Source organism: Danio rerio, chromosome 17, assembly GCF_052040795.2.
Source record: "Danio rerio strain M-AB ecotype USA chromosome 17, GRCz13ab, whole genome shotgun sequence".
Classification (NCBI taxonomy): Eukaryota; Metazoa; Chordata; class Actinopteri; order Cypriniformes; family Danionidae; genus Danio; species Danio rerio.
This window is the reverse complement of record NC_141037.1, coordinates 35,023,055-35,095,143: the sequence shown is the minus strand read 5'-3', so window position 1 is coordinate 35,095,143 and position 72,089 is coordinate 35,023,055. Positions and strand designations below refer to the sequence as shown.

The 72,089-nt window shown below is 34.6% G+C and overlaps 4 protein-coding genes and 2 long non-coding RNA genes across 17 annotated transcripts in view; 3 read left to right on the top strand and 3 right to left on the bottom strand.

Annotated features, from left to right (window-relative positions):
* Positions 1-24,405, bottom strand: part of rin3 (Ras and Rab interactor 3) — a 31,037-nt gene extending 6,632 nt beyond the window's left edge. The window contains exons 1-7 of the mRNA XM_087290752.1: positions 23,909-24,405; positions 21,815-22,416; positions 17,290-17,404; positions 16,533-16,605; positions 16,345-16,436; positions 11,517-12,911; positions 10,227-10,535 (exon numbers count right to left, since the gene is read on the bottom strand). Coding sequence (XP_087146878.1) covers positions 10,227-10,535; positions 11,517-12,911; positions 16,345-16,436; positions 16,533-16,605; positions 17,290-17,404; positions 21,815-22,354 — 2,524 coding nt within the window. The 5' untranslated portion in view covers positions 22,355-22,416; positions 23,909-24,405. The remainder of the gene's footprint in view (positions 1-10,226; positions 10,536-11,516; positions 12,912-16,344; positions 16,437-16,532; positions 16,606-17,289; positions 17,405-21,814; positions 22,417-23,908) is intronic.
* Positions 1,745-21,930, top strand: LOC147840005 (uncharacterized). Its single transcript, XR_015513586.1, has 3 exons — positions 1,745-1,834; positions 17,311-17,469; positions 21,820-21,930. It is a non-coding gene; the product is annotated as an uncharacterized LOC147840005 (long non-coding RNA).
* An 8,709-nt stretch (positions 24,406-33,114) lies between the features above and the next one.
* Positions 33,115-44,560, bottom strand: snap23.2 (synaptosome associated protein 23.2). Of its 2 annotated transcripts, XR_015512719.1 has the most exons (9): positions 44,423-44,550; positions 39,709-39,795; positions 39,402-39,443; positions 39,233-39,281; positions 37,549-37,648; positions 36,943-37,104; positions 36,680-36,824; positions 34,179-34,500; positions 33,115-34,011 (listed from the first exon to the last, which is right to left on the bottom strand). XR_015512719.1 is itself a non-coding variant. In NM_001037117.2 (8 exon segments), coding segments are annotated over 7 exon segments (603 nt in total). In that variant the 5' UTR covers positions 39,757-39,795; positions 44,423-44,560; the 3' UTR covers positions 34,368-34,443.
* Positions 44,561-49,409: 4,849 nt separating this feature from the next.
* On the bottom strand, positions 49,410-64,995 carry snap23.1 (synaptosome associated protein 23.1). Of its 8 annotated transcripts, none has more exons than XM_087288713.1 (9): positions 64,863-64,989; positions 64,670-64,776; positions 61,794-61,908; positions 59,841-59,882; positions 59,700-59,748; positions 57,854-57,971; positions 57,577-57,750; positions 54,099-54,243; positions 49,410-50,300 (listed from the first exon to the last, which is right to left on the bottom strand). In XM_087288713.1, exons 2-9 carry the CDS (start codon positions 64,678-64,680, stop codon positions 50,241-50,243), a joined length of 714 nt encoding a protein of 237 aa, XP_087144839.1. In that variant the 5' UTR covers positions 64,681-64,776; positions 64,863-64,989; the 3' UTR covers positions 49,410-50,240.
* Positions 60,140-62,077, top strand: LOC147840004 (uncharacterized). The gene is made up of 2 exons (XR_015513595.1): positions 60,140-61,291; positions 61,336-62,077. It is a non-coding gene; the product is annotated as an uncharacterized LOC147840004 (long non-coding RNA).
* Positions 64,316-71,695, top strand: ccdc28a (coiled-coil domain containing 28A). 4 transcript variants are annotated; one of them, XM_087288633.1, is made up of 6 exons: positions 64,316-64,560; positions 67,880-68,042; positions 68,129-68,292; positions 68,374-68,528; positions 68,628-68,650; positions 71,060-71,695. In XM_087288633.1, exons 1-6 carry the CDS (start codon positions 64,491-64,493, stop codon positions 71,112-71,114), a joined length of 630 nt encoding a protein of 209 aa, XP_087144759.1. In that variant the 5' UTR covers positions 64,316-64,490; the 3' UTR covers positions 71,115-71,695.
* The last annotated feature ends 394 nt before the right edge of the window (positions 71,696-72,089 follow it).

Here is a 72,089-nt window from a genome sequence, read left to right as displayed (position 1 = left end):
CAACCGTCAAGTAGAGAGGCTTTGGTAAAGATGTTTGTATGAATGTTAATTAATATCTAGCCTACTGGAAATTATTTTAAGTGTGTTTTCCGTGTTATATTTTATCTGCAACAACAATACTGAACTAATATAAAGACAAGCTTGGACATTCATTCATTCATTTTCTTGTCAGCTTAATCCCTTTATTAATCCGGGGTCACCACAGCGAAATGAACCGCCAACTTATCCAGCAAGTTTTTACGGAGCGGATGCCCTTCCAGCCGCAACCCATCTCTGGAAAACTTCCACACACGCTACGGACAATTTAGCCTACCCAATTCACCTGTACCGCATGTCTTTGGACTGTGGGGGAAACAGGAGCACCCAGAGGAAACCCACGCGAATGCAGGGAGAACATGCAAACTCCACACAGAAACGCCAACTGAGCCGAGGCTCGAACCAGCGACCCAGCAACCTTCTTGCTGTGAGGCGACAGCACCACCTACTGCGCCACTGCTTCACCCCAAGCTTGGACATTAACTTGATATAATTAATAATATAATTTTCATGATTTTAAGTAAAATTTGACTTTTTTTGATGATTAAAAAGATTTTAAAACATTAATATAGATAGATGGATAGATACATATTTCTACATAGCTTTCTCTGTCTGTCTATCTATCTATCTATCTATCTATCTATCTATCTATCTATCTTAATGAATGGCTGATGTCAAAAATATACTACTATAGGTTATATTTTAAAATTAAACCTGCACTGTGAAAAACGCTGCCACAATATTTGGAGGTAGAGATTGATGCTATCTGCTAGTAACACATTGAATGCATTCACTGCAACAGTGCACAGATTCCTGTTCAGTCATTTGTGCTCTCTCTGTGTGTGTGTGTGTGTGTGTGTTTTTTTTTTTTTTTTGGATGTATGTAAAACAAGAAATATGTGCCAGACAGAAATGCACTCGGGACTGCTTCTGGAGTCCGGCCAATATAATATGATTCAGAAAATGCTGAGAAAGCAAAGCAAGCGTCACAAGACTGACATTATGCAGTATTGCCAAATCGTTTTAAGACTTGAGGCTTTTAAGGCTTAAATTTGAGCATTCTGTAGTGTGCAAAACACTAAATACATATGTGGTCAAACTGATTTGTTTCTGTTTACCCATGAGTAGACGATGATATGCCCAATTTATTAAATATAATCAACAATAAACTAACATCTGGCTCATTTAAATAGTGAAACACGCGGCTAGCAGCTGTGTAAATGAAAGATGAAGTCTATTACATTATTTAAGTTCCTATATTCTGTACCTGTCACTGTGTGTCTGGGTTTTTGCACCAGCTTTATCACTGGTGCATTTGAAGTAGACAGTAAATAAAAGACCAGTCAACTTACTGACCAAACTTGAAGGCTAATTCACACAATTTATTTATTTATTTATTTTATTATTATTATTATTATTATTATTTTGTTGTTGAAGACTGAACAAAATAAGGTTTGTGGTTCACGTTAGCTGAAGAGAGTGTCTTTTTTAAAGTGTGCTTTTAAAAGATGTTCCTAACAAGCTCACAAATTTACATCCGCATAGTAGTTCTTGTCCACATTTAGCAACTTGTTGTTTTTAAACCCCACAGCTGTTTCAAAATGCACACTGAGCTTCCTGCAATTGATGTTGTAAAACAAAACAGGAAAGTCGGCCTTAACAATAAAGCAACACAATGTGGGTTTTTCTTGCGGCTCCCCCTTGTGGTTGATAAGCGCAATTGCCTGTTTCCAGTATGGTAAAAGTGTTTGTTGCCTTTGTTGACTTTAACCTGGCGGAAACCGTGTCTACATATCAGGTAAAATAGCTCTGTTAGCCTACGCTACCATGTTTAACAAATATCATCACAAGGCAAGGCAGCCGTGTTGTGTTGGTTCTGTAGGCAAGGCTATTAGATAATTTCGTCCCATGTTGTTTGTAACTCCGCACCTACGCTTAAAAATGTGACGTGATTTAGTTAAAATAGTTAAAAGTGATTTATTTTTCAGACATAGTGCTGCTTTAACCACAGGCCTTTATGGCCCCATGATTTCTACAATGTAGTAAACGTGGATGCAAGAAATTCAGTAAAATAATAATAATAATAATAGTAATAATAATAATAATAATAATAATAATAAAACGTAAATAATCGTATAATAAGGAAGGTCATGGAATTTAGATAAATAAATCAAAGGGATGTGTTTAATCATATTGTGAAATTTACTAGTGTGTAGTTTAGACATGGGATTAAGATTCTGAATATAAGATTCTGGCGGTATGATAGCCTAACCTCGGATAAAAACATCACGGTTTCACATGTGATTACTGTTGTAAAATATATTCTTTTTAAATGTCTGGGTGAAAAACAAAAACTTTTTTTCCTTTGAACTCAATATATTTTATTTTCAGAAACATTTAAAGTATTTTGGAGCAGTAAACAAGTCAGGCTAAATAATTCAAATGAATCATTGACTTCTGCTGTCTTCATTAGCTTCAAAAACACTGATTTCTTTACAATTTTTTTGCTGTTGTCCTAAAAAAAATGTAAAAAAAAAAATAATCGTACATATACTGGCGGTTTTAAAACCTTGACCTTTACAAACCATGATATACCTTCAAAACTGTTATTGTCCCATGCCTAGTATAGTTTTCATGATTTCAGGTAAAATTGGATGTTTTTTTGATGATTATTGTAGAGGGATAAATAGATATTCCTATATAACTAAATACCTTTATCTATCTGTCTGTCTGTCTGTCTGTCTGTCTGTCTATAGCACAAAGAAAAATAAATGAAAGTGTAATGTGGAACAAAATATAAACTAGAATTGGAGACAAAAATGATACTTTCATGCTCAGAAATTAAAACCATTTTTCAAACAACCTCATAAATTCCCATGGGATGGCTCATCTCCTTTACTTCATTATCTGTTCATTTTGAAATCATTAAATGAGATATTACAGAGATAATACAAAGGCGCCACAGACTGAATCTTTCAAAGACTGATTCACTGGGAGATCATCTGTTCTCATCTTCATTTCAAGACGCTATGCACCCAAATGAGGCAGCAATGCAATTGAAAAACAAAATTGCATCGCAGTACGTTGCAATTTTAATCCAAGTAATTTAGAGTTGAGGTAGTGTTCTCCGTGCAAGCAAATTGCCCCATTAGATGTACATTTCATTACTTCAGTATTACATTCCCTCTGGAAAGCTCCTTTATTGTTGATCTAAAAATAGCACCTGCAGTCTGATACAGTAAGGTTAATTTAAGATAACAAATCCAACACGTAAGAGAGACTAATTAAAACCATAGAACCAGATTTTATATAGTACTATTATAGGGACACTGCTAAATCATTGAATATAAGTTTAACTATAGCAGTTAACATTTAATCAATTAATGAAACAACACAAAATGCCATTGGTAATCACATTGATAATCTGTCTAGGAAAATAGATGTATTTATTTAGGGAGTTTGTGAAACCCAGGTTTGTTAAATAAAGCTTGCCATGAGCAAAAGAGATCGTTTTAAACCTTTGAAAACGTTTCGTCGAGGCTTGTGAGGCTTGAAAGTGTTGCAAAGCATTGCTTAAGATTGTGGTTTGGAAGTTGTAACAGAGGAAATGGATCTCATCTGTGACTGTTCTTTGGAGTGGATAATTCTTTGAGTTGCACTTGAATAATAGCTCAGGATCTGCATCGCTCACCTGGGCTAATCTCAGTGCTCATGAATACCTGTTAAAAAAAAGCCCCGAAACAAGAACAGTGTGCATCTAAGGATGAAAGGAAATATAGTAGATCAGTGTTGCAACACAAAGATGAGCCGTGACTATCTGTTCTGAAAGAAAACCCTGCTAAATGCTGCTGCGTGCCAATATTACAGTAGGAGACTATATGTTTGTTCATTTGTAAAAATGAAAACTCTATATATTTAAGACAGACACACAAAGGAATCAGGTTATTTATAGAAGGAGCCAGTTTGAAAAGATGGAAATATAATGCAGATAGTTGAGTAACATGCTCTCATTTTAGATACCCATAAACCAATATAACGTGAATCCCCACCAATATCCACTGAAATGTTCCTACCAATAATTCAATCAACTTCAAAGTAAAATAATGCTCCGTCAACCCTTAGTAACCTACATGTGCACAAAGTCAAGTTCGCTATGAGTTTACCGAAATACTATTAACCAAAGCAATGCAATTAATCAAAATTCAGCTTTGATTTTGCCTTCCATGACTAAGAGAAGTAATAACCCCGATAAAACAGTTAAATTGTGTCACACACTTCTCTAAATTTCTCTGCATTTATATCTCCTCAAAGCCCCACTGCAGAAAAAAATCATGTAATTGTTGTCTTTTGCAGCATGGCACGTGATTGTTATTTGTATTATTCTGTGTTTATTTAATATTATTAAGTACTTTATTCATGTTTTTAAAGGCGCGAAACAGAATTTTTGCTGTTCAATACAGATCTAGGGATGTACTGTATATCCCATGTATCAAGAGCAAATCTACGCCCATGGCCTGATACATATACAATATGAAGTGGGTGTCAGAACAGACAAGAAGCACTGCAATAAATTCCATATGAGTTTATTTTACTCCAGTATTTTCAATGAAGTTTTTGCGCTCGCCTGCTGATCCTGACTCCACTAGCAGTTACATCAGTCTTTCATCTTGTTTTACGCTTGAACAACTAAATGAATGTTTAAGTCTATTTAACTGAATGTATTGCAATCACATTACAACATCGATGCTGTAAAAACAACCTTGTGAAATTAAAAATACTCGCATTAGACTTTCACTGGAAGTTTATCATTGCCTTTAAAACTCTAGCTGTGTATAGAGCCCATTATTGATTCATTAGTTTGCACTGACTAAATATTCTTTTGATTGGTTAATTACTGTCCATTGAGAACCATTCATTCATTTTCTTGTCGGCTTAGTCCCTTTATTAATTCGGGGTCGCCACAGCGGAATGAACCGCCAACTTATCCAGCAAGTTTTTACACAGTGGATGCCCTTCCAGCCGCAACCCCTCTCTGGGAAACATCCACATCCACACATTAACACACATACTCATAAACTACGGACAATTTAGCCTGTACCTGTACCGCTTGTCTTTGGACTGTGGGGGAAACCGGAGCACCCAGAGGAAACTCACGTGAAGGCAGGGAAAACATGCAAACTCCACACAGAAACGCCAACTGAGGCGAGGTTCGAACCAGCGACCCAGCGACCTTCTTGCTGTGAGGCGACAGCACTACCTACTGCGCCATTGCCTCACCCCTATTGAGAACCATTAAAATAATATTTTTCTTCAAATTATGAGGAGGGGGGGTCGTCATTAATGTATTTACAACATTTTAACATGTAATTTTACAAGTTTATGATGCTACTAATACATTTAAACTGCCAAAGAAAGAGAACAAGATTATTTTGCTTTCCCCACTGGCAGAGTGTTTTGCTTGTTTTAAAGAAAAACTTTTGACATCTTATTTCTAAAAACCAGACAATAAATTTTGCTTGTGTAGAAAATGCTTCTTGATTTTAAGAATTTTGAGATATTTGGACTAGAAACAAGACTCTTGAAACAAGACAAAAACAATATAAGAAATGTATTTTTTTGCAGTGTACTTACTTCTACTTACTAACTTATAGTTTTATTAGGCCATGGCACTTGATATATGCTGTAGTATGTACTGGACAGCATGTACAAAATCTACCAGCCCAGAAATATCATTCTAAGTTTTGGGTGCACTTTATTTTACAGTATGTGGACTTTATACACACTTTATATACACGATATATCCATAATAGAGCCAATATGGTTTCATTGAAAGTGATTAGCTTATTAGCAATAATTTAAAAAAGGCTGATATAATGATCACATGGAGGCAATAAGTTTCACATATTTTGAATAATTCAATGTTTTTATCAGCACAAAATCATTAAATACAAAAAATAATAATAATCTTGTGTGTGTAAAATAAATATTAATGTTAAAAGAAATTTTAAACAGCAAAAATCACCTTTGAAAATTGTCATACTATGTTTCTTTAACTTTTTCTTTATTTTTTATTTTAACTCTTAATATGTTGGAGAGCTAAATGTTAAATGGATTCAATCCATATTTAGTAAAATCTGGACAGAGAGAAAAAGGCTAGCTAAAAAACAACATTTGGAGATCTGTTCAATGAACCCATTAATTACATTTGTTCTATATAGAATATAATATTTATATTTATACTACAGTTGAGGGGGACATTAAACAACTTTTCTCAAGAGCAGTTTTTGAAGGGGATTCAAATAATAAAGCTAAAATTCAAGCTGTTGAGGTCACGTTGGAAAAGAGAAAAGCTGGCTTTTGGACCATTGCACATTTTTGCCTCATTTGCATTTAATGTTATTTAGTTACACAGTTATTTATAGTATAAAGCATTGTTATTTAGAGTACACTGCAGGGTTTCAGAACATATTTATTGTGTGTAGATTTATGTTCATTCAATTTTGATTAAAAATCTTACACGGTATATAAATAATTATATATTTGAATTAATACTATTAATTAACAAATATTATCTTAATTTAAAAGTAAGATAAGGGATTCGTGTCAGCATTTCATATGCAGTAGCAAAGATACTTATAGCAAAGTCTTCATATTTACAAATAAGGAAGTCATTTTAACCAAATGTGATTGTGCAATAAATGTCACTTATGACTGTAGATTTTAATTATATAAATATGGATTAGTATTTACTTTGATGCTTGTTACTAAGTAGTGTTTTATACAATGCAGCTTTTGTCATATACATTATGGTAAGCTTTGGTGTGACATGAATTTCGCTTTGGGATTAATGAAGTCTAACTAAAAATCAAACAAACAATGCAGCACACTCATACTGAATATGAAGGGAAGTAAATGCTGCACGCAACACTAGTGCATCACGCCATCTAAACCAAAAGAAGAAAAAAAAACTTTCACCAGCTAGTGAAGTCAATGCAAGTCAGAAGCTTTGGTTGCTACAGAAACAAAATCCTGAGGTCAAGACAGAATAAATGCTTGGTTACTCTTTTTGAGAATTAAAACATTTATGAGAGTTATTTTCAGATTTGATTGGTCGTTTTGAGATATGATATTTAAATGTAAGCCTGTTGAACTGCTTTAGAGAATTTACTTCCCCATTTAATGAGATGAATGTGCATGACTGAAATAATTGCTCGAGATGTGTTTAAATAAAGAGTTAGCAAGTGTCTGGCTAACTGTTGCAGATTTGTACCAAGTAGTTACGAAAAGAACAGATATCTGAATATAATATGACTCATGTAAAAATATAACGTAACCCTTATACAAAAATGTCCATGATAGGAAATATATACAAAAATATTTATTATTATCATTTATTTATTTATTTATTATTTTTATTATTTTTTATAGGGCGGTATGGTGGCTCAGTGGTTAGCACTGGCACCTCACAGCAAGAAGGATGCTGGTTCAAGTCCTGGCTGGGCCAGTTGGCATTTCTGTGCAGAGCTTGCATGTTGTCACCGTGTTAGAGTGGGTTTCCCCCACAGTCAAAAGACATGCTCTATAAGTGAATTAAATAAACTAAATTGGCTGTAATGTATGAGTGTGTGGGTGTTTCCTAGTACTGGGTTGCAGCTGAAAATGCATCAACTGTGTAAAATATGCTGGAATATTTGGCAGTTTATTCCACTGTGGCTACCCCTGATGAATAAAGGGACTAAGCCAAAGGGAAATGAATAAATAATAATAATAATTATTACTACTACTACTATATACTATTTTTTTTTAAATTATTATTATTATTATTATTATTATTATTATTATTATTGTGATAAGTCCTCCTTTTTAACTTTATTTGTGTCAAAGTATAATATATTTATTGTTCTTCTGCACCAAAAGTAAAATAAACTTAGTTATGTCTGCTGTCTATCTAATTACTTTCATTAGCAGATTTGGTAACTACTGATAACTGGTAGCACTGATAACTACATTAATGATAAACTCTGATAACTGAATAATGATAAAATGTGTTTTCTTTTTGTTATTTTTTTTGTAAGGTGTAGGTAGTTTTATTGTGGGTGTTTAGGTGAAGTGTACTTTGTTTATTTTTAATTTTTTCTGTGGGTCCTCTGAGATGTATAGGCTTCACGGTTTGGGCGTTTAAAAAAAAGAGAGAGAGAGAAAAAAATAAATAAAAGACAAATAAACACCCCAATTCAAAGTTGTTTTATTTGTCGAGTGTTTTATTTATGTTACGTCTTTGACCCTAGGTTGTAACAAAGTCAATAAAGAATTTAATTCTGCATTAGTAACCATCGGCAACAAGCACTTAACCTGAGAGGATCTCCTGATTTTGAAGCAGTTTGTTAATTGAGTCAATAATTGAGTCAGTTGTGATTTGACAACAGTTTCAATCAAATCTGTTCATTTAACAAATTAACGTCACACTGTGCACTGTAAAAAAAATCCTGCTGTATAGTTTTTAGCTGAATCGCAGTGAATAAAAATTAAATAAAAATATCAGGTTAAACTTTGTGTAACTTATTTTAATGTTAAGTTTTCAACTAATTATTTTTAGAGTAACATTTACTGACATGACTTTTTGTCTCGTCATTTTTTTCACATTGTGAGTTGTAAACTGATTTAACAGAAAAATCAGCAAATCAGATTTCTGAGAGTTTCAGCAAATTGTGCACTTCAAAATATCTTTACAGCATTTACAAAAATGAATTTACATGAAATCTTATTAATTAAAATATAAGATTAATAAAAGACTGATACAGCGCAGATACTTGAAGGGTCATTTAACTGAAAAAATAAAAATCTATCATCATTTATTCACCCTTTACTTATTTCAAACCTTTAAGTTTTGTTTCATTTCTAAAAATGTTGGAAACCTGTCACCATTGACTTCCATATTATTTGTTATTCCCACAAGGGAAGTCAGTGGTTAGGGTTTTCAGCTTTCTTCAAAATATCTTCTTTTGTGTTCAACAGAAGAAAGAACCTCATAAAATCACATCAGGTTGAGTAAATAGTGAGTATATTTTATTTTGGGTGAACTAACCCTTTAAAAAGGCCCATAAACACAATACTGGAGTGATACATTAACACTATTCTTTACTGACCTAAAAAAGAGAGCGGTTTTATGTCTGTGCATAATTTTATGCCTACAAAGTACAATGGCATTGAGAGATGATATTATAATAAACACAGCACAATGCATGTCCTGTCCTTTAAACAGTCATTTGCACAAACACTTTTGCAGTGGTAGAACTTCCTTATTTGCAAACACCCATGATGACAGCTGTGATGTAATCGGCCCTAATTTTGGGGTGCGGAGGAAAAGGTGAAGTCGAAGCTGTTTAAAGAATCATTGCTTATACACTTTCTGTTCCTTTCTCTTTCGAGGTTGTGCTCTCTCCTCCATATTTTCTAAAACTGATGAGTAATGACCTGGGCTGCATTTCCCAAAAGTGTTGCAAGTCCAAATACATCATAGAAATCACTGGCACCAAGGGTCTCCAAGATCTGCTTAGACTAACAGAGCTTTCCGGGAAATGCAGTCCAGGCTGGGGACATTAGTCTAGCTTTAAAATATATCCAGGTATATAACTTTCCAAAAGTTACTAAACAGTTTGGATTTTGTTTTTAAGGATTTGATTTGTCATGGTCATACCATCAAGTTACATCTTCCTACATAATATAATATAACATAATATAATATAATATAATAGAATAGAATAGAATAGAGTAATAATATAATATAATTCAGTTATAATATAATACAGTAATAATATAAAATAATATAATATAATATATTATAATACAGTAATAATATAATATAATGTTTTTCAGTTATAATATAATACAGTAATAATATAATATAATTCAGTTATGATATAATACAGTAATAATAATATAATATAATATAGTTATAATATAGTAATAATATAATAAAATAATATAATATAATAACACTGCAGTTTAATACATTGAATTTAAAAATAACTACTTAAAATATTACAAATCATATGAATTAAAATAAAACTATTTAATTTTTTTTTTTATTATAATGTTTATACTAACACTACATTATGGCATCTGTCTATATATTTGAATCCATTATAGATGCAGGGATTGTAATTCTTAATATTTCTGAATTAACTCACCTGGACAACCCACAGACATGGATTCGTAGATGATTTTGCAGGTCTTAAGAAGCAGATCAATCTTTTTCTGAGGTGAATATTCTTGGTGCAGGTTACCGAGCCTTGTCTGAATTTTCTCCATGATGGGTGTTTCAGGGACGCTTGTAATGACCCCCAGGTCTGTGGTGGTCGTTCCCTGCACCACTTGCTGGTTCTCTTTCAGCTTCTTCAGATTTCCAGCCCGGGAGTGAATATCCTTCAGTCCGTTATACACAGGTTCTCGCAAGGGTTTCAGGACACTTTTGCAAAGCGCTGCTTCAATAATGATCTCTGAAGAGGAGAAAATAGATACGCTGTCAGGTCACTGAAAAATAAAATCCATACTATCTCCATGACAAATTCTTGATATATTATTTATCTGTATCCAACTTTTTATCATAGTAATCCATGAGGATATTGTTGGAAATATTGTATATATCTCTCTGATAGTTTTCATAATGCATTTTTAATACTCCAGTGCAAGAGAGAAGGAAAAGCAGCAAACATATCTAATGTAAGGGTTTTCATTTTCCTCAAGGGAGTATATGAAACTTTCTTTACAATGTAACCCACAATTACTATGGAAGTTTAGAAACATGGCTAAAAGTAGATCCCCGGTCTTTCTCTATGAGCAGTGAATTGAGAATAAAAGCTTATCGTGGTCTTGTTATTTCATTAGGTTATTTTATGGACTGAGCTGCACAATAGAGCAAAGCTCAGTCTTTACAGTCGGACTATTAAAGCTTAATATGTAAGATTGGTGGCAACAATCTTCTGCTTGGATAAGGTGCTTTGCTCGAATGATTCTAGTCTGGAAAAGTAATTACATCAACAATACAAAAAAGGAAGAGATGAGATCTATTCTCACATTTTTATGCAAATTAGGATGAAAATTCTGGATGGGATGCGTCTAATAAAAGGCGAATAAAAATGCGTATGCTCTCTTTTGGTTTTTTTATGGTAAAGCACAAGTAAAAATACCTTGCCTACAAGGTATCAAAATAACATCAAAGGTCTAAATCTTTCAAACAGCAGCTAAAACTTACATTTTTCCTTTGAATTGTGCATGGTTTCATATGGTTTTGTTCTCTTGAACATATGAATTAGAAACATTGCTTCATTCGCCCATTGATTCTGAGATATTTTTTTTTCTTATACTGTATATGCCTGCAAACTAATAGTAAGTCAGCTGAAAGTCTGATCTTTGTCACAAGCAACTGGTACATAAGAAAAAGCTTCCCTAACAGTGAATATAATGCAGAGATCAATTACCCAGTTTCTCCTCAGAGTATGCCGCTGTTTCCTGCACATTTTGCAGCTCTGCACTCTGGATCAAGTAGCTCTTCAGTTGGGTTATCATCTGTCTGATTTCTTGGAGCATCTCTGTGCTGGAGGTGTGTTTCCGCATGGTGTCCAACGTGAAAGCTCGATAATCCTTAACAAGATTCCCAAAGTATGTGTTTCCATCTCGGGACATTTCGACAATGCGTTTCTGCAACTTGCGATCTGCATTCATGAATCCTGTGAGGACGTTGGATAAATTTGCCATGGACACCATCGATAGCCGTTGCTTAGCACGGTCTAGCATAATCGTTGGGGTCCTCTTTATTAGAGCACCCGTTGCCATATTAGCATCAGCTTCCTCCTCGGTGCTGCTGGTCGAGTAAGAATCGTGGTCCAGGGGAGCTCCGCCATCAGGAGAGTATAGAGAAACATCCGAGACTTTGGGATGAGTGGCGTTGATGCAGAGTGAATGGCGAACAGGACTGGGGCTGCTGGATTTCAGTGGAACAGTGGAAGTGGTATTTTGAGGAGTAGATGAAGATAAATTACTGCAGTGAGATTGTCTTTTCTTCCTTGGAGGTGGAACTGGAGCATTGGGACGCTTTGGTTGAGATGCTACCTCTTGAGTGACCATTGGAGCTCCATTAGCTACCTTAGACTCTTCTGCTGGAACCTCCTGAACTTGCGGAGTCTTTGGGTCCATAGGCTTGTCCCTTTCTTCTACACCGTCATCTAGGCAAATGAGGGATGCTACAGTAACTTGCTTAGAACTGTCCTCAGGTTCAGGGTTGACTTCCTGCTGCGCTGGCTCCTCTGAAGCCTGCTTTTCAGAGAGCTTCCGTCGGATTGGTATTGGAGGAACTCGATGTGAAGCTGTATTAAAAATCTGCTTTCCTTCTTTGCCCTGAGCTGCTTGTAAGACAGCTGGCTTGTCACAATCAGCGCTCGGGGCAGGAGTTCCCTGTTTCTCTTGTTCTCTGTCTGCACGTTCACAGTCATTTCCTTCCCTTTTCTTGACTGACGAGGGAGGAGAACTGAGAGCTGCCTTAAACTCCCCTTTTGAAGGCTTGGCTAATACATGGTGTGGAGGAGCTTCGGGTGTGCTGGGAGGACGAGGGCGGAGGGGTGGAGGCCTTTTAAATTTAGGTGGAGCTTGGAGTGGTGTGTTGAGACTCTGGGTCCTCAAAACAGGAGTTGAGGCGGCGGGCGACACACTGTTGCTGCATTCCTCAATGAAAATGGGGTTGACATACCAAAGACGGTCACTGCCAATGGAAAGCTGAATTTCACAGGAACTGCTTTGCCGCTGTCTATCCAGAGAACCACTGCTACCGCTGACATTTTCCACATCCTCATGGCTATTCAGAGTCGAGTTCCAGAACTCTGTGTTAATATAAGAAATAGGTTAGTTTAAGCATTATTTCACTTGACAGGACAATTTAACAACACCGCTAAATCAGGGTAGCTGTGATTGCTAGCTACACATATAGCATGAACTAGGCAGCCTAGAAAGTTCAAAATAAATCACACTCACTAAAGACAAATTATATCTTTGGCAGGTATTTGAACTCAGTTTTCAATGAATTTCAGAATCTTAAAGTAAAGTATGTTTTATAGTTCACCCCAAACTGAAAACCATTCACTGTGTGAACCATTTACTGACACTCAAGTAGTTCTAAACTTACATTTCTTGCATTTACTTTGTTCTGCTGAACACTAAACAAGACATTCTGAAGAATGACATCTATAGCACTGAAACAAGGCATCAAAGTCCCTTAAAGAAAAATAATTTCAGTTTGAATGGGGAAACATAAAATTCTCCAGAATAGCTTGCCAAGCTTATGATTGAATTTCATATTAGGAATCATCAATAAAATTAAACAACAACTATCCTTTAGTTTTATTTCTACACGTCTGAATCACACAAAATCTGCAGAAACTCCCTCGGAGTATTATTAGTCTATAGCAATCGATGATTGGCTTCTGTACTAGGAGGCAGAGCTTATTCGCCATATTTACTGTTACACTTTTACCCATTCAAGATTATACGAGTGACATGTCTTGTGTATTCTGTAGTCTTTGAATATATCTTGTTTCAAGAGTTCACACTTAGATAATGCTTGACTATTTAAGCTAGTTTGGCATGCTGTCCCGGGAGAGAACCCTGAGCTCGGTGATGGATGAGCTCAAGGCTCCCGCCTGGTCAATAAGCATTAAGAGTGATACGAGATCAGGAAGTTCTCGATAGCTTCCCAAAATAGATCACTAGCTACGCTAGTTTGTAGTAAGTGCTTGTGACTTTAACTTTTGTTGCATAGTTTTTGAGTTTGGGAGGAAACTGGAGTACCCAGGGAAAACCCACGTGAACAAGGGGAGAACATGCAAACTCCGCACAGAGAGTATCGGTTGGCTCAGCTACTGTTGAACCAATGACCTCCTTGCTGTGGGGCAACAGTGATAACCACAGAGTCACCGTGTTGCCCGAACTGAGGAGGAGGGAGAAGGGATGGTTTCCAAAATGAAGATGAGGAATGAAGTTTAGGCTGGATATTTATATTGAATTTAGAGTTATCCGATTGGCTAGTTTGTGATTAGTGATAGGGATCAGCTGTAGTCAAGCCTATCACGTGCTCCTCTCGAAATTAGTTTAAGAAACTTCACTTTGTGTTAAGCAGAGGAAAGAGAGGCAAGTTTTGGAACATGAATAAAAGTACATTGAAAGATGAGCACATGATGACAGTGTTTTCAACTATCCCTTTAATTTTATTTCTTCCACATTTTCATTGTAAACACAACAATTCCAATTAAACTAGATTTAGTTGAATACTGAAATAAAATACCATATATGTTTTTCCTGTAGTATTTACTTCATCACAGAATCATTTTTATCATTTTGTTTGCTTCTTCTTTTCTTCTGTCTCAACACTGAAGCACCCAAGTGTGTCGGAGTCCATCAAGCACATTAGCCATTTATAGTTGCCATGAGCTAAAATGAACTAAATGACTTTAAATAACTTAGCAGAAAGAGAGCAAGCGAGTGAGCTTGTCAAACATCCGAAATGTGTTATATCAGAAGTCTAATAATAGCATGGGAGGTGAAATGTTAAGATCCCCTGACCAGCAAAGCACTACTTACTCATTTCTTCACATCCTCTTTTATTGGACACCTTTTGGCTGATTGCTAATAGAGCATTTTCACAATAGCATTAGCGCACCCACTAAATATGTCTGCATCTATATATGCCTCTGGGGCAGCATGAGGCATATATAGATGCACACAATGAAATATTCAGTCAACTGCAGGATGTTCAAAGGATATTGACTGCTATCTGTCCTTCCCACACCTTTTGGCTAGGGTGATGTGACTGAATGAAAGCTCTGTTTATCGTATAAGTTTAGTCTAAATCACTTTAGGAATAAATAAATATGCAGTTGAAGTCAGAGTTATTAGCCATCCTGTATATTTTTCCTCCAGTTTATGTTTAACGGAAATAATTATTTTTAACAACACATTTCTAAGCAAAATAGTCTTAACTAATTTCTAATAACTGATTTCTTTTACTTTCGCCATTATGACAGTATATAATATTTATGATATTTTTCAAAATGCTAGTATTCAGCTTAAAGTGACAGTTAAAGGCTTAACTAATAAGGTTAAGTAGGCAGTTTAGGGTAATTAGCCAAATCATTGTATAACGATTGTTTGTTCTGTAGACCAGTGGTTCCCAACCTTTTTTTTTGCCTGAGACTCCTTTTTCCCCCGGAAAATATTCTAAGGCTCCCTTCAACATTTAATTATATTATCGCTCAAATAAGTTTGTAGTAAGGATGACAAAAATAAATTTTTGTTTTAAAATAAACGGCATGTTTATTACTATATCTAGATATGTTTATGCACAAGTAATAGCCTAATATAAAAGCAAAACATCAGTAGGCCATTTGTAATTGAAAAAACATAAGCCTTTTCCCTTTAAACTGGACGTATATTAGTTGCTAATTTTTATAAAGTTTATTGTCAGTAGCTGTGATGTCTCTCATTTTAAGTGTGTGTCAATTTTTTTGCCTTGCGCTCAAAAAATGCTCTGGGCTTGTCACGGTATTGGACATGAGTCGTTTGCAAATGTCTTAATAATTTGGATGGCCTCATGCATTTGTCAGCAAGAACTTGCGCAGATAATACACTGTGGCCTGGTCAGGGATACTTTGCTTCAAGAAAATACAATAAAACTAACGTTCAGGTAACTATCTTGGCATTTCCTGCATTTCGTGTTTCCAGTTTTGCTAACACTGTGACCCGAAATGTTTGGAGCTTCCTCACCTGGGTTCAGTATGCTTGGGTCATTAGTATTAGCTGCTGAAGGAAATTTATTAACACTTGATCTATTTTTTTGTGAAGGATAAATGACAAATTTGTTTATTTTTGGTCGGCCTGGGGATAAAATGAATTGTCTACTGCTAAAACATTTTTTAAAATTTGACCCAAACCCCCCACAGAGCTTGCTGAGCTCCCTTATGGGCCCCTGTTGGGAACCGCTGCTTTAGACAATTGAAAACAAAAAATATTGCTTATGGGGACTAATATTACTGACTTTAAAATTATTTGAAAAATGCTTTTATTGTAGCCCAAATAAAACTAATAAGACATTCTCTCGAGGAAAAAATATTATAAGGAAATACTGTGAAAAATATATTTGGTCTGTTAAACATCCTTTTGGAATAATAATTTACTATAATTAAATATAACTGTATATGGCATGATCAAATATACAAGACTCAGAGTAAAGTTAAATATAGAAAAATCTGTTGTTCCTCTTACCTGAACCAATAGAAGAGATCACTTCCATGTCCTCATATTTAGCCACCTTTTGTATGACCTGAGGCAACTTCAGAGGAAAAGGTAGGATGTCTCTGAGTAAAAAAAATAAAAAGTTTAAATAATTCATGAGAAGCTAAACGATGCAAAATATGTATGCATGAAGGTTTCCTCTTTGTTTGTTAGCTTACCGGCTAACACAGTAGAAAGCAATTAGCTTAAAAATGTTCTCAAACACCAGCACAGACCCTTCGAGGTACAGCACTGCAGCAAATGGAAGAAACAGAAGTGTTAATACTATGCACAGATATGGTCCCCGATGTTACCGCTTGGATGTAACACTCCAGTTTATTAATGGTTCATAAAGTTTGTTTGTGTGACTGGCCTGCTGATGCAGAAACACTTCATTGGGGAATTTCTACAAGGTCTGCGATAATGATGAATGGCCACGTGTAAACAAACAACTGGCCTTCACTTCTTTCTTTTTCAGCCAAACAACACTGAAAGAGTTTTCAGCTTTGTAACATCTGGTCAGAAGTGACTAGACTGCATTGTATAGATTGTGAAAATTACCACATATGCACTCACACACACATAGACACCAGGAAGCGTAGCTATAAAAGGCCAGTGCAGGACATCCTGTAGCAATAACTGCAGTGCAGGGTTGGGGACAGGAAACCTGCGGGCTGCGACCCCAAAAACACCCACCACCAAACACCTTTCATACCCGGTTAAGTCTTTTATACTGCATACTCGCTGTAAAATCTTCAGGTAAGCTGTGTCCTGTATGCAGATTTGTTAGCACATGGTCTTGTGTGGATGTGTCGAGGTCTGTATGTAAATGTGCATTTGTGTGGGTTTGTCTTTGCCAGAAAAGCATTTCCAAGAATAAACTTTTGTAAATCAAGTTGAAAGAACACTCATTATTCAGAGCAACATATAACTCACAGGACTTTTCTTCCTTTACAGGCAGTTCTTTGACATGGGGCTCCCCCAGCTGGTCGGGAAGACGTACTGCCAGTACCATTGTTTTTTGAGTTGCATCCCTCCTGACTAGAAATATCTGAAAAATCAAACAAATAACACAAAGTTCAACAGAAAAAAAAGTGTTAAATAAATTATATCATGGTAAGTATATTTTTCTGTTTAAATTAAAAAATTATATCGATTAGTATCTAAAATTTAAAGGGACATTCTACCAGAAACATACATTTTCTGTCCTTAAAATAAAAACAAACACATAGAATAAAAAGTATTTCATCCCAAAAATTTCTAAAATGGACTGATGGTTGATTTCTGTGTGTATTTCTAAAAGAGCAATTGTACAGTCCGGTATAGTGACAAGGCAATATATTCTGATACACATTGTCATTATATTAGTTTAGCTCACAAACTTCAGTCCACCATTTTATATCAATCCTACTTGCCCTTTAAAATCTTTAAATTATATGCCTTTAATCACATGACTCTCTAGAAGTGACATCATCTTAAAGGGAAAGCAACTCTACGAAGACAATAATTATTAGCCATTACATTTTCTCTATATTTTTGATAAAGAATGATCATAGTGTGAAACATAATAATAGATTAAAGTCTGCTTGTTTTATCTACTGCAATGGATGTTGTAAAGTAAGCATTTTATTTATAAAGATTGGGAAAATTGAGTTTTAGAAAAGTTATTATGACTTAACAGGACACCTCCTTCTCACCATTTCTGTTTGTTGTCAAAACTGACAGCTGGAGGGGCGTGGGTGGATAAGTATCTTAGCCACGCCCAATACCTCAAAATCATGTAATCTGAGAATTTAACTGAAAACAAACAGGAAGTGCATTTTTTGATTTTAAGTTTAGATTTCAAGAGCAACTATTTTTTTTCATAATGACATGCACAGATGAATTGTTCACCACAAAACTGGTATTGTGAGCTAACAAAATCACATGGTTAGTTTTGATTTCATTTGTATTTTACTGTTAGAATGTTAAATCCATTATACTGGACAGGAATTTTGATACTTCACGTTGTTGGGTTGATTTTAAATACCCATGTTTTTTTTTTAATATCTGTTCTTTTTTACATATCTAGACTGGATCATTAGATTATGGGGTTCTGATGTGTGTTTTTTGATATACAGACATTTTATCTCGTTTTTTCTTTTTCTTCAGAATATTAAAAATATGCTCTGCAGAAATTAGAAATATTAAGACATGCTTTTATGAGATGTTCTCAGACCCCCCAAAAAAGAATCTAAATCAAAACACGTAGAAGAGATGTAGTCAAACAGCATTAGTCAACTTTTATTTATTTATTTATATATATATATATATATATATATATATATATATATATATATATATATATATATATATATATATATATATATATATATAAATATATATATATATATATATATGCAAAAGTTGTTTCAGTTTAATTTCGTCTTTGACATCAGTGTTGACCATAAATGATAATTGGTATAGTTAATGTAACTCTCTCAAGCAACTTTAAGGAATTTCTTTAGCCTGGCTTGTTCTGATTGGTCCACTTTTTTGAGGCTGTCATGTTTTGCATTGACATGTAATGGAAGTTGTCATAGTTTTTTTTCTTCATCATCATATTCATATTGTCATGTATATAAAAACATCTTCTGAGACAATTAATTAAAGATGGGGCTATGCAGACATTTTCTTCTTTTGGATTTAGATTATCATTATTTATTTATTTTTTATTTTTTTTTTGTAGCATTTGCTCATTCCAAAATGTACTTAACAGTATGACTGGCTGAATATTAAAAATAGGCTCTGCAGAAATGAGAACTATTAAGACATGCTTTTGATAATTGGTATAGTTAATGTAACGTTCTGTACTTGCTTCACCTCGGCTTTTTCTGATTGGTCCACTGTTTTGAGGCTGTCAGGATTTGCGTTGACTTGTAATAGAAGTTGTCATAGTTTTTCTTTTTTATCATCTCTATTGTCATGCATTTAAAACAACATCTGGTACAATTAACTAAAATGGGGCTTGATTTGCATATTGACATTAGAACATTGTCTCTTGCTAATTCGGAGTGTGTAGACATTGCCCAGCTTGATCCTTTTAAGGCCACACTTTAAAAATGTTTTTAGTTCATGTTGAGGCAGTTTAAATGTTTAAATATGCATCTTAACACATGCAGTTATTATGTATATTTTGAACTATGGTATGCATTGATGCATTATTTGACTGCATTAAATCATCTTTTGTTTTTTTTTTACTGAAGATGATAAAACGTCTGATTTTGTAACTCATATATACCAGTTGACACATATATCCTTCTTACATAGCTAAATGATGGTTGCATACATTTATACAATTGGCTGTCTGAATACTTGATTTTGATTGGCTGGAATGTGTCCAATAAATCATTTCATGCACAGGACATGCTGAAGCATTCAGGTTCATAGCAACTGGTCTAAGGTGCCTGTGGCTTTTATTTACAAAATACTTTTGATACTTAATCGCCACATTATATTTCTCTTTAAGAACTGGCCTCTAATTAACTCAAATAAATTATATGTAAAATAAATTCTCTAATTCTTTCATTTAGATGAATGTGATTTTGACTAACTATGCTAAGAAGCCGCATTTGACAAATATTGGACTGCAAATTACAGTGGCAAACTGAACTGCTGTCAAATGTATCAAGCAAGATAGTCCACAGCTTGCGGTGCATTAAAAACAATTGGTTGGTTCTTTGCCTTCAAATCACATCTTATATACAAATATAGTCAAATATGGCATATTCCGTAGTTGTTTTATATCATGGTGACACTGAGACGGTCAAACAAACTTGACCATTTTTTTACAAGGTTTGTTTAAAAAAATATGTTCCAGATGCAAATGAGACAAATAAAGGGAGAAGCTGTTAAAGAGCACTGAAGCCTGTGAATACCAATAAAAAAAATATATGTACAGATAAATAGTTCTCCAATATTACAATAAATAATTAGAACTTTTGATTGACTCTTAATTTTTTTTATTACACAGATCTCTTAAATACTTGATTCTAAATAGTCAATAATGACATATCAAGCTATGGTTATTTCCCGATAACAACCGAAAAAACTAAGAACACAGACTCATCAGGATACTATGAATCATCTTGGCCATTAGTGAATGTATGACTGGTGCCATCTTGCGAATAATAAGTAGGTTAGTGTAGGATGCATCCAATAAGTTGAATAAAAGAAAATTCTGTCATCATTTACTCATGCTTTACTTGTCCCAAACTCCTTTGGCTTTTGTTCTTCTGTTGAATGCAATAGAAGATATTGTGAAGAAAGCTAGAAACTGCTAAACATTACGTTGTTTAGTATTTGTTTTTAAAAAAGTAAGTCAGAAAGGTTTAGATTGAGGCTGGGTAAATAATGGGAAAATTTTTCTTTTAAGACCAAATTTACTTTCTACAAGCTTTACCTATATTTAAAGAATTGCTGATAAGCCTGTCCGCTTCCTTCTGTGAGAATAGCCAGCTGGATGTATCAAAAAAAAGAGTCACATTTCTAATTTATTTGATGTCAATTGAATACCTTGATGACAAAACAACATCAAACTGACATCTAACATTGGCGTTAAAAACAGATTTTTAAGTAGTTTTTTGATGCCAATAGATGTCAATTTGATGTTGTTTAGGGCCTACTCACACTTTGCTATCCGAACCGTGCCCAGGCACGTTGCCCGGATCATTTGAGAAGTGTGAGTGCGCTTAATCGGGCTCAGGCACGGTTCACTTGGCCGGCCCTGGCCCAGTTGGAAGTGGTGTGCCTTAACATGGTTCACTTGGGCTTTGGCACGGTACACTTGTAATGTCAATAGCTATGTTTCCATCCAAAGGCGCAAAATAAATGTATGCACATAGCTAGAATATCACATATAAGACATGCGAATAAAGCAGCATTTTTATATAAGCAGTAAAGAGAACAAAATTGTCCCTTCCGTATTAACTGCTGCCAAATATCAAAAGTAAAAACGGAAATTGCTGCAGTGGGAGGAAGCTGCGTGACTCCTTTCATTATTTAATAAATGACTTACACATCAGAAAGCAGTATGCCGACACACAGTGAACATGTGGTGGCTTTTGAAGGCGTCAGATGTGGAGTACAGACGCTTTTGACAGTTCTGGATGTAATTAATAATGTAATAACACTAATACTGGCATTTCAGAATGACCAAAACAACATTTTAGATGTTTTACAGTGTGCTCAGCCTGCTGATTTGTCCACTTACACACATTTTTACCATCACATGATCTCTTATAACAAAATCACAGATGTTTTTTAATGCCCATACTGGAATTTGTTTGGTAAAAGTGTTTTCATTGTAGTTTTATGCGCATCTTTTCTTATCGAATAAAAAGTTTATCCTACTCATACTGCTTTCAGATTAACTCTCGTAGATGCAATCTATTTAATCAATACAATATTTATTCTCTCTTACCCCAGGAAACTCCTTGCTCAGTATATGCATGGCTTTGTCCAAATTCATCCCCAACTGAAGCCACACCGGACACGTCTTGATCAGTTTCTCTAGTATGCTGATTCCAGGAGGCACAGGTTTGTTGCTCTTGCTCACTGGAGATGTTGGAACCGGGGGTTTTGGGACTACTGGTGGAGGGGGTCTGGCCTGAGGTGGAGACGAGGGTCTTGCAGTGGGAGGCGGAGGTGGTCTAGGTAGGCCAGAGGACGAGCTCTTTGGAAGAGCAGAAGGAAGTTGTGCTGGAAGAGGTGGCTTTGGGACCTGAGGAGACATCATGGGCTTGTGTGGAGGAGGTGGAGATGGTTTGGAGTTAAGTTGGGGTGATGAAACAGGGAGTAGGTAGGAGGTGGTGGGGTCAGGGGATGGGTCGTCGGAGATGTCCACCAATGGGAAGGCTGGAGTAGAAGGAGAGGTTTGTGGATGGAAAGATGACTGAATAGATGATGATATGGTTGGGGAAGAAAGGCCTGGAGGTGCTGCTGAAGGGCCAGGAGAAATCATAGTGCATACTGTAGGACGCGCAGAGCTTTGAGAAGTATCTCGTCAATGTTTTATTGATCAGCCTGCGAGAAAGATCATACAAGGATTTCAGTGCAACAAGTATTGCAACAGAGCATAAGGAAAAACAAGTAGGTTGTTCTCTTGAAATCATGAGGTCAGTTCTGAATGTCATATGATTTTAATAATGTGCCAATATTTGACAAAGTTGTGCAATGGGGAATGTGTCAGCATATTCGTATGAGGATGAAATAAGCCTTGTGCATCACAGTAGCAGCAGTTTTGTACTCTGTTCGCTCAGCTAAGCTGCTGCTCTCTCTCTTTCTCGTTCTTCCTTTTTTTGGCGACCAGGATGTCTCCCTCCTCCAGTTCTTGCTCAAATCTTTCCTTTGGTATTCGCTGTACTGTGATATCATGTAACATATTTTCCGAGGAAATGTATTGCGTGTATGTAGCGCGTGCTCAAACTTTTTCCATTTTAACTATGCTATATCAGACAGAGATATAGAGACTAGCACCATGTTTTTTAAACATAATTCTTATATATTTTATCATCACTGTTTAATATATACATATTAATGTAACATTTTAACAGTAAGGGGGGTTTCAAGCATTAAAACCAATCAATTTTAATTTATTTGTTTTTAATAATAATTGTCCTTTTTATTTTTCTGAACAACAAAATATATATATATAATGATCACTTATTCTTTGGTATATTTCAAGTTCAAACTGACTTTTATTGTCATTTCAATAATATACAGTGCGATACACAGTACACAAGACGGTGCACTACTATAAAAAATCATAAAATAAAAAATGAAAAAACTAAAACTATGAAAAGGAGTAAGAATAAGAGCGCATTTTAATAAGCAGGTCAGAATAAGTATGTTGCTTGTGTTTAACATATCTGTTATGGTGGATGATGGTAAAACTTGTTTTTTGACATTTTATTTCAGGTTATTTAAAATATTCAAGTGGAAATTTTGCACTTAATATGCCTTCTTATATAAAATCACTCTAATAAATTGATTTAAGTTCATGTTGTTTCTAAAATTATCCCAGAAAGTCTTTGAGCTAAATTTAAATAATATCTTAAGTATTTACATAACCAGTTATTGATCAAATATGAACATATTTTTCCTTAGTAACATTTTAAAAGACTTCAGATTGATTAAAATGTATTTAAAAAAAAGAAGATCTTGATCAGAGCTAGACACATTTTTCAGATTAGTGGCCTATTAAAATCTTTTTTTCCTACTCCGTTAACAACCTGTTGTTGTTTTTTTATTATTATTTAAACTTTTTCATTGAAGTATCTAATGAACTAAGAATTTGAGAATTGAGTATTATTACATGTTTGTGAATTAATTTATTTTTTTATTAAGTATGGACTTCCAGCTCTTCCGGCTTTCCAGCGGTTTTCATTCAGCAATTTAACAAAAGCATTCCAAAAACTGACCATCATTTCAGGACTTAACCAAAGTCTATTTCTGCCCATTGAGTCAAAAGAATCGCTGAAACAGTCCATGGATGTAGATGTTTATGTCTACTCACTCTCAGGATGCTCCTCCATGTTCCGATTCCCGACAGCTGTTTTCATCATTCGTCCTCACACTCAACATTCTTCCCTTTGGCGTCACAAATAAACGCTCACAGAATGACCCAGTTCACAGTAAAACACATCCTCCATATTTTTTCTCCGCTCCTTTTCTCTTTGGTGCGCTTCCCCAAATTATGTATTCCCTTTGTTAAAGAGAGTTGGCGAAATCATAAAAAATGCAGAAAAACCAAAAAAAAGGAGAAACAAGAAATGTGCACGGCTCCTTTTTTCTTTTTCTTTCTAAACTTCCTGTCAGCAATGTAGTCAGGAAGGGGCTGTCCAGGGTGGTCATCCAACCCCTTAACACCCCGTATACTCTCTCAAACTCTGAGCTAAATAAGTCACGTAACTGCACGCACAACACCCTTTCTCTCTATCTCGCTTTGATACTAAATACAACATAAACAACGTCCGCAGATGTGTTTACCTCAGAAACTGAGCGGTGAGGAGTGAACTTCATCTCCCTCCTCCCCCATAGAGTCTGAAAGTGTCTGAAGTTAAACAGCTCCAGATGCTCAGGAACCCCAAAAGAACTTCCAGAAGGTCCACAGTTCAACATATGGTTAGTTTTACCTTTGGGAACCAATGGTATGCCATCCACACAATGCTCCTAATCGCTGGATCCATAATTTTTGCAGAAAGCCTGCTCAAGGCACTTTGATGGAGAATGTCTACATTACACCGCCTGTTTAAGAGCCTTCAGGAGGGGGAACATACTTGTGAGGCTGCCAAGAGTACTGCACTTTTAAATGGTTAGTTTAGTTTTCTGTTTGCATTAGCAGGGAGTTGACTCGTATTTCAAGAGCTCTTGACACTTTAGAGAAGCGTTAAGATCTTGTATGTTAATGCAGCAAGATTATACTATGAAAACATAGTAGCCGTTTATTATAAGTGTGATATATTCACAATTCTGAGTAATTTCCTTGCACTTATTTATGCAAGGTTGTTTATGCCTCCCTCACATTACATTTCTTCTCAGAATTGTGAGATGTAAACTCCCAGTTCTAACTTTTTCTTCCGATTTAAGATATAAACTTGAAATATTGACTTGTTAGTTTAGACTTTATTAATACCAAAGGGAAAAATCACGTCACTGAAGAGCTCTCCTTACTACAAGATAAACAAAATTAATTACATATGTAAAAAGACAATAATATTAATAAAATTACATTCATACTGCACATCTTAGATTCAAACAACGAGTAGACTAGTCCATATTTACAGTATTAATGCTATTACAATTCAGCAAATTCATCTACTATGACTTTGGTTTTACAATTTGATCCCTGTTGGTAAAAATGACTTCCTGTTCCCTGTAACACCGGGGCTAAATTAATCTTGAGCAAAAAGAGGTTGCACATGCTTGGACTGTATCAAAAAGGGGATGACAACCATGGTTGATCATACTGACAAATGTGTCCATCAATCAAGTGCTATCTCTTCTTTAATGGGTAGTACGCTTATTTAATGAGTTTTTTTTTCTCCTTCTACAACAGTCTACCTCCCCAGCAGGTTACAGCACTTTTCTGCTTAAAATTTCATTTTTATCTCAGAATTATTAGGTATTGCTTCATAATTTTGACTATGTATCACAATTCTGACTTTTTAAAATGATATCTAGCAATTCTGAGAAAAAAAAGGTCAGAATTGTGAGATGTAAACACAGTTGATAAAAACAAAGTCAGGATTATCCGTGGCAGAAAAAGCTTTCGTGCATCCGAATAGATTTCATTAGAGCATTAATAAACTGTTTGTTTATTATCTGCTAACACAGAGGTGCCCAAACTAGGTCCTGGAGGCCTGTTGTCCGACAAAGTTTAGTTCCAACCCCAATTAGACACACCTTGGCTAGCAGATCAAGTTCTTGCTAGCCTTTCTTGAAACATCCCTGCAGGTGTGTTGAGACAAATTGAAGCTTAAATTTCACATGCCACCTTATTATGCTAACCCTAACCTACTCAAATCAGAGTTAACTAACATAGTTACCAATAGTCAACAGAGCGTCAAAAGGGGACCTTCAAATTAAAGAATAAGGTTACACTTTTTATTAAAGAGCCCTTATTATGCATTAAAAAGGGTCATATTTGGGTTTTGGGGTCTCCAACAATAGTCTGATATGCATGTGTAACCCCGCCGGTCCTACGCCACCCAACCCAATCCGAGCTGGTTTCGAACCGGCGTCTTTCCGCATGGGAGTCGGTTGCTCTACCAAGGAGGCTAAAGACCATGGCCTCCGTTACACATGCAAAGTCAAAAAACACTTTGATTGTCCTATAAGATGTGTTTATTAATTATCTCAACGACTCCCATATGATTCATTCAGTGATTAATTTTTTCCCAAAACCCTCCTTAGCGCAATGCTAATCTGCGCTAAATTAGTCCGATGGCCCAGTCTGTTGTGATTGGTCAGCTGCGTTCAGCACAAGGCAGAGAGAACTGTCCACCATGGCTTATCAACAATTTTGAAGTAGTCAGAGTGCAGAGAGTATGTGTAAACCCAATGCAGGAGTTCATTAAAGCAATGCAGTTTAACACCAGCATATTGCTCGATTCATAACCATAAGTAAAAACAGTGACACACATTCAGTATTAATCCACACAGTGTGGCTTTAGAGGCAATATAATATAAAGAGTAACCCAGATACAGTACAAGCGGTTACAAGTAACAAAACACAATAAAATACATAACTTGCAAGCTAGAGAAAACAAGGAGGCAATCATTTTAATCACACTAACACTTGTGAAATGGAAGAAACTGGTCCATGAGCTGTGTACTGTAAAGATCCTGTCAAGCTCTGACAAAGTCCCACACATCAATAGTCTTTTCCTGATCATTCCTTTACCAAACGGCTGATAAATCCCCCATTTTAAGTGTGTAGATTGCTGAAGCACTTGTCAGGCAAAATGACGTGAACACAGCACAAGGCTGGGGCCATAATGCTGAGGTATTTTTGCAAAAATAAACTTCAACCACTGACTCTTCACAGCCTCATCTTTGGGTTGGGAAAATAACACTAACTTTTCCTTACACTTTAGAGCACAGCGTACATGCAACAATTCAATCAGGATCAACTACAGTGTTTGTGGGCAGGGCCAGGGGTTTCAATTGTCCCGGGTCTGTATGCCGACAAATGGGCGTGGCTTAGGTTCCGTATTGAGGTCACGCCGACAGTGTTAAAGACTCGTTACAGCGGTGATTCATTTGAACCACCATGAGTGGACTCTTTTATAGCTGAGTCAATAGTTTTAAACACGGTTCACTTTTAGATTTAACATCAGCTGGATATTTCACTTCACTTAGAGCTGTGCTACACACTGCATAGAAAGTCATTTTCAAAAAACCATAATAGGGGCTCTTTACGACACATTAACTACTATATACTTGCATCAAAAAAGTAAGTAGAATGTACTTATTTTGTTCATATATATATATATATATATATATATATTTTTTTTTTTTTTTTTTTTTTTTTCACTGAACAATATATGGACAGTAATAATTACAGTATAGTGAGACATTGAGAAATATAAAAGAAAAGCAGAGAAAGAACAATAAATAGAAGGCACAATATTTAAAAAATATGAATAAAATATAATACGATAAATAAGAAAAATACATAAAATAAACATAAAATAAAAATAAGATTTAAAGAGTATAAGTAATTCAAAATGATGTACTGATGTTACAGGGGATTTTTAAATAGGACATGACAAGATAATGTTTTCATGAACAAGAGAGTGTTTCAAAATATTGCTGCAATTCTTTTATGAATACCTTAAAAAGTGGTTTATTATTGGAGAATTTGCATTTATGGGTATGATATTTAGCAAGTTAAATAAAAGATTGACAAAATAGAACGTTTTCTCAGTGCTATTATTTTGTTAATGTTTTCTTGCAGAAGACTAAGCTGGCATACGGGTCTTGGTGGTGTGGGTTTAATGGAGAATTGACTTGTAAGGGATGGGTCACCAGTGTAATAGCAGAAATTAATTACAGATGTATTTACATGTACATTAGTGTAAAATATAAAAACAATGGATATACATAAACAAGTGCATTGTACCAAATGATTCATTTAAATGTACGTAGTTAATGTCACTTAAAATTAAGTTTAACCAACGTTTTTTGAGTGATTTTTAAAAAACTGCAGACATGTTTTGCATTACAAATCAATTTTTTTTGCTGGTCTGTTTGCAAGAGCTTCACAAGAGTAGGTACTGTGAACCTCATACCAGCAGATGCTTCCTGTCAGTGAGGTGTGACTTCCACATGTGAGTGAACTCAAAAAAATAAGTCACAATTGTAGCCTTAACCCAATCTCCAAAAGTGACACAAGTGAGCAAGTTTGTAGAGGAGATCTTATCTAACTATTGCATAAATTGTGCTTTACTGTTTCATTGTGGTCATTAACAGACACATGATAATCATGCTAAAAAGTACATTTATTCCTTTAAAACCACGTCATGCAAACAAGAAAAAGGTGGAATTCTTAGTTGAGAGGAAGTTGAAATGGCGGCGCTGTTCTGGGTTCAGTTTAAGTGATGAGTAGTGTGGAATCTTGGAAGAAGGGGGAGGGGGTCTGAGTCACCCCTCACATCCAGGACACTCAGTCAATGTTTCCACTCGCCTCTCACAGCTGCTGCCAGTTCAGCACAAACACTGCACAACTTCCCAAACTTCACTGCACATTCGGCTGTTTTATCACATCGACAGCAATTCGGAAAATTCAGCATTTAAAAAAACTTTTTTAAATAACTGACCATTTTTGCTATAAATAAGCTTGGTGTTTATGTTTTACTGACCTTTAACTTCGATGAACTAACCAAAGGATATGAACCAGAAAGGTGGCACCCCAAAGCTACACCTAGTAAATCTCCAATGTGTATATCAGAGTGTTCTCAAGTTTTTGGGGGGGAATTTTACTTTGGCAAAATGTTTTGAACACCTAAACCATGTATTTTTGGCCTGATTCTGTTTAAAATAGGACAAAAAATGCATTTATGTTTATTTTTATTTTCATATCAGTATATTTATTTCTTTTAACAAAGCATTATTACATATTTGGTATTTATCAACTCCAAGCCCCACCAAGCAGTTTTGTGTTTAAAAGATGACTAATAGACGTCCAAACATGGACATCTTGGGTAAAAAAGGCTAGATGTGCTGGTCATCAAATAGACAGACTATACAGACTTCACAAGTGTCATTCCTTCATTTCTATTTGATGACCAGTCTATTTTTGCACTTGTATTAGACGTCTATTAGATTTCCACTGACAGACCAAATTTAGCCTTGTTTCAGTTAAGATATCTGTTTGGGCATGTATTAGATGTCTTTTAAACCCCAAAAATGCTCACTGATTATCTAACGTGTATATTCTAGTATACTATTTACTGCAGGGATCACCAACATGGTGACCATGAGCACCAGGTCACCCGCGAGGGTCACATCATTTGCCAGCAGGCCTGTTCTAAATATAGTTCACCGTAATCCCTTTCCAGTAAGCTTTATCTAATATATTTTGTAGCCATTATGTTTAAATCACACTTGTATTGATGTAATAGGAAGGCAGAACTGTGCTTAAAGACTAGAACGGATGTAATCTCAACTATCGCTAATGTCGAACTCTGGGCAACTACAATGGTTAGAAGAGTGTCGGCTATGTTAAAAATGCTGTAGATTTGATGATAATTTCAGTAAAATCTCAAAGTGGATTTATGTTTGATAATCTGTACAAACATAGTAAAATTGTTAGTGAAAATATTGTAGAAGTGATCATTTTAAAATTTAAATACTTGCAGAGATTTATGGAAATAAAGTGTTGCATATTGATATTTTTCTGTTTCCTACCTTGTTAAGTCATTGTTGACAACTATTGTGAGAAATCATTAACATGATCAGTGTCTTCACATAGATGAATATCATTCATTATTAGTAATGTATCATTAAAAGTAAACTGAGCAAATATGGTATGTAAGTGTGTATTAAACTGGTAGCCCTCCACATTAATCGGTACTCAAGAAGTAGCTTTCAGTTTCAAAAAGGTTGGTGACCCCTGATATACTAATATTCTAATAACTATATAAAAAATATATTAATTTTATATTAATATTTAATTTTTCTATAAATTTTTAATATATATATATATATATATATATATATATATATATATATATATATATATATATATATATATATATATATATATATGTATTTTTTTACTTGGAAGAGTTCATCATCTATAAAAATACATCATCTATAAAAACGTTGGGTATTTTGAAAGTTATAGGAGCATTTAAAAATAATGTTTTGAAAAGTTCTTTAAAATATATTAATTGATAAACATTGTTAGAACATTAATATAATGTGAATGGAATATTTTAATAATGTTTTAAATGACATTTGAGAACATTAATATAACATGAGACTGAAAAGTTATGAAAGTGTCTTGATTACAACCAAAAATATTCGTCTTAAACACATGGAAACAGCTGGAACAGTGCACTTGAACATTTATCCTTCAACTCATACTCAAGATATTAACCATTCATACCATAACAAACCAAATATAATTGTATAAACTAAGATTTTCACCATATACAAAATCAGTATTTTAATTTTACAGTTTATTCATGTCAATGACACTTATAACTGATTTAGTTCAGCAATGAACCATTATACTGATTGTTTGTCCTGGCCAAATTCCCTCTCTGCCCTTACCCATCATGGCCTTCCAATCATCCCCATCCCAATTGGCTTTATCAATGTCTCTCCACTAATACCTGTTATGTGGTGAGCGCACTGACACCATTGTCCTTTGGCTTTCATTCCATCATCCCATTGGATGCTGCACACTGGTGGTGGTGTGGAGAGACCTCTCTTATGGTTGTAAAGCGCTTTGGGTGTATGGACGTACATGATAAATGCGCTATATAAATACACATTACATTAAATTACATTGCATAACTTTAATTTAAGGGCTACTTTATTAGGTACACCTTACTAGTACTGTGTTGGACCCACTTTTGCCTTCAAAACTGACATAATCATAGATTCAACAAAGTACTGGAAATATTCCTCAGAGACTTTGGTTCATATTAACATGATAGTATCACACAGTTGCTGCAGATTTGTCGGTTACGCATCCATGTGTTCGGTTCCACCACATCCCAAAGGTGCTCTTTTGGACATATCTGAGGACTGTTGAAACCATTTGACTACTGTGAACTCATTGTCATGTTCCAGAAACCAGTCTGAGATGACACTTTTTGACATGACACTTCATTTTAATGGAAGTAGCTGTCAGAAGAGGGGCACACTGTGGTCATTAAGGGATAGACATGGTCAGCAACAATTCTCCGGTAGGCTGTGGTGTTGACACAATGCTCAATTGGTACTAATGGCCCCAAAGTGTGCCAAGAAAATATCCCCCACACTATAACACCACCCCCACCATCCAGAACCGTTGATATAAGGCAGGATGGATCCATGCTTTCATGTTGTTGACGCCAAATTCTGACCCAACCATCCGAATGTCGCAGCAAAATAGGGGCTTATCATACCAGGTAGTATTTCCAATCTTCCATTGTCCAATTTTAGTGAGCCTTTGCAAACTGGTGCCTTAGTTTCCTGTTCTTAGCTGACAGAAGTGGCACCCAGTGTGGTCTTCTGCTGCTGTAGCCCATCCGCCTCAAGGTTTGATGTGTTGTGCATTCAGAGATGCTCTTCTCAATACCTCAGTTGTAAAGCCGCCTTTCCTCTGCACACGACATTTAGGCACGACTGTCGGAATACGCCCCCCTTGTGGCAGTCGCACAGAATTTACAGTTCTGACGTGTACCATGGGAGAGAAGCTGTTCTCGCAGTGTCTGAAATAAAGGAGTGCAAATGCAATTCTCCATGGTTGAATGAATAAATGAATTCTAGAAACTCAGACTGCTAAAAATATTGGACTGAATCTAGTCGCAGGAGTTAAATTATTTCAGCGGATCCGCAGCTCAATTGGGATCCAAATTTTTAACATATGGAGATGATCAGAACAAAGGACTTCTGGTCTGTCGCTTGTCATTTGTCGTGTGCAGTGGAAAAGAGTCTTAACAGTCTCAGTATCCACTGGAACCAGTCTGGCCATTCTCCTCTGACCTCTGGCATCAACAAGGCATTTTCTCTCATTCTGACAATTCTCTGTAAACCCTAGAGATGTTTGTGCGTTAAAATCCCTGTAGACCCAGCAGTTTCTGAAATACTCAGATCAGCCCGTCTGGCTCCAAAGACCATGCCACTTTCAAAGTCACTAAAATCATCTTTCTTCTCCATTCTGATGCTCAGTTTGAACTGCAGAAGATCATCTTGCCCATGTCTACATGCCTAAATGCATTGAGTTGCTTGATATTCTCATGTTTTTGCCTGTTACTAAAAAGGCTGATGTCTAAACAATTGGGTTATTGAATGATGTCCTGGGGCTCTAAATACTGTTTAAGACTGTTATAAGTGTGAATGCTATATTTGTAAAGTAAATGTGCAAAATGAATGTTGTAAAAAATATAACTGTGAAGTAATTGCATTAGGTGCATTTTATAGTGAATTTGATTGGAGTGAATGCGGTTTCAGAATTGGCTTAAGTGTGTCAAATGACTTGGCCAAACTGTAAAGGCAGAAGCGAGCTATGCTGTTTTCAGCCACAGAAATGAATGTGGTTGGCCAAATAAGACCAATAAAGAGCGTAACTAGAAAAAACCCTCGAGTGATGAGAAAAACACAAGTGATGAGAACAGGTGCTAGAATTCCTGATTGAGAAAGATTATACATATACAGTTCAACTTCAAAGAAAGTACATTTCAAGGTTACTCATATGCTGTGGTTATTTTATGTAAGAGCGAGGGAAAAAAGAGAGTGTGTGTGTGTGTGTGTGTGTGTATTGACATATCAGCTTAAATTCAATATAATGTCACCTTTTTGAGAGCACAAATGATACACACTGCTTAATTGAAATGGTTTAGTTATGCTGTATGCTCAGTTCTTTGAAAACTCTTAGAGCAGTAAACAAACAAGTGAGAATATGATGGTTTTTTTTGGCCTCCTTAGAAAATACTTCTTGTGTTCAGAATAGAACAGCAACCTCTGCTGGTCATTTGAAGACACAAAACAAAAAGGACAGCATGAGGTAAATGATTTATTGTTATGATCCCTTTGGCTATTGAGTTTATTAAAATGAATATGAAAATATAGAAATGAATATAGAAATGAATATAATGATTGTTTTGCCATTTTTTTCATAACAATGTACATTTTGTCCAAATAATATTAGGGAGAATCAAAGACTGGATTATCCTAAAGCTTTATTAAAATTGCTGAAGTGCTGCTGGCAGCTAGCTCTCTGCAACTCTCAGATGGTTGCCCACTGAAACTAAGCAGGGCTGCGTCCGGTCAGTTCCTGGATGTGAGACCACATAGGAAAGCTAGGTTGCTGATGGAAGTGGTTTTAGTGAGGCCAGTAGGGGATCCTAACGCCCCAGTATAGTTAAGGTGATGACACTATACTGCTTAGTGAGTGCCTGGTTTCGGATAAGATGTTAAACCGAGGTCCTGACACTCTGTGGTTGTTGAAAACCAAGAGAAAATGTAGATGCAAAATCACAATATAACCAAGAGCACACTAATAAGCTCTACAAAACTGCCTTTTGCTACATGGATATCATTATATTTCCACCACATTACCTTATATATGGTGCTGTGGATTTCCTATGTGCCAAGAAATGATGGTTATGTTGGTAAAAAAAAAGTTTGAGTCTGACTTATGATGCCATTTGTTTCATCTTCCTAGTAGCCTCCTGTTTCAAATTCAGTAACTGTAACATATATTTAACCTAGCGGTATCTTTCTTCTCACACAAAATAACTGAAGCCTAAATGGACATAAAATATTATTATAAAAATAAAAATGTAGTTTTCTTATTTTGCATGTAATCACGTACCAAGAGAGATGATGTACTCATCATTTGAACTATTCCGGCAGCTAGCTCTCTGCAACTCTCACATGGTTGCGCCCAGTAAGTACCTGGATGGGAGACCACATGAGAAAGCTAGGTTGATGCTGGAAGTGGTGTTAGTGAGCAGCAAAGGGTGCTCAGCCTGTGTTCTTTGTGGGCCCTAACGCCCCAATATAGTGAAGCTATACTATTCTGCTCATTCATAGTCTTTTAGATGAGATGTTAATCGAGGTACCGGCTCTCTGTGGTGTGCAGTCTGGTGGAATATGGCTGCCGTCACGTCATCCATGTGAAGGCTGCACACTGGTGGTGGATAATTCTCCCTAAAAATGTGTAACGTGCTTTGAGTGTCCAGAAAAGCGCTAAATAAATGTAAAAATGTAAGGAATTATTTGCAGTAAAAACAGACGCAATGGAACAGAATTAGACTTTTAGAGATTTACAGTTTATTCTATCCTTTTTTTTACACTGAGGGGATTTGATGTTGAGATGTGTTTCACTTAACATTTCTTGGCCTGTTTATTCGCAGTAGCAACATCATCATTAGCTTGGTCAACCTGGTAGAAAAACAAACAAAAAACTGTGTTAGTCTTAAATCTGTTTTCACCTGGTTTTAACATACATTTTCTCTGATCTGATCACAGTTGATCGACTGAGTTGTTTTACCATATCCACCTGGCATTACAGGGTTTATTGGTTACTATTTTCATAAGTAAAGTGTACATTGTTCATACTTGTAACATCACTAGTCGTTCTTTCAGATCTGATGTTATGATTTCATTGCATTTGCACATATTTCAGTTTCAGAACACAAGACCTTGTGATATATATTGCGAACATTTGCTTTAAGCAGAAAACAAAGCAGTAAGAACTTACTTTTAACAATCAGTTAATTCACCAGCAAACAATACAAGATACAGATATTAAATTACAATTTGTGCTGAATTAATGTTACTGTGCTGTAAAACTGTTTACATAGCCCATTTTTTGTTTAAAAAGTTTATACAACATGAATATGTGATCAAAGAACACATATCAAATATAAATATAGATTTTATACAAGTGAAATCCAAACATGATCTTATATGGCATATACGTAATTTGCATGATCAGATTTGTAAATGGGAAAACATAGAATCATTAACATACACAAGCAAACAAACTGTATGTATCATAATATATTTTTCATTTTACTTTGCAAGTTATTTATACATATCTAATTGTGATTGATTGGAGTGAATGCGGTTTCAGAATTGGCTTAAGTGGCTTAATTGGCAATGTCCAAAAGTATTCGAAATTTGTTGGAAGGAATGAGAAACTGCTACTATGATGTGCACAAATGACTAATTGTTTTGAGAAATGCATTAACTGTTGTGCAAATGTAAATAGTTTTGTGAGAAATGCACCAAAGCACTGAGAAAAACTGTAATCTGGGGTCGCCACAGCGGAATGAACCACCAACTTATCCAGTATATGTTTTCATACAGCAGATGCCCTTCCAGCTGCAACCCATCTCTGGGAAACACCCATACACACTCATTCACATTTATACACTGGACAATTTGGCCTACCCAATTCACCTATACATGTCTTTGGACTGTGGGAGAAACCGGTGCACCCGGTTTTATATGGCTATAAAAAACTTTACAAGTAAAGGTCATCTTACACTAACCCCAACCCAAACCCAAACCTAACAGTCTACTTATAATCTGACGAGAATTAGTGGGCTTGTAGATAAAAAGCAACTTAAATTCATTAAACAGACAATCAAAATAAAGTTTAACTGACAAATGTATTAAAGTGAATGAATGATAAAAGAGATGCAAATCAAAGGTTTAATTGTGTAAGCTTTATGAAAGCAGTTAGTGTAAATGTAACATTTATTTAGATGAAACACTTTTTTGTGTTATGAAAAGGATATTTTGTGATTGTGTATTGTTCTTACACAATTGAAAATATGTCAAAATGTTTATGAAAAAAAGTGCACTTTTGATGATCTGTTGTGATACAAACACTAAGAGTTTTGAAAATGTACAGATTGCTTGTGAAAATTGCACCAAACCAATTAAAAAAATAATAATATTTTTATGAACCCTTCAAGTAAAGTTACTTCAAGTAAATATCAAGTATACTATCTACAGGGTGGGCCATTTATATGGATACATCTTAATAAAATGGGAATGGTTGGTGATATTAACATCCTGTTTGTGGCACATTTGTTGTCTATGGTGTGAAGATGCAAGATGTGCAGCACCTGAAAATACGGATACTGGAAGCCTGTGTTGGCATTTCTCCTGCTGTGTTGTATTAGTGTGTGAAGAGTGGGAGAAGAGGGTTGCATTGACAATCCAACACAATGGGCAGCACATTAAACACTTTTTATAATGGGTCAGAAACGTGTAAATAACTCATGAAAGAGTAAGGTTATGTTAAAACCAAGCACACCATTATTTTTCTTGTGAAATTCCCAATAAGTCAGATGTGTCAAATGACCCTCGTCCTATTGAAAAAACAAAAGTTGGATCCAAGATGGCCGACTTCAAAATGGCCACCATGGTCACCACCCATCTTGAAAAGTTTGCCCCCTCACATATACTAATGTGCCACAAACAGGACGTTAATATCACCAACCATTCCCATTTTATTAAGGTGTGTCCGTTTAAATGGCCCAACCTGTATATTTGTCAATTAAAAAGCAAAAGTTTTCACTGTGGTGCAGATAGTAAAACACGTTACGTCATTCTGGATGTCCTGAATGGTTTTGTTCTGTTCGTCGAGCTTGTTGTTTATTTCCAGTGTTTGGTCCCTTATAATCTTAATGCAGTGGCCCAGCTTGGTCAGATTGTCTTCCATCTCATTTTCCCGTTCATCATTTGTTATTCTTAAAGAAACAAAATCAGAATTGAATTTTACAGTTAGTGCCTTTAAACCATTTAATAACTGGGTATAACGCGTATAAAATATAAATAGCTTGTGGAAGTGCATAACAGAAAGCTCACCTAGTGATATAGGGGCCGGAGGGGGGTGTTGACTCAGCAGAAACAGTCTGCCCTTTTTGGACAGCAGCTGGGTGGCACGATGCCACATTCTGCCTTTCTTTCGGTTTGCTTGCTTGCTTAGATGTACTTTCTCTTTTGGTGGGCTTCAGTCTGGAACAAAAGCTGTTCAGATCCAAAGAAATACATCAGCCCATTTGAAAAAAATACTATATTATTTTATAGTAAACGTTTTTGAACTATATACAATTAAAATACTTGAATTAATCAGTTGTAATGATTTTATAGCTGTTGTAGTAAAATGCCAACTTTAGTAATATAAAGAAAATTAACAAACTATTGCTCAATGCATGAAAAGTTATATCTAAACAAATTGTAGGATCCCTTTGAATATGTATATATGGACTGTGGGGAAAACCGGAGCACCCGGAGGAAACCCACGCGAAGGCAGGGAGAACATGCAAACTCCACACAGAAATGCCAACTGAGCCGAGGTTCAAACCAGCGACCTTCTTGCTGTGAGGCGACAGCACTACCTACTGCGCCACTATATATATATATATATATTTAAAAACCTTAGTAGTTTACAGACTGATTGACGTGACTTACCTCTTCCATGTCCAGCTGGACAGTTTATTCAAGTTCGCTTGAGCCTGTTTTATGTCCTGGTTTATATGTCCCAATTCCCTTTTCACATTATGTAGTTTTTCTGAGATGCGAAAAGAAAACAGGATAAATATGCAGTCAATAGTATATTGATGCGTGAGGTTCACTCACAAACAATTTTTTTTCAACCTTCAAACTGCACAATCAATTTTAATTTGAACCCACTCCAAAATGTAAATAAAAAAAATAAATGCTGTTATTATTGTGTTGTTTTGTGGGAAGATTTTTTAATTTCACTCAAAACTGCCCCATTGAACAGATTTTACTTTTACTTTTTACTCTCAAGTAAATGATGTTTGCATGTTAGTTCAAACTACTACTACTAAAAATAGCTGAAACAAATTCTTGAAATTTTTTGGGAGAAACCTAATTGTTTTATGTTAAATCCACTTAAATTTGTATAAATGAATAACTTTTTAACCATTAAAAAGCCATTTAACCATAACCATTTGATGCACTATATGGGTCTAAAGTAACCCAACTAAGTTTATTTTTTCCATATTTTTGCAAGATTTCAACTTCATCACTTAATATTCCAGGAATTCTTCGATATACTTGTTTTTCATGAGTACAAAGTCTTGTGTTTTTTATTGTTTTGTTTTTTTTTTCTTTACTTTTTGAATAAAAATAATTTTTGTGTCACTACCCATTTAATGCACACCATGCATTTATTTCCTGTGGTATTTCAATCATGGCTGAGCCTTTTGTTTTTTCTTTTTTTGCAGATACTTTAAATTAAATTAATTTTGTTGTTTGCAATAATAAATATTTTAATATTATATATAAATAATAATAATAAAATATATTGTTTTAAACTCTCACAAATACTTATTTTTAATAAAGTTTTTGTATTTACTTGCATAAAAAGTAATACCTAAAAAATTGTAAGATCTCTTTAAATATAGATTTTTTATTTTGAATCACATTGTTGTCTTCTTAAATGTGTTGAATTCCCCAAATATAATGTCATTCATTTATACAGGTATAAAAAATATTAAGAGAATTGGAATTTAGTTTATTTGTTATGTTTATTTGTTATTTATTTGTTAGTTTATTTGTTTATTTGAGAAATCTTGCAATAATGCTTTCCTAATTCTAAAAGTAAATATAAAGATGTCTAAAAAATGTTTACTGTTTCTGCTAATTGTTATTTTATGCTTTTAATGATATTTTTTAATATAAAAAGCTTATTAGTTTATAGACTGAAAAAATATATTTTGAATATTTATGGATATGACATATATGGATCAGTGAATATATAATGCTGAAATAAATTGATTTCAAAAGATAAAATCAAAAAATGCCCAGGGAAGAAGAAAATAACATATGAAATGAATACGAGTCATTTAAAACCCATGTTGTGCATTAGAATGGGTTTTTGTAGCTTGTGCATCAAAGGGTTAATTCCTTCATGTTGTTCTAATCCAAATTTAGATTTTTGATTTGATTGTGTGGAACCCTGCATTTTTTACAGTGTAGATTTATTTTTAATGCACAATTTTCAGTGCTAGTTACTGTGCAGTGAACTACATTCATACACATTGCATGTGTAAATTATTTAGGGCCTCAATTTTGTGGGATACTGAAACAGGGATCTGGAATCCGGTGTAGTGAAATAAAGACCCACCTCCCTGTTCATCCAACATAGTCATAGTTTCGGCTCCCATGTTCAAACACTGCAAATGACCAAATTTCTAAACTTAAGCACTTTTTGCAAGTCAAATAATATTTAACATTATGTATCAACCATGTGTAAATGCTGTTTAAACTTGAAAATTAAAAATGGAATTTCTTACCTCTTCTGTCATTTGAGCTATTCGTCTAGTGCTTTCAAGAGACTGAAACAAAAAGACAGCTTGTCAAACTCTAATATGAAAAGTAATGTATTATTTGTTGAGTCCTGATGCTGATATCTTTGATTTAGAAATATTTTGTAAATAAATGGCCTAGGAAATAACATGTACCTAATAGGACTGTGTAATGCTTAAACAGAAGGTTAAAAGGGAGTACATTTATCTAGAGTTTAGAGAAAACTGCTTTTGTATGAACTGTGAATTTTACAGAACCTTAAAAAACACCTTGACAATATCATGTGATACATACCGCGTTTGTTACATGGTTTGCTTTAATTGTGATCTGTTCCTCTGACATCACGCTGGACTGGGATTCTGCTAGAATCTCACAAACACTCTGGGAGAAGAATAGGTAAAGTGTAAAGGGAGATATCAGCAGCTGAGCGTTGACAATAGTCTTTATATAATTACAACAATGAAATTACAGTATGGACAACAAAAATGACTGTTTTACATTAGGTAGGGGTAAGTTTAGGGGTATGCTTAATTAAATTCAATTTAACTGGAAAATAATCAATAATATCAATAATGCTCAATATAATCACTGTTCTTCCGTTACTGTGAGGGTTGAGTTTAGGGCTGGGGTAGATGTTAATAAAATACAATTAATGGGTAATTTAATAAATAAGTTATTTAAAAATCTTGTTAACGTTTGGCTGTAGCTTTATCCCTTCTAACAACAACTCATTTATGATGCTGCATTCACATTTATATATTATATTATGTATAAATATATTATATATTTATATACATGTATTTATTGTATTTATATAAGATTGATTTGAAAATTTCATTCATTGATTGATTTTCTTTTCGGCTTAGTTCCTTTATTAATCTGGGGTCGCCACAGCGGAATGAACCACCAACTTATCCAGCACATGTTTTATGCAGCGGATGCCCTTTAGGCTGCAACCCATCACTGGGAAATTGAAAATTTCACTATAATGCAAATAGCCTGTATAGTTTGAACTGTGTTTAAATATTTAGACTCTTTTAATTGCTTCATCAAGTATTAAGTATTATGTATTTTATGTATTGATTGTTGAATTTCATTTGGGATTAATAAAATAGTGTAAAGATTACAGTTTTTCTCAGTGCTTTGGTGCATTTCTCACAAAACTATTTACATTTGCAAAACAGTTAATGCATTTCTCAAAACAATTAGTCATTTGTGCATATCCTAGCAGTTTCTCATTCCTTCCAACAAATTGCAGATGCATTTGGACATGCATCAATTGTTTTTATACAACTCTCTGCTGTTTATAACATTATCATTTGCCTATGTCGTGTAAGTCAAAATTAACTAAACTTGTGAATGCTGAATAGTCATTCCATATAAAACTAATAGTCCTCATTTTATTACTCGAGTCATTACATACAAAAATGTTGAACTAGTTGTCAAAATATTTATATATATATATAAAAGAAATATTTTTTTTCTGAAAATGTCTTCTAAATTGAACAATTTCATGAATGATTTACAGACCTGTGCATGTTGTAGGTTCAGTTCCAATATGTTCTGCAATATAGTCTACAGTTGTGCCCAGCTTTACCCAAAGGAAGCTTATGCTTTTTGTAAATAAGGGTGTATTTATTCTTTCGCACAATGCTGTGAATAAATTAGAATTGCAACAAATAAATACAGTAAAAATGTGAGACAAACATATTCAGTGTCTTGTACTCAGATACCTCACTAAATGCAGTCATGTCTAACTTTGCTGTAGTTTTCAAATGGCTGTGCAAATAGCAAATAGTATATAGCGCTGTCTTGAGCATTTTCAGGACGTGTCAACAACATCTGACTTTTTTGCATTAAAAAAATGTACAGAGTGAACTGTCATGATGAAAACATGACAAAGCCATTTGACTATCTTGTTCATAAACAATGAAATCAGGACTTTTCGTTTTAATGACACTGACACATTGATTGACATGAATACTTGCTTTTGAGGAATGAGCTATCCATTTTGAGCATGTGACGCGCTTTTGCAGGTTATCATCTAGGACAGTGGTTCTCAAACTGTGGTACGCGTACCACTAGTGGTACGCGGGCTTCCTCCTAGTGGTACGCAGAGGAATCGCTGAATAATGAAAGAAACAATTAACACTTTTAATCCTTTAATGCGTAATATAACATTGATGTGATCAGCATTGGCTGTTTTGTGAAGCGTACGATCACAGCGCTGTGCTTGGAGTGTTTATTTTAGTGCATTGTATCATAAGCTGCTGAAAATCAGTTTCAGAAGTTTAAGAATTGATTCTGAAGCGTGATTTGACTGACATGAAAAGTGGCCAATCACAGTCGACTTTGTCTAGTTGCGTGAAACGTAAGGGCGGGACAAAGGCTTTCTGTGTTGCAGAGACAGAAAAACAACTTAAAAACAAATGTTTTGTTGGAATAATGCTTCTCGGATGTTTTCACTACAGAGATGTCTAGCAGAGTAATTAAACTGCGGACATATTTCCTGCCTATTTGATGATCTTCATACACGTTTCGCTCTCCGACAGCCAGTCGACTCGCCTCTGACCTGTCACTCCTCCAAATACATTCTGAATGGCGGCGCGGGAATGAAGGTATTGCGCAATAACTCATTTCTGGAAATGCGGCGAGTGCTTTATTTTAACACGAGAGAGCGCATTCATGTACGCAAATCGCTAAAACAGATATGCTAGCTCTTAAATAGGCTTTTTTCAAATGAACTGCAAGTGCTCTCATGATCGCCTGTGTGCTCAGATTGAATACAATCGCGATCTCTCCACTATAAAAGTAGACATTATTTATCTTTATTCCTTGACTAAATTTAGTCAAAAGTATTCAAAGTTATCAAATATTTAGAAATAGATTGATACATGATCGATGACAATGCTAATGGTCTTCTTATTTGGCTGTGTTGTGAAGTGAAACTTACTTTTAGCAAAGGTGGAACATTTTTTATTTCTTTACGACAAAATAATTATGCTGGAAATGTTTCTGGGTGAGGTATTTGTGTGATTTATACATTTAGCTGTATTCTGATCTGTCCTAAAGCATTACAGGTCAAAGCAATCCATTGTTAGCCAACTTATTGTTTATTTATCACAATTTACAATAAGGCTCTTAAAGCACTGCTTTGATAAATGTATTGTTGTCATATTTTAAATACCTCAAGTAAAATGAATTCATTTGTTTTATTTTTTTACTGACAGTGTACTTGTATTTTTTTACGTTTCTATTTTAGATTAAGATCAAGTGTAAAATAAAATCTACATGTGATGTACAGCTATTTAAGAAACAAATTTGCCATATTGTAAATAAAATAGTGTAAAATATGTAAATAAAATGCTAAATTTAAATCTTTTTACCATATACTTTAATTTAACCTTTCAAAGCTTAAAAATATATATTTTTAAAAATGGGCAAAAAGTGTCTCTATGGCCTTAAAGATTATTTGGTAGTTTTACCAGTGCTATTGAAAAAAATTAATTGTCATGAAAGGAAAAATTGACTATACTTCCTTTGTTAGTGCAAATTATACATCTAGCTTTGGGATGTAAGCAATCAAACCATTAAATCAGGTTTACACTTAAAAAAAAGTGATTTCATAATGAAAATCAGATTTTTTTTCAAAAGTAACCAACTAGTACTTTTTAAAAGAGTAATTCGTATACCTAATATTTGTATTATTTACTAAAATCTTTGTTATTTTAGCAGTGTAATAATATTTTTACTTGAGTACAAAAAAGATTTCACAAGCACTTAGTGCAGGTTTATTATATTATTAATATATGATTAATAAATATTATTATTAATGGTTTTTATTTGTATCTATTCTTATGCAATGTTTTATGGGTTGCTGAGAATACATTTCAGGTCTTCAATACATGTCAGTCTTGAAAAAAATAGGTGCTGGGATTGATTTTCATTAGGCTGTGCCTGTCTGAACCCTGTCATGTACATTTAACATTTATTTCAAGATTTGTCTGAAAGTGTAGGAATATGACATATAGCCTATATTTATAAGGTCCAAGCAGCATCTCCAGCTTTTGATGAATAGGCTACTATGAATACTTTAGATTTGAGTACAGCAGTTTTCTTTTTACTTTTTAAGAACAGCGCCATTTTTTATGAACTTTTAAAAGCACATTTTAACTAAAACTTTTTTTTTTTAATCTGCAAGCACAGTTAATGTTCAGACTATTTCAAATGTTTAAAGTGACTGACAATAATACATATTCTTACTAATAGGAAGTAATCTGCATCGTTTTAAAACTGTGCACACCTGTAGCTGCTTAATTAGGCTTACGACGCTATTTTTTAATACTGGTTAAAAAATAGCGTCGTAAGGTGGTACTTGGAGAGTCGATTTTTTTCTAAGGTGGTACTTGGTGAAAAAAGTTTGAGAACCACTGATCTAGGATTTGCTGTTTGTACTAATTGTTTTGAGAAATGCATTAACTGTTGTGCAGAAATGCACTAGTGTTGTGAGAAACGCACCAAAGCGACTGAGAAAAACTGTAATAAAATGTGTAAATAACAAAATATTAAAGATAGGCAATCATGTATTATGTTTGTTAACATCATATTGGTTGTACATTTTGTTTGTTTTTTGTTTGTTTTTTAAAGGCAATTTTAAGGCTCTGTTATAAGCAGAAACAGGTTATAATAAACTGGTATTCTCTGTTTGAAAATAAAACAACTCAAGTCGCAGTTGAAAAATAAATGACAGACAGACAGACAGACAGATAGACAGATAGATAGATAGACAGACAGATAGATAGATAGATAGATAGATAGACAGACAGACAGACAGACAGACAGACAGACAGACAGACAGACAGACAGACAGACAGACAGATAGATAGATAGATAGATAGATAGATAGATAGATACATAGATACATAGATAGATAGATAGATACATAGATACATAGATAGATACATAGATAGATAGATAGATAGATAGATAGATAGATAGATATTCTTACCTTGTTAAAAATCACGTAAAAACGAGAAACTTTCTAACATGTATATTCCTCTTATTTGTGAACTTGCTCTCAAAGTGGCACCGGAGTTCTGTTGAGTTGTTTTAAAACTTTTCTGTATTGCATCACACAAAAAAATCCCCACAGCTTGCAGGGAAAGCCTACACCATGGGAGGAGCTTGCCTGGCATATCAGAGCCTGCTGCAACCTGTCACACTCTGTATATTATTCCACAAAGGAAGATGTTGTCGTGACATTGTGTTTACGATATACTGCATGTTGTAGTTCAATGCTCTTTAATAATACATACATATATATATATATATATATATATATATATATATATATATATATATATATATATATATATATATACATATATATATATATATATATATATATATATATATATATATATATATATATATATATATATATATATATATATATATATATATATATATATACACACACACACATACACAAAAACATATGGGTCATTATCACTATAATGTTCCTTTGGGACGTCAGATTTAATAAATAAATAAAAAAGCTTTTTTAATTAAACACACAGCTGTTGCAATAATTAGACTTTAGGCTGTAAGAAATGAATGTTGGTCGAGCTCAGGCCAACATTTATTTTCCTATAAAATATGAAATCGTTGCATGATCTTTTCCAAATAAAACCCAAGATCTAAAATACTTTGTCAAACTTTCAAACAATATGAACTGGCCTGTATTAGCTAATTAAGAAATCACACAAGATGTTTAGCAAATATGCAAATGAATGGGAAGTTCTTTGTAGATAGTTTGAAAGCTATAGTTTAGATCTCTGACTTTTTTCTATTACTATTTGACTATGACAAGATGGACATGTTAAGCTTAACAACATTCAATTTCAAACACAACATGAGGAAAAACAGGAAACATAAATGTAGATAGTTACTGTGTGTCACAGCGGATGTTTTACCCTCCTCTGAAGAAAGGCAAAAGCGGGCATGGGGATGCCAATGAGTACATCAGACGGTTTCTTAAAGGAGCATTTACCACATCGTGACAGGGTGGAGAGCAATTTCATGGGCACGTGCAAAATGATTAATAATGTTATGAAAACAAAATAGTTATTAAAATTACGTTGTTGTTTTTTTGGTCAAATAACTTGATAGAGACAATGAGAATATTTAAAAATCTTTCTTCATTTGATCTAATCGACCTACATTCTGTAGTCACTGAAGTCGGCTGAGCGGTGTGACATGGCAAAATCACATCCATTTAATGAAAGAACATAGACAGATTGACAAAAACATATTTCAAAACATGTTCAATGCTACCTGCGTGTGTGAAGGTTTAACCAACCATATTGAAACATGAGAGTTTCATTATTTCGCATTATGTTCATAAAGGATTGATCCCGTCTTGTGGGACATCAAAAGCACTTTATAGTGATAACGACCCATTTGCAGTTATTTTGTCAATAAATGCAAAGAAAATTATCTTTCTGGTGCAACTTTTTATTATTATGGGTAAGTTTCATGTGCATAAAAAAGACGAACTAGATCAAAGCCAAATTTGGCTCGTTTCCTTCAAGAGACTGGGGACTACGGCACAAGTTTGGTGAACATCGTTAATAAAGAAGCAAAGAAGATTTGTAATATTCCCAAGGACAGACTGTGGAGCGTGTGTGAGGCTGGGGAAGGCTTGGCTTCCCCCTGGTCAGAGGCCATGGAGATAGCAGCAAAGGAAAAAACTGCACTGAAAACACGACAACTTCCACATTGAAGAATAAAGTCACTACATGTATTGTAGACCGATACCCCAACACATAATTCAAAGCACAAAAAGCCGGAATATCAAGCAAGACAAAAAGTGACGGATCTACGAACCCGTAAGAGGGCGGATTAATCGTTTGCATGCCTGGGTCTCTCTTCATGGTCCTCGGGGCGTGGTCAAAGCATAGCGGCCAGATCGTCTGTCAATCAAACGACCAACAAAGCGTAAGTTTGGGCAAGTTGTACATGTCCACGGCCCTTCACGTGTCCCCCAGGCCCGCCTTACGCTCCCAAGTCCTAGTACACGGTATTGTTTGGCGTTCTCGACATGATTTCCACACAGAAGGCGGAAAAGACAGGTCTGGAACAGCAATCTCCTTGATTGGTCGTTCGTTGCCGCAATGCATTGTGGGAAGCGCACTTCGCCCTTTAAAACGGCTACAAATGGAATAAAACTAAGATTTAAACAAGCAAAAATAACAGCACGTTGCTCGAAGATCTGGGTGGCGTCTACCTTTGCAGTCTAGGCAACGGTTGAAAATGTGGCCTCCCGTCGATGAGAAACAGCGCTCCTACCGCCTCTATAAAACGCAGTTTGCGCGGCTGCTCGATTACGGACCCTGGGTGCCAAAGCGGCTGTTCAGATTAAGCTCATCTAAAGTGACCCAAAGCACGTGATATCAATTGGCAATCAAGATTCAGCCATGAAAATTCAGACCCAAATGCAGCCGGTGGGGCTCGAGCCATTTTTGATTTGTTTTTACACTTGTATCTTTTGTCGTCCTTGACTACTAGCTATGGTGGACCACCCCTGCAAAGACAATAAAGAAGAAAAAAAAGAAAAGACACATAAAGAAAGGGGTAAATAAGCAAATCTATGCAGGCTCACTTGGTATTTCTGTGTGGAGTTTACATCTTCTCCCCATGCTCGCCTAGGTTTTCACCACAAGTCCAAAACATACGCTCTTGATCAACTGGGTAAGCTAATATTGGCCATAATGTATGTGTGCGAATGAGTGTGTATTTCTTTTTCCCAGTGATGCCTTGCAGCTGCAAGGGCATTCGCTGCGTAAAACATATGCTGGATGAGTTGGCAGTTCATTCCGCTGTGGCCACCCCTGATTAATAAAGGGACTAAGCCGAAAAAGAAAATCAACAAATCTATTCATAAATCCCTGGATAAATAAAACAATAAAGAAATATGCAAATAAATAAATAAATAAATGAGTACATACATGCCCAAATCCCTGCTTAAATAAATACACAACTAATGAATAGTGCAGGCTGATAAATAATGAAATAAATTACACCCGTGTTGGGGGACTAAGAACACGCTAAACTGAAACGTTTAGAGGCCGGTGTGCCATCTTTGGTTGATGGCTTGAGCAATTTTGCATCGTGTTTTTTTTTTTTTTTTTGACTGGCTTAAGCTGATAATTTGACAGACAGCCTCTTTCTTCTTTCTTTTTAATATTTTCCTATTTCTCCAACATTGGTGTAATGTACTTTATCATTTATCAGGCCGCGCTATTGATTGTTTCTATATTTATTTATGCAGGAATTGAGGGATTCCTCGAGCGTTTCCCGATCGGTCGGCAGAGGTCACTCTATAAAAGACGATTTTTTTTTTCCCCGCGGCCATTACGGCGAATAGCTAGCGTGCTCGCTTAGCAACTAGAAGGACTCGAGTTCAAGACCCGGCTGGAGACCTGCACTGTTGCAGCCTGGCTCGACGTGGGGACCGCATCTCTGGACTATCGCTTTCATTTCGCAATTTTCTTTTGCCTTTTCATAATATCAAATTTATACATGTGTGTTCAGAACGTTGGAATGGCAGGAGTGTTAGTAGTTAACGACAGAAGGATTTTCACTTTTGACTCAACTAATCCCTTATGAAAACTGAGGGGCTACGAATTCTTTTTCCTTTTGTCCTCAATGATGACAAAATTCATATATAGAAACAAACATAAAAACACATCAACTGCTCGCTAGGTTGCTATCGAAAATCCAGCATGTAATACACATTTAAAATAAGGAATATTATACACAAATGATTTAATACAAATCTTTTCTTTCCAAAAACTCAAATGACATGCATGCGTTTTATATGACACGAATGCACATTGAAAGAACCGGAAAAAAAAACACTTTCACAATAACGATAGCAAACCTTAATATTATATAAATTCTGTTAATTATATATACAAATTTAAGAGCTTTCCTTCAAACCACTTCAGCACTGCTGCATGTTTTGCTCCTTGTTGCTGTTGTTGTTCTAACAGAATTTTGCCTCGTTGAATTCAGAAGAGTGCCCCGGTCACATACATCGGAGTAGATTGATAATTATGGTCTTCTTTTATAGAAAGCCCTCCCAATTTTAAGATGCATATGTCACAGGGCTGGGCGATTTGGCAAAAAAAAAAAATAATAATTTTTATAAAGTTTGACCGATTCGAATTTTTTTTTTCAACATGACTGAAGTAACATTATCTTTTTAAGTAAATTGAAAAACTATCTAGTTAAGGACCATTGTATTTTTAATGGCCATGCCATATATAAATTGTTTCAATTAAGTTTATTTTTTTATTTATATATATATATATATATATATATATATATATATATATATATATATATATATATATATATTTTTTTTTTTGGCTTGTAGCAAGGATGAACACAAAAATCTTTTAACAGAATATATGAAAAATAACAGAATGATAGGCTGTTCCTAGCCTATCAAGAGTATCAATAGCCATAAATACGCAAGGCATCCTCATTTTAATAATCACGCGACCATCATCTCACAATGTTTAATTATTATCTTATTTTTTATTAAAACAAAAGTGATTTAGCAATGACAAGCCAACTGCAGAGAAACAAGCAACCACATCGCGGCAACCGCAGCAAGCACCTTTTCCGAAGTTCAGCTCTTCTTTTTTGCACTTGATTATTATGCGTTTTATCTAAAAAAAAATTATGATGAATAGTGTGTGTGTGTGTGTGTGTGTGTGAGAGATATACTTACCGGCCGCTTTATTTGGTACACCTGTCCAACTGCTCAGTAACGCACATTTCCAACCAGCCAATCACATGGCAGCAACTCATTTAGGCATGTAGACCTGGCTATTTCTCAATATGCGTTCTTCTGCGGTCTTGCGTCCTCGTGTTCTCGTGAAACGTCATCATCAGCTGTATTTATTTAATACACATAGTACTGATTTCTTTTTTTATCATATTTTTTATTTCAAAATTACTTTCACAAAGCAATATAACAGCGCCCTCTACTGGTAAGGTCAGGTCTGCTATTCAACAAAATGAAAGGGGGGGGGGGGGGGGGGGGGGGGAGATATTTACCAGCTTTATTAGAAATAAAATATATTGAAATGTCCTATTCCTATACAGCATGGTAAATTTTGCCATCAAAATGAACGCTACCATACATTATGCCCCACACAATGAACAGGACTAACTGTATTCACAAGGCCCATTAATGTCTTTAGATAATTAAATATGAGCATAATCAGTCACAGACAAAGAAAAATAACATAAAAAAACCAAACATTACAAGATTAGCCCAAACTTACATTAACGACTATAAGGGCAGCATACAAGGACATTAAAAGATCTGTCGTAAGTCTTTGGCCCCTCATTCAGATTAGTGAAACGTTCAGCCATGTTGACTCAAGTGCAGACAGAGGGACTGACCAAATCCATCACCATCCCCACCGATTAGACACGATCCATTACATACAGCAAAAACAACTGCACTCGGTGCGTCCATTGTGTTTTCCTTCTATATTAAGGGTGAGACTGGATTTTGGATTGTACAGGAGGCTCTGTATTATATCTGTGTGTGTGTGTGTGTGTATGTGTGTGTCTAACTATTTACAATAGAACAAAGACTACGATAAAAGGCACAGATGGCATTTAAGGAACTTTACTCACTTGCAGTAATTCATCACTGTGAAGCAAATGTGTGTGTTTGAGTGTATGTGTGTGTTTGCGATTAAACAATCAGGCTCCCGAGCGATGCTGGCAGTGTCTATTCTCTACAGAAGTTTGTTGGCTCGCTGGTTGGCTTCATCAATGCGAGCTTTGTTCATATCAGCCTGGGGAAAATAGTTAGTAGAATATTTTATGGGTAAATTCATATTAATCATTATTGTATTAATTATTATCATGTCAATTGCATTAAAGGTATAAATTCTGCCTCGATTTACTCATCTTCCCCTTGTTCCATATCTGTTTCATTAAAAATTAGGTGTTCATAAACTTAAGAATATATTCTGTTGAACACAAAGGAAGATACTGTATTTTGAAGAACTTTGTAGAAAAAAAAACAGCCATTGACTTGCATAGCACTTTTTGTTCCTACAAAGGAAATAAATGTCTACATTTTTCCAGCGTTCTTTAAACTATCTTTTTTTGTGTTCAACAGAAGAAGAAAAAAATCCTAAAACTATTTTTAGGATTATTTATGAATTATTTTATGTATAAAGGGAGTACCAAAGCAATATAACTCTAGAAAGGAATATGACGATAAACTATGGTATGGTAGCTTCTTCATGCGAGTCAAATATTGCCTACAAAAAGGCTAATGTTAGGCCAGGTTTTATCAGTTTTCTAAAATCTTAAGCCATAAATCACAATTACATCATTACTGTGTAGCCACGGATGGTCCGAATGCTGTAATTTAACCATATAAAAGGTAGGCGTTAATATTTTATAGAGGTTACTGGTAATGGCAATTTATTCTACTGCTGAATATGCATTTATATAAAGCAAAATATGTAGAGTTAATTATATATTAAAAATACGGTTTAAATACTATAATAATATTAATATTCTTCAAACATTTTCAGCTTATAGGCACCCAAGAAAGCAACTGGGACCCCCAAACATTTTTCCACTTTACATTTTCAATATAATAATAAATAACACATTTAATAGCCCTGTTACGTTATAGGCCGAACATGAAATATGTATGTGTATTATTCATATAAGTATTATGAATGATTACAATTATCTTTATATTACCATTATTTATATTATTCTGGTATCATAATTTATGTTTTCCTTTAATAAATGCAATCATTGCTACTTAAAGAAGTCCATCAAGTATATTGGTTGCAGTAGTTATGCTTAGGTTTGGGCAATCAAAACAGCATACATGCTACTAATATTAATAGTAATAAACAATAATTAACAAAAGAAAATCTAATTAGAGTAAGTCTCAAGACCAAAAGTAAACAAAACATGGATTGCTTTAAGCCCCGGTCAGATCATACGATTTTTATTGTCGGTTACGAAAGTCACTATGTCAGATCATGCGATTTTTAATTTTTTTTTTCTTGATAAAATCTTGACTTGTCGTGGGTGTCATTTCAAAGCAGTCACAAATGTTGCTATAACAATATATTTTTTTAATCTCGATTTCAATTTGTTTATTATTTTTTATCTTATTTTAATTTTAATAAACACTGATGCTTGCAGTGAACTAACTACATTATTTAAGAGCATTCGTTAGGATGGGACCAAACTTACGATTCCTTCGATATGATGCAGAATTATACATGCTTATAGCCTATTCCGTGCTCAAGCGCGTCCATAAAACTTGCACCGGCAAAAGTAATGATTATGAATTTGTTGATGCAAAAGCTTATTTAGGCCAGTACTAAATTCAAAATGCTATTTTTTTCTGCAAGTTATATGTAAACTTCTGACTTAAAATGACTTGAATTAAATGACTTAAAAACATAAAATTGGCAGAGTGTGTGTCGCAAATAAAGTGTTTATTAAATGAAGAGTCAGGTGTCTTTAAAGCTTTGGAAAATTTCTCATAAAAAAGGACAAGAACGTAAATGCTTTTTACAAGTCGCAATCAAAAATGAGATAAGTGGTGTATTGGATTGTTGCTATAACAATATTTCTTATCTCAATATAATTAACTTCAAACTCAATAAACACTAATGCTGGCTGACAACTTGGCCTAATAACTATTTAAAGGCATTTGTTATGACATTGATAGGATCAAACTTTTATGTTTTTTTTTTAATATTAATATATTTTCTTTGAAATTGTATATTTTTCTGCCAATGTTTCTATTAAACACTCCCTTGCCTGAACATGAAATGAAAGAACATCAGCAGCTGTGAAGCAGTGAAGAATTAATTAAATCCTTATTTTCTACAGAGCGGATCAAATCATCACCGCACAGTTGGACGGGCACAAACTAAAATATAATTCATAAATGTTTCTTGGAAAAAATATCTTTTTGAAACGGATTTTTGTTAGCTATAAAATGTATCTTAATTGTAATGTATTTTTTGTTGGTCAGTTAACTACTAGATAAAAAAAAATAACGAATAACCTTTAAAGTGAAGTGCTTCAAAACAAGTTCACTATAGGCCCATGCTTCAGCGCCAAAACACGAGTTGCCGTGAGATTGTGTTGGTTTGGTGAATAAAATTATAATCTAGCTTAAATAAAATTAAAGTTAAATATTCACAGTTTCAGAGAAGCCTATATTAAACTGTTATTATTAATGACACATTTGAATAAGCAGGACTGGCTTTTATTAGAACAAACTCTGTTGGAAAGTTGAGAGCAGTGGCGCCTGCAGCCGTACGGCTGTACATTGTGCGTTTCAACCATGAGAGGGCGCAAATTAATGCCGCTTATTTATTTATTAAATAATGTGAATTGATTATTAAACAGTATACACTATGATATATTGACAAAGCAAGAAAGAATGAGAATAATTAAAGGTGTGATTGTGTGTTTTAAAGTGTGTATGTACTTGCATGGTGGGAGATGTAAAAAAAACTAAAAACAAAAACATACTTGATTAAACAAATTAAATTGTAATTGAGCGGCGCAACGGATGATTTTGTCGCTTACAGTGACAAACAGTTTAATATAGACTTCTCTGAAACTGTGAATATTTCACTTTAATTTTATTTAGGCTAGATTATATTTTATTTAACAAACCAGTTTGTGATTTGGCTCTGAAGCAAAGGCTATAGCGAACCGGTTTTGAAGCACTTCACATCAGATGCTATTCTTGTTTATTTTGTAGATAACTGAGCAACAAAAATATATTAAAATTAGCCTAACTATTTTATATGACACTATTATATTAATGATAAATTATTGTAATTAATCATTTAAATGATTGAAATACAGTGATGTGCTTTCATTTTCTCTGTCTCACTTGTGACAATGAATAAATGTAGCCTTTGACAGCAAGCATCAGTGTTTTTTGAGATTGAAATGAGAATAAGGGATGATGGGGCTGGGTGGTGCAATATATGTGCGTATCTTTGAATAAAATCCTGCTGGTGCCCCTGGAAGAGAGAACTCTAAATGGAGAAGTGGGCATATTTGTGCCAGTCTGTCAGATAAAATTGCTTAAAACACTTTCATATTTTAGAGAAAGTAGTTAAAGTTTGCATAACCAATGACTGGTCATATCCACCCATGACTGACCCATCTGTAAATTTGCAGCCTGCTTTTTTGATTACCTGACCAGCTCATTAACAGGAGCACCTACAAAAATAACTGATATATTATGTGCTCTTATTGGGCCGTGCCACACACGTGGTGGAACTCATTGTAAGAAACAACAAAAGAATAAACATGCTAGACTTTCTGCGACGGTGTCGCGAGGCGTCGCAGGCATGGGATCGGTTGTCGTGAACTATGCCACATTACAGGAGAAAAAAAATTTAATCTTTTGTCCCAATGTCTATTTGTCGTTTACCAATCTCTACGACACCCAACGTCAAAAAAAATCATGCCAAAATCGTGTGATCCGACCAGGCCTTTACAAACTACTATTTTCATTATACAATATGTAACTAATAATGTACTGTAATCTACTCGGCAGTGTAAGTGTGTGTCTTTACCTTATCAGTGATACGGTCAATGGTCTTGTTTTGTTTGTCGATCTCATTGCCCATGTCCAAAGCCAGATTTTTGAGATTGCCAATGATGCTGCCCACCTGGTCCAGATTCTCCTCCATCTCATCTTCTCGAGCATCATTTGTTATTCTTCGGGGAAAGAAAAAAAATGGCAATAAAGCATACAGTAAATCTTTATTAATGCAAAACAGTGGGAACATTGGTCATCTTAGGAGCACAAATTAAGATATTTTAGATGAAATCTGAGAGCTTTCTCATCCTCTATATAAATAGCAATAGTCCCAATATGTGCAAAGTACAGAAAAAGAACCAAACTACTTTTGTGTGTCAAAAATCAACAACTGTAAAAACAAATGTCTATATCACATGTATAACATCTACAGGTATGTGGAATAATCCTCCCCTATCTGTGATATCTGCATCTTCCTTCAATCATTTTAAAGTTAGTCAGTATTTAAAGTATATCAGTAATATTTAAAGTTACAGTTGCATACAGTTTGTATGCTTTCTTTTAACTAGGGCTAGACAAAATCTGCAGACATTTTTTGCTACTTCTGTCGAGAGTTTTGTAAAATAAATCTGTGAATTTGTGCAGAATAATTTTGGGAATATCGTAACTAAAAACCTAATATATGAAACTTTGATTTAATGCAAACTTTACAATGCGAATCCAATTAGATCCACTTATTTGGTAAACAAAGCAAGTGTCTATTATAATATATATCTACTAAAAGACAGAAAATATGACTTTACAAACTGTATAGTAAATAAATCATATGAACATTTTCATATTAGTCAATAATATAACAGAAATTAATAAAAAAAAACTGAAAAAATATAAGTTTACAAAGAATTACAAGTAAATAAACAGATTCAATGATGAGCTAAAAATCTGCGGGTTACTGTGCACACACATTCTGTGCGGGCTTACTTTTAACTCTACTTTTATTATGTTTTTGTCTGTAGGGTTTTGTATTTATAAGTATATTTTTATCTTTTTGATATTCTTCTTCCCTCGTTCTACAGCACAGTGGTCAACTATTGTTGTGTTTATTTGTGCTTTATATGCAAATTAATGAAATATCAAATTCCAGCCTACTCTGCCATATCAATTTATCTGACCCGCGAGAGCTTATGATTCACACCAACTGCAAATTTATACTATGATTACAGTTGAACTACTGAAGTTGAACATGGAATGTTTGATAATGGTTTTTAGAAAATGAGCACCATCACAAAAAAGACCCAAGTCACTTTCCAAAACATTTTTATTCAACGTTTCATGTTGGTGGAATGATCTTCCCATTCCCACTTGAACTGCTGATTTTCGATTAGATGAGGATGTGTGATAAATAACAGAATTTATATTTTTGGGTGAACTAACCCTTTAAGGTGACTCATCTTAATGATTAATGAGGAATTAAAAATCCGCTGTAACAGTCCAAAAATAAGCACTAACAAACTGTACATGTGGAGTCCAGCTGCAGATTTTGATGTGGCAGGGTAAAAACAATGAGTCCTAATAGTAGTTAAATGCCACGAAACAGAGACATATTGTAGCTTGTTATAGGTCTTGAACTGCCTGCTTAGACAGGAAGTCGCCACCTGACCAACAAGTACAACAAGTGTTTATTTTTAGGTAACATTATACACTAGGAAATAAAGTGATGCAAGATTTATACTTATTCTGTTTTTTTTATTTATTTATTTTTTTTACTGTAACTTTGTCCTTCTACTGATCATCTTTGGCATGAAATCCTTAATCTGCAAAACTGGAGTAGATTGCGGATTACATTCTTAATGCTATTTTATAATTTAACAATTTAAGGTTAAAGTGACAGTTAAAGGCTTAACTAGGTTAATTAAGTTAACTAGACAGGTTAGGGTAATTAGGCTAATTAGTTAGGGTAATTAGGCAAGTTATTGTATGATGATGGCTTGTTCTGTAGACTATCGAAAAAAATATATAGTTTAAAAGGGCTAATAGTTTTGATCTTTAAATGGTTTTTAAACAATTAAAAACTCCTTTTATTCAAGCTGAAATAAAACAAATAAGATTAGATATTATTAGACATACTGTAAAAATTTTGCTCTGTTAAACATTATTTGGGAAACATTTAAAAGGGGGGGGGGTCTGATAATTCTATAATTCTGACTTTGTGTGTGTGTGTGTGTGTGTATATATAAATATAAATATAAATATAAATATAAATATATATATATATATATATATATATATATATATATATATATATAAATATATAAATATATATATATATAAATATATATATATATAAATATATATATATATATATATATATATATATATAAATATATATATATATATATATATATATATATATATATATATAAATATATATATATATATATATATATATATATATATATAAATATATATATATATATATATATATATAAATATATATATATATATATATATATATATATATATATATATATATATATATATATATATATATATATATATATATATATATGTTCAGTGACTTTACACGCTGGATTAAATGTGAATTTGTTAATACAAAGTTTAAAAAAGTAGAAGTTAATTTCTTGTCAAATGCAGTAAAATAATGTTTAACAACATTTCAACAGTAAATCTACACTGATGCACTGACTTGCAACAAGATGGAAACTTATTCAAATTATGGCACAGCTCCATAAAAAGTATTAACAGTAGCAGGACTGAAGCCAGGAGAAGGACATAAGCCCAACACATGGCTGCTGTATACTGGCTTTTAATGGCTTCTCTCACATGCTGATACTGCAGAACTCTTGCCTTTGTGACATTACTCAACTGCATTATATCAATATATTAGCATTATAATTTTTTTTTTATAATTTTTTTAGTCTTTTCCTAAACTAATTCGAACTAAACTTGAATTTGTGTGGTTAAAAATGTATTTCCAATGTATAAACAGAAGAATTACAGCCAAAAAAAAGTGGATTTAGACATCAATCACAATGTTAAATTTCCTCCTGATAGTAAAGATCTTGCATGTCCTATCTGGAATCCTGCATGACTGACTCAATCCAATTGACTTTTTAAAGGTAATGCATGTTTTGTTAACATTGAGATTTATATTGTGGAATTAGTTGAGCACTGAATCCGTTCTAACTAACTACAATAAATTTTTTATGTCTATATTATATCATACAGATAAATAAAACAATCAAGCAAACAAGCAAACAAACAAACAAACCAACAAACAAACACAATGACACAAACATATCTGCAAATCAATGTTTATACTTTCATAACTATTAATTATAGGGTCATTCTGAATTAATGGTAACAGGATGCATCACAGAATTATTAATTATTATTATTAAATGTGGCAAAGTAAGTGGCATACTGCTAAAACAACAAATATGATATCACATTTATCAATGTCCATCCTTCTCAGTGTATTTTTTCCTCACCTCTTGATGTAAGGGCCAGAGGCACCCGATGATCCACCTGAAACAGCCTGTCCATTACGAACAGCAGTCGGTTGGCTGGATACAACACCACCCTCTTTTCCCTCTGTGCTGGAGTTGTCGCTCCCGGTGCCCCAAGTCCGCTTATATCTCCCATCATGCTCAATGGAGGTCACTCTGTAAAAGATTTTTAATACTCTTCTTTACCCCAGCCTAGACATCTAATTAAAATAGTTTTGAGGATTCAATTATAACTGAATATAATGAATATCTAGCGAACCTGTCACACGGGCACACACACAGACCACAGCATTTGGATAGATCTGTGAGGTTCTTCTCAGCCTGCCTCATGTCCTGATTGATCTGATCCATTCCTTGATCAACTCGCCTCAGTTGCTCTAATAAAACACAGAAAAAAATCAATAAATATCAAAAATAATACTATACAGCTTGTCCTTAATGTAGATGTAACAGATTACAACAACTGAGGAGAAAACTAAAGAGATGCTTTGAAAATGATGTTTCTCTTTGATTGTTTTCATAAACGTCATATGCCATTTCCTATGAATTTCAAATAAAAACATTGTCATTCAGAAAATTTTTTCAACAAAATGAACATTTGTTCTAAATTGTTGAGACTGAATTTGATGGTTATTCCACAGAATTTTGCTTTCATGGCTCTTCTGAAGTTAAAGCACTAATATGGCATGTTTAAAATGAATAGAAACATGGCATCTTTGTATAAATTTATGCAAAAGTTATAAAAAATATGTTTATCTAATCTGGACATTCATTGACAGCTTATTATGTTGCATACTAGGCATGGGACGATAACCGTATTCAGGGTTTACCGCCGTTTGGAAAAGTCAAGGTTTTAAAACCGGCAAAATTTTCAGCTATACCATTCCTAAGGTATGTGTAAGATTTGTTTTGTTTTTTAGGACAACAGTATCTCCAGCAGAAAAGATATCCAAAAATGACAATTTAAAGAAAAAATGTAAAGAAAAAATGTGTTTTTGAAACAAAAGAAGACTGATGAGTTATTCAGCCCGACATGTTTACTGCTCCAAAATATTATAAAGGTTTCTCAAAATAAATTATGTTGTGTTCAAAAGGGAAAAAACATGTTTTTCTATCCCGACATTTAAAAAGAATATGTTTTAGAACAGTAATCATAATACTGTTATACCGTGAAACTGTGATATTTTTATCCAAGGTTATCACACCGTCAGAATCATACACCGGCCCATTCCTATTGCATGCATTGACAAAGAACCTTTTCAGCCCTGGTAGACATATCTATTAAATCCAGAGAATTTTCAGTTGGTCTTTTAATTTCTTTATACAGAGCTGTATGTAGGCAAGATTGTGGTTAGGACAGAGTTGGGTGTAAGGCGTTCCACAGTAACGCGTAACTATTCCAAATACCATTTTTGAGGAAAGTAGTAATGTAACGAATTACATTTTAAATTAGTGTAATTTGATTACAGTTACTAAAGTCAATGTATTTGTGTTACTTTGTGTTACAAATATATTTTTTAAAGAAAAAAAAATGCATCGTTTAAATCACATTTTCCGCTACGTCAGTTAATTTGCATGCACTTTTAAATAGCTGGAGAACGCAAGCTGAAATGGCTGCTGTCGAAAGTGTTTGCTTCTTCAAGTGGAAATACTGACATTACTTTGATTTCATTGAGCGTAAAAAGAAAAATATTGCTGTGAAATGCAGACTATGTCCAGAACTTTTAACTGCTTTTAACTCGACCAGCAACTTGTTCAAGCACTTAAATAGAAAGCATTCTATGACAATATTAGTCACCAAGGAGGACACTGGCGCCCCAAAACACGGCGGCTCAACTCAGCCTAAACAGGTTCACATATTGTATCTTTTGCGCGCACTTATTGGGAGCACATATTGGATGCGCGCATATTGGAAGTGCGCTCACATTTCCCAGGTGCACCAGATGAAAACCACGAGTCACGAGACAAGAACTGACCGATCAGCTTCATACGTTGGAATATACACATTTAGGTAGACTAATCATTTTAGAGCAGTAATCACAATATCGTGAAACCGTACACCGGGCCATGCCTAGTTGTATGTTAATAGTGGTGCAGTCACTTACCGCCCTGCTCATCCAGCATGGTCATTGTTTTGACCCCCGTCTCCCGACTCTGAAAATATACAGGTTTATATAAAGTTAAATATCGTATATGAACTCGAATGAGCAAACGAATCATGCTTTTAATGCCACTGGTGCTCTTACCTCCTCTGCCATCTGCAACATCCGCCTAGTGCTTTCAAGTGACTAAACAAAAATGACAAAAAGAATAATAATAAATAAATAAATAAAAGACATATTCAAAATGTAGTCAAATCATGACAGTACAGTGACACAGAAACTACTGTGCTGAACATACATTTGCGTTCTGCATGCAAACATCAAACTATGTGTACCTAACACTGCAGCATGCCTTTGGCTCATAAAGTCACATAGTGTGAGTTGTATTCAGTAGGAAAATAATACAAACCTGCTGGTGAATACAGAAATGAATAGAAATATGAAAAGCCAAGATAATTCTATGAAGCCATGCAAGAATCACAGGACATACACACAAACACAATGTGAAAGCAGACTGGAATGATTGTGAAATTATTTTTATTTTTGTAATTAAATTAAATTCAAACTTCTACTTTAACGTTTCAAAATTACTAAAAAGTACATAAAGTTAAATACCTAATTATCTCTTATGTGTTATAAAAAATAAATTATAAATCTATTTATAAACACACAACAGTTCTGTCTAGTTATTGAATCTGATTGAGTGATAGCCGTGCGATATTTTGCAATAACAGCCTTCTTCACTCTTCTGTGTTACTCCGCCCACATAGGGTGACAGCATAATAAACTCATTACAGTGACAAATATTGCAGCTGTTGGACAGCATAATGTATTTTTGAGGCTTTTTTAGGCAAGAATGTAGTTGTTTAGATTGCATCTATGCAGTTTATTTATAAGGATAGGGCCTATTTTAAATATTTTTAATTTCGGAGATTGGCAGGCATCAGCCTGTTATATTGAGCAAAGCAAAAACAGTTGCGGCAGAAGATGGCAACAGAGACCACATAAATAGTCCTTAGGGAAGAAAACCCAGCGTTTTCATTTTAAATTTCAAACTACAGCTGATCAAATCATTATAAAACAGGTGAGTGACATTCTAAGTTGATCTCTTTTTTTTGTATGGTTTAGTGCTGTATTTATACCACATATCTCCTGAATGCAGAAAAATACTGGGAAATCTCTTTAGACTGATGGCATTTCATGCCGCTCAACAGCCAGATCAGAGCAAAATCACCTGTTTTGTCTTCACTTTAGACATTACTCAAGAGAATCTTTCAAACACTAGCTCTTACGTGACGTTTGTGAAGTAGCAACAGTTTCTGCCGTTCTGACATCAGCTGCAGATGTGAATGAATTGCAGAAGAAAGTAGTTCCTCTAACAAAAGGCTATACACTCTGCGTGTTTGATTTTCCTTTTTATACACACGATTATGCCGTCGAACTGTTGTATAAACCAAATTCACATGAGTAGCAGTGCAATATGACTGTAGTCACTGGTGGGACACACGCCTCCCACCAGTGCCAATATACAGCCATATTGCACTGCTACTCATGTGATACTGCTTATATAAAAGTGTGTGTGTGTGTGTGTGTGTGTGTGTGTGTGTGTGTGTGTGTGTGTGTGTGTGTGTGTGTGTAGGAGGTAGGGTAGGAGTGTTTTAATACAACAAAATCTCTAGTTTACCCCCAGTCACCCATGCTGATGTCTTTTTCATGCTATTAGTCTCTATTACAGCACACAGGCTCAAGTGAATCCCTTCAGAGGCAGCAAGGAAGAGAAAGAGAGAACAAAACAGTTATGAGTAAAGTAAGAAAGGAGTGAGTTATTGTTACCTGAAGATTTTAGTAGCAGAGAATTACATATTCACAAAGTCAACAAGAATAAACTCATATTTTAGGACACTTAGTGCAAGAAAAATATGATTAGGAAATGCAGCACTGAAAGAGAAGAGTGAGTGATAGGCTTTACTCTCACAAACAATGAGTCTGCAAATATACAGGAACTTGAACGTGTTGTGTTGTGTTTTTTTTTTTTTTTTTTAGGTGTAAAGTTTCTTCATTGTTTTCTGTTTGTTATTGAACAGATGACAGGCGTACCTCATCTGTAACTTGGTTGGCTCTCATTGTGATATCTTCTACTGTCATGTCGGCCATCTTGCTGGTGTCCAAGTTCGCCTCTCCTCCTGTGACCTTAAGTTCCACGCTCTGGGGTCTGAAGGCAAAGGTCAAAGTTTAGAGGCCATTGAATCAAACACAAACGAAGATGCCCACAGAAAAAGCTTTCCCTACTACCTGGAATCTGAAGGAATTCTGTCATCGTTACTCAGCCTGATGTTCATCAAATAAAATGTTTAATGTGAAGCTCTGGAGAGGACTATAAATGTAGTCCTCATTTGTAATTATTTCAGTCTTCGGGCTGTTTTGTGACAATGATTTTAAGTAAAGCATTTTATTTTGGTTGTTCATTGACATTAACCTAAAATGCTAACTTTTGAAAAATGTGTTTCAAAGTCCAATTTTTGAGGACAGTTATTCTCTTTGCAAAAGAAGAGATTTGTCAAATTACTGATGTCATGCGCTAGCATACTTCATGTTTATTCTATTGTAGGGGTGGGCAAGCTCGGTCCTGAAGGGGCCGATGTCCTGCACAGTTTAGCTCCAACACTAATCAAACACACCTAAACATGCTAATCAGTTTCTTCAAGATTGCTAGAAGTCTATGAGCAGGGGTGTTTTATTAGAGTTGGAGCTAAACTGTGCAGGACACCAGCCCTCCAGGGCCGAGTTTGCCCACCCCTAATCTATTGAAAAGGCAATTGTTAGTGCTTGATCATCTTTAATTGAATTTAATTGTTTTTATTCACCTCTCTGACATGGATTATACACGTTTTAGTCAATCTGTATCAATAGGAACTAGTTTTTACCACATGGCTGTTTCGTAAACATACGCTGAAAAACTTATACTGACCAAAACTGGAGTTTGGCAATCAACCAGAAAAACACTTTTGCCCAGTAGATGACAGAATTATGTGTAAAAATAATTATACCGATATTTTATGCAAATAAAAAAAATCACCACAAGTAAAAAGTGATCATTAGCAGTGAATTATCATTTTAAAATCATATTTAAAATAAAATAAAAATGGGTTATTAAAAATTACACCTCAGAGAACACCATGAAGAAATAAACAGCACAGACATCCATTCTTTTACTATATTTTCATTTGCTGTTATTATGATGTATTTTCATTTTAAATAATCGATAATAACGTTTTGTCAACTTTATTAGCATATATAATGTCTGAGCTGTTTAAAACGCTCTACATTGTGTGAGATGGGTGTGAGAGAGATGTACAACAGAAGTGTGATGTTTCTATGAAGACTCTTTGACCAAATGTGCTCAACACCACACGTCATCAAAAAAAAAAAAAAAACCTGATGCGGTCACAAAAAAGTAGAAATACTAATAAATGAACGAACAGGTACTGTACCAAGTCAATTATCGACTAACATGGACAGTCACAGCTTACATTATAAATCTCACATGCATTTTAGTAAAGCTGCAGTAAAAAAAAAACTAGTAAAGTGCTTTATGATCCAACAAAGTGCACAAGCAAGCCTGCACAGAGGAAACAAAAGTTTTAGGTATTTTCCCTACATTTCTGCAGCTTTCCTGCTTCATATACTAACAATTTTAAGGCAAATTTATAAGAATACACTTTTTTTTTTACTCATGTTGTTCCAAACCTGAATTACTTTCTGAAACCCTTTAACTGCCTGCTCTACCTATTTGTTGACCATGTTATGACTGTTAAAGTCATTTAAAGAATGAATAATGGTTTACACTATACAGCATTGTTGGTTTACAAGAAAATCAAACAAACATAATCCTGTTGCACTGCTAAACTTGATTTTGGTTTTATTGTAAAAAAACAAAAAAATAAAAACAAAAAAACAACATGTTACATGAGAGGCTGAAATACTTTATGGCAAACTTAAAAAATAAAGATTTAGTATTCAAAAATGTTTTATTTTGATTATGTTTTTTAAATAAATTGACCGTAAACTTAATATTTTCTGATTTTCCATGTATTCCAGTGCTTTTATCATAAACTGACAAATAAACCTCCAGCAAAGGGTTGATATTTAGAAATTATGGGATGTGTAGGGGGAAAAAATGCATTAAGTGTGTTAACTATAGCGACATTAAAAGTTAAGAAATGCCATGCAACAAAATTTTGTTGGCGGGGCAGTTAAAATGATTTAATTTAACAGAAACAGATGTTTGGCCTCAATCTCTTTCACTGTACATAAAAAATATGAAATTAAACTTTTGAAAAATCGATCAGGAACAACACAAGGGCCAAAAGATGATGTCATAGTATTAGTTCCCATGTAATCTACCACTATAAATTACTTACTCGAGCCATTTATTTACTAAACCTGTTTTTTTAACAGATTAATAGATTGGTGTGAGTACTAACATCATGTTACAGACTCAGTTGAACAGTCTATAAATGAGCAACACCTCCTTAAGAAATATGCATTTCCAGCTAGTCAACAAAAACCGGTTCCTCAAGGTACGTTTTTTTTACGTCATGTCTACAGTATTTCATCTTATACTCTACTATCAGACACACTAATCAACACAATCTGGACCTGCTTTGTGTTCAAACTACGACAAGCCTCCAATATTTGAAACTTGAGCTGTGACACTAACATTCAGGAAACCACACAGCTGTTTCTAAAACAACAAAATCCGATTTTATCAGTGAATATAAACCCACAGCAAAGATGTCTCATGACGCTGAACCCAATGTTCAGGTTTTACCCCCAACGCCAGAAGGACAGAGCCCAGTTCCAGGTGAGTTACATAAATGAGTTAGTACTCTGAAAAACAGCGGAAAGACTTGCACTCTTCCCAAGACTCCAGGATCCCGTCACCACGATTTACGGCCAGGCTTTATACTTACTGTTTACTCATGATGTTTCTCGCTGTTCTTTACCGCTAACTTACAGGTAAAAGTGTTTTTGTTTAGTTAATGCAGTGGTTGTTGAGTTGGTCTTGTGTTCAGTTCCGCTTTGGGGAAGCAGAAACGCATTACCATCCTCTTGTTTTCAAAACTGGACTCAACCTGGAGCTCAGCGTTTCTCTCGCTAACTTACTTACTGAAGTTGAATCCGGAAGAAGAGAAGGATATGACTGACGATCGATCGGTCGGTCTTTGGACTGTCTTTTGAATGTGTTTATTGTCCGCGCTGATCCAAACTCTTCCCTACATTCCTTCGGACTAGTTATGGCAGTGGTGCGCATGTGCGGTCATATGACAGGTGACTGACTGCGCATGCGCCAAATCGTGACTGTAAGGGGTATAAATAGAAGTATAATTATTAATAACACCAGAAATGATACTGGAGGGGTGAAGCATTTAACAGATGTAGTTAACATTTCAATGGATCATGTAGTAAGTAGGGAAAAAAGCATGCTTTGGCCGAAACACTACAATTAGCTTAGTTCCTGTATAAAAGAGGAAGAGAAGTGGAAATTTCCTATGCGTCACATGAATATAAAAACCCGTCTAAAATATTGATATGTGACACATTGACACGTTTTGATACATGTTTTATTAAGATGTGGAATTGTATGCACGTGTGAGTTCGTGCTACATTATGTAAATGACTAATCGATTAATTTAACATACGAATCAACTAAAAGAAATTCCCCTCGGAACACTTTCATTTTGTTTTTGAGTAACTTTTGTTTTTATGTTTAATTAATTACAGTACGGGTCGTGTTGATATAACCACGATGACGTGTAAATCCCGGAAGTGCCTTTTGGAAACTTGCTGGTCAGCTGTATCAACTTTAGAGCAGCCCGATCTCATCGAGAATGTCCTTCAAACGGGATAATATTTCAGTCTAAAAGTGGACTCTTCCTTAGTGAGGTGTATTTACAGGTATATGCTGTTTTGTGTGCGTTTCTACATCGCTTTCGCAGTTACCTAGGCATGTTGTTCACGACTCACGCCTCGACTCGCTCGCATGTTATTTACATGTTGCGTGTTATTGTCAAACATGACTAGAGGCGCTTTTTAGCACGCGAGATAACACCATTTAACCTCATGGACATTGTCTATATTAAGTTTGTTTATCGGTGTGAAATATGATGTCGCCTTTTCAGCATGATCAAATGCTTAAAATTTTGCTGTAATCGGGGATTAGTGGCTGTCAGCCGGGGTCAGGGGCCCACTAGGGGGCCTCAGCAAACCCCAAAAGAGGACACACGAATGAAATGTAATAACGTGTGAATAGATGAAGAGTTCAGATGCAAAAACCTCTAAATGCCGTCTGAAATGTGCTCCTAAAATGAGAATTTTTCTCAGCCTCCTGTTTATGTTCAGTTATTTCACTTGAAGGCAATTCAACTTATCGTCACTATAAATGTAAAATTACTGAGCCAACATACAAGAGTTGGTGAAAAACGCTAATTTTAGAAGAAAATATTAAATGGCTTTTAGTGGTTTTTGCATCTATACTCTTCAGTTATTTGTCTATATTGAAATTATTTAATATAAAATGCAATGCTGTGACTCCATTATAATTCTAGATAGACATGGGCCGGTATAAGATTCTGACGGTATGATAACCTTGGATAAAAATATCTTGGTTTCACAGTGTTGTGATTACTGCTCTAAAATATATTCTTGATATGTTCTTGATTTGAAACATTTATAATAGTTTGGATCAGTTAACATGTCAGGGTAAATAATTCAAATGAATCATTGACTTCTGCTGTCTTCATTAGTTTCAAAAACACTGATTTTTTTACAATTCAAAACGTCATTTTTGATTTTTTTTTTCTGCTGAAGATACTGTTGTCCTAAAAAAAATGTAAATAACAAATCTTACATACCTTAGGGACGGTATTACAGAAAATTTTAAAACCTTGACTTTTCCAAACCGTGGTAATCCTTGAAAACTGTTATCGTCCCATGCCCAGTTCTAGATATATACTTCTTAAGTGGTACAACAACATGTCTTACTTTGTCCCCTCAACATGCCTATAAAATGTAGTTTTTTTTAGCTAAATACAGTTCTTGAAACTTCTGGGGCCAAATAGCTAGTTGTCGTTTATTATCTGCTAAAAGTATCTGCTTACAATCCTTATCAATGTAAAAAGATCAGAAATGCTTATGGTGAATTCATCTTGATTTGTATCAATGGTTGAAGCTGTGATGTTATTGGGTAGGGCTGTGCGATTTGGGGAAAATCTCTTAATTAAGTTTTTTTTTTTTTTGACACATACTGCGATTTTGATTTGATTTGCGGTTTAATTTTGTAGTCAAGCTTCAGCTCAATAATCTGTATTGTAGCTTCTTACAGTTAAAATGCAGTGCGTATTAATTAAAAAAAGAACTAAAAAGATATTAATAACTAAATTAACTAAATTAACTAACTTATTAACTAAATTTATGTTTAAATATTCAGAAATGAAACACTAATTTTTCTCAGTAAAAAAAAGAACACAATAAAAACAAATAAAATGGCCTTATCTTTTAGTAAACAAGTTGAACTCAAATTAGGAAGATCGTGTAGCTTATTGTAAAAGACTCAGCAAATGAACATGGCTGAAACAACTCTGAAATGGTACATTGCTGTTGCTTGCTACCAGATGGAGCGTCAATGGCAATACTTTCTGTTGACATTTTAGCAAGATACTCATTACTCAATTGTGCTCACTCAATTGGCTAGTAAGAGTATCACACACAGACAACAGTTACGCATTTGCTCTGGGCAGGGGAATTAGTTTAATTAATTAATAAAAAAAATACAAATATATTTCATATTCCAGCCTCTTGCGATTAGCCAATCACAATGTTTAATCATGATTGCAATTTGATTTTGATTAATCAGACAGCCCTATTATTGGAACAAACTGTACTTTGGGCCACGTACACCCATTAAACGTTTAAACGTCACAGTCTACCTGAGCATCATTGCTGTCTCGTCATGTCTATCCCATTGTGACCAGTGTGGATCCATCAGGTGTACATAACAAAGTTGCATGTGTGTATTTTGGCTTGCAAATTTGGGGACTAGTGGATTAGGTTGTGTTATGAAAACTGGCTGTTTATAACATTTCATGCTTTTTTGTTCGTAAATAAATTGTTATATTTTATAGATAATTTGAACGACACGATGGAGGAAAAGAGTAAGAAACGTAAAAGCCCAAAACCGTCATCCAACCAGCTGCCTCCCTCAGTCCCTGCACGAAAAACAACATCCAGATCATTCGGTGTTGGTGGGATAGGCACACACTCCAGTCAGAGGGCAAAGAATCGCAGGTCAGCATCATCTGTTTTGCTATAAAAATGACAGTTTCTAATTTCAATCTTCAGATTTTTGCATGGTTGTTTTTATTTCTGGAAAGGGGAGCACGAGACAAACCAAGGCCCCAGAGTCAGTCGGGTAAGAGTAACCAGTCAAGCCACATCCAGCACTCGTTTCTCACAGATGTCTCTGATGTTCAGGAGATGGAAAAGGGTCTGCTCAGCCTCCTTAATGACTTCCACTCTGGAAAATTACAAGCTTTTGGTAAGCAGTTGCAGCACGATGCAGTACAACAAAACTACAAAACATGCCACTTGCTGAAAATCGAAATCTTTTCTAAATCAGGCAACGAGTGCTCTATTGATCAAATGGAGCATGTGCGAGAAATGCAGGAAACACTGGCTCGTCTCCACTTTGACCTGTATGGAGAAGTGGATGAGCTGCCAGAAGACCAGAGAAAGTCTGCTTATGACACCAACATGGATAAACTGTTATTGAACGTAAGCAACATTAAATATTGGGTCATAAATAAAGAAGTTGTGTTTTTAACCTTTATATATATTGAGAGTACAATAAAATTCCTTTTGTTTTCCCTTCAGCTTGAAGAGTTGAGCTCCTCAATGTATCCTTTCATCTATTTGTTAATAATGTTGGTCATTTTCAAATGGATATCATTATAATGTTAAATTAAAATTGATGAGGTACCATTATTATGTATGCGGTGATGGTAAACAAAGTGTTCATTTTCACTTTACAAAACCTTCACCTTCTCTGTTTCCTTATGGTGAAAATGCAGAGATCATTATGTGTTTTTCTGGGAATAATATGCATCTTGCGTCCAAAAACAACATTTTCAATTATATTTTTCTTATAATTAACTAATTTCTAAACATGCATTTAATAATAGAGTTCATTAGTGCTGCTTAATCTTTCAGTTGCACTGGTTCCAGCAGTATTTTACCTATTCATTTTTTTTGTATCAATTTATATAAAAAGGTCTTTGTTTATAAGCCATAAACCAAAACCAACAGAGCCTCATTCTGAAAATGTAGCCCTATATACATTTCTGGAGACCGCGAATTATGAAGCCAGAAGTACATATCGGTGCATTTAATTTTTTAGCGAACACTATGGGGGAGTGAAGAAAGGTTCCAGAAAGTAGGTGAGACAAAAACAGAAGCCAAAAAATAAAATAAATGAGTAAATAAAAGGGTGAGAACACGGTAAAAATCAGGCAAGGGCTTTTCTTTTTTTTAATTGCTTTTTAAACTTGTTTGTTGGGTTTAGGGAAGTGGGTGGGCTGGTCAGTGTGTGCTTTTTAAAACAGGGTGTCAGCCGGGTCTTAAAATGTATTAAAAGTTGATTAACCAATTATGAGAAAATGAAGGCCCTTAAAAGCTATTAAAAAATCTTAATCACATTTTTACGAGGTCTTAAATTTTGTTCAAGCGTTATCCAAAGCGTTTCACGCCAAAAAAGCATAAATATACTTATTTTCCTTCTAATATTATCAACGGAGTGCTCGATCCACGTGTTTGGTTCGGGCCGGGGCTCGTCCGGCCAAGCTCTTTTGTATGGGTGATGTCACATAACTTGCAACACGCGGGAAGGTAATGATACACTCTCCACATGTAGCAAAATCATAGAGCGAAACAGACAGCATAATGGGAAAATGTAAGTTTGCATACTCCTGGTTTAAACAGTGGCTAAAGCCTGTAGCTGAAAACAAACATAAGCAAGAATAAATCATTTATTCTTTCAAGCTTTGTTTCTTTCGACCTTATCTGAGTTCTGTTGCATGGTTGTGCTTTATTTTTTTTAACTACAACTGTTTATTAACAACTGTTTAATAAGTTAAAACTTATTAAAACTTAAAGTGGCGCTGAGGTCTTAAAAGATTCTGAGAAGTTCTATAAAATTCTTAAAAAGGTATTGAAATTCCCTTTAGGATTCCTGCATATACCCTGTAAAATACTATTGGTTGGGTTTAGGGAAGGAGGAGGGTGGGTCAGTCGATGGTCAGTCGGTCAAGCAGTCAGTCTGCAGCGGCCTCTGGTGGATTAATGAGAGAACAGCAGGCGCGAATGGCACTCACTACAGAAATTTGAGATCTCAAAAAGCGTACACAGCGGCCTCTGGTGGATTCATGAAAACAAAAACTGCACAAAAAATCAATAAAAAATATTTTTCAGAATGAGCCTGGGTTTACCAAAAAATACAAAAAAAATACTGCTATGCAGAGAATCACAATTTTTCTAACTTGGATTGGAAGCAAAGAAGGATATAAAAAGTCAAAAGTGTACTTAATGGCTTTAATGAGGGAAAGAACTACAATCCCATTAAGCAGTTATGTCAAGTCAAGTTGAGCTTTATTGTCATTCTGCTACATGTGGGGACATACAGTGAAACAAAATGTTGTGTTTTTCAGGACCACAGTGCTGCATAAGTAAGCAATCTTAAATATGAACACAACACTGGACAAACTATTTCAAAACCTATGCATAACTAACATACTGGAGCGGTAATCTAACTATACTAAATATACAAATAATATACATACTTAAACTATACACAAAACCTAACACAGACAATACAAGTACTTTTACGTAGGACATAACAATATTGTGCAATATATTGTGCAAAGGAGGTATTTTAGGTTGAAGAAAACAACCTTAAATACCTGCAACATGATTTGTTTTTCTTATTGAGTCTTTGTAAGATGTGGTTCAAGTAAAGTGTCTGGTGCATAAATGTAAAATAATATGTTTTATGATGTGCTTCTCAATATAACTCTTTGACTAGTGGAATTTCATATGGATAATATTCTCTTTTACCCTCTGGGGTTTCAACAGGTCTGTCTTTCTGTCTGAGTTTTTATTCACTACTGAATCTTACTGTTGCACCATTAATATTACTGTATTATAAGTTGTTATAACATGTTTCTATACTCATTGCATCATCAGCATGCCTTTATTAAAACCATTTTTTACAGGTTGGTCTGAGAGTAAAATCCTTAACTTGTATTTCTTAGACAAAAGCTTAACCTTGCTGACACTCAAGATGTCCCTAGAACGTCCAGCATATAATCTACAAATTCTCTACCATGAAAAATGTGCATATTTAACACAGAACAGCTATGGAGAAACGCCAGTATTACCGTTATATCGATGACACTGTGGATCTTAAACTTGTAGAATTGGTCAGTTTGGCTAGTTTGCACTCTGTAGATTTGTAGATACAATATCATAGAACAAAGAACAGTTGTGATAAAATGCCCACCCTTCTTTCTCATCAGATCATTTCATATTACCACAAGAAATATGCATTCATAAGATAATGTGACATCTAAATCTTGTCTTAAATGTTGCCTTGGAGTTCATATAGCAGCACCTTTGCATTATCACTAACTCACTTTAACAAGGAGCTGATGGGCACAGTTTGTATTTATTGTCCTTTTTTTTAAAGCAATTAACAGTGAGATAATGGCAGGTTACGTCTGTTTCCTGAGAACTACTGAGATTGCAGAATAAAGTTGTATATTTTGGTTATGGACATATTTACATATTTTATTTTTGATTTGAACCTTAGGAAAGTAAAGTGTAACCCACTGGCTGATTGTTGGTTAAACTTTTTATTCATGCATCTATTAATAAAGTTATAATGTCAAGTAAGACTCATGTTTGGTTTCTCAGTTATGTAAACAAACATAAAAACATTAAAACGGATGACGTATTTTGCCAAATGTATCTAAAAAATATTGGTTTATTTTGGGAAGGTGCATTTTGTGGAAATTGTGTGTTTTGAACTTACCAAGCAAATTTTTGTAAATGTGAACTGTGCTATGTGTTTATGAATTGTGTATTATTATCTAGGCTGATCTTGCTTCAAATAAAATATGTCTATAAGTAATAATACATGGCAGGCCGGTAGCCAGCCTGGTAAAAGGGGTGGTTCTTTTTTCTTTTAGTTTTAAGATCTAAATATTTTTAGTAACATTTTAAGACATTTTAGTGACACATTTTCTAGCCTTTCTTGTAAAAAAAAAAAAAAAAAGTACATTT

Bases quoted from the DNA above. Each gene is read 5' to 3' on its own strand.
- ccdc28a (XM_087288633.1), top strand. From the start codon at position 64,491: ATGTCTCATGACGCTGAACCCAATGTTCAGGTTTTACCCCCAACGCCA. The intron at 68,043-68,128 runs GTCAGCATCATC...ATTTCTGGAAAG, and splicing joins CAGAGGGCAAAGAATCGCAG to GGGAGCACGAGACAAACCAA. The intron at 68,651-71,059 runs GTATCCTTTCAT...TGTATTTCTTAG, and splicing joins GAAGAGTTGAGCTCCTCAAT to ACAAAAGCTTAACCTTGCTG.
- snap23.1 (XM_087288713.1), bottom strand. The intron at 57,972-59,699 runs GTAAGTGACTGC...GTGTTTTATTAG, and splicing joins CATGCTGGATGAGCAGGGCG to AGCAACTGAGGCGAGTTGAT. The intron at 57,751-57,853 runs GTTCGCTAGATA...AATCTTTTACAG, and splicing joins TGTGTGTGCCCGTGTGACAG to AGTGACCTCCATTGAGCATG.